Source organism: Biomphalaria glabrata, unplaced genomic scaffold (genome assembly GCF_947242115.1).
Source record: "Biomphalaria glabrata unplaced genomic scaffold, xgBioGlab47.1 scaffold_19, whole genome shotgun sequence".
NCBI lineage: Eukaryota > Metazoa > Mollusca > Gastropoda > Planorbidae > Biomphalaria > Biomphalaria glabrata.
In genome coordinates this window covers 242304-314392 of record NW_026602932.1, presented here as the reverse complement: position 1 = coordinate 314392, position 72089 = coordinate 242304, and the positions used below count along the sequence as shown (strand labels likewise).

Genomic DNA, 72089 nt, shown 5'->3' with positions numbered 1-72089 from the left:
TACTTTTTGGCAGAACCTGATAATAAGCCAATATATTTGAGTTGTAAATAAAGTAAAGAAACGCCATTATAAAACAAATTTGACGTCATTGGAATCAAAAGATTGTTTAAAACTACGTCTAGAGATTGGAAGATTAATGTTATTTACCAAAAAGAGTCAAGAATATGAGTCGTTGGTAAAGCTAGCTACACTGTCGCTCATATTTTTTGTAGAGAAATGATCCGAAGCATGAAAAAAAAAAGACAATACTATCCCATCAATGAATGTAAGTGCTAGATCCACGGGTTTCGAATCAAATAGTTTCAAATCAATTTCAATTTGTTTTCTGTACCTTTCCCTTATGTGGCCCGCAACACCAGTGTCGGAAATGAAAATGGCCCGCAGGTCGATTTATGTTGGGCATCACTGTACTAATATATTAACAAATGTTTTTACTTTTCAATAAAAAACAAGGGTGAAATTTGTATAACTGTATATCTATTTTTAAGTGTCACTGTATTCATAAGTCTATTTACTTTACCATAAATAAAAACTTATTGGTGTGATTAATATCTCAGCCAACCCATACCCTCATGTGTTGTTGTTTTAAACTTTTTATAAAAAGCCAGTCAAGGAATGTATTTTATAAAAAGCTAACTTATGTCTGTTTTAGAGAATACTTCCAGTTGGCCCCTTTCAGTTGTAGAGTGACTATGGTTCATCTCAAACCCTTTTTCATGTTGCTGTGGAGCCCTATTTTGGAGAGACATTCCCGTCCACAAATATTGCAGGTTAAGGTGACTTTCAATTAGGTGGTAGAGGAGCTGGCCATTTTTCACATGGCATGCTTTTCTTCCAGAGCTGAGGCCCATGTTTTTTTGCTGTCCCTAGTGAAGGCGAAGGCTATGTCAATGGTCAGTATCAATGTTTGCTGATTTTAGGTCCCATTTTGTTACATCCATGTAAAGGCGGTGGGAGCGACCAGTTTTTAAACTCAAGTGGCCCACAGAGAATAATTTTCGGGATGCGATTGTCTTCCATCCGGCGAACATGTCCAAGCCAGCGCAGGTGGTGTTGTCTGAGGACTGTAAAGATACTGGGAATACCTGTTTGCGCAAGAATGATCTCTTTCTTTCCAAGTGATTTTCAAGATTCTTCGGAGAGAGCGCAAATGGAATGAGTTTAGTTTTTTCTCTTGCTTTGGGTAGGTGGTCCACGACTCACTGCTGTACAATAGCTTACTCAGAACGCATGCCTTGTAGACCTCCATTTTAGTCGCTGTAGTGAGCTTCTAGTTTTCCCAAACTCTTGACTTGAGTCTAGCGAATGTTGAGGCAGTCTTCTGTAACCATTTCTCCTCTTCTAGAGACAGGTCATCCAAAAATGTGGATCCAAGATAGCAGAATTCATTTACAGCATCCAGTTTGTTATCGTCTATGAGGATGGAGGGTGATGTTGTAGCAGGTGGTCCCATAAAGTTTTTTTTCTTCATGCTAATTGTTAAGTCATACTCTTTACAGAGAATACTATATATATATGTATATAATCACACACACAAAACCTCAAGTAAATGTACAAAACTAAACTACATGAGTAATAAGATATTCACATAAAGACTGTACACAAAAATACCTTGGTCCTCCACATTTAGTTTGTTTTCTTCATTCACCGGAGAATTCACAAAGTAACATCGCAAGAAAGGTAAGAGCTTTGAGAATGTGTCCAGGTCCAGACTTGTGTTAACTGTAATCACTTCCTTGGTCTTAACTGAAGGTCTTTCTTGATTCTGCAATGAAAACTTTTTTTTTATAGATGTCTAATTAATACATTAATATGTGCATAAAATGATATTAATGTTTTCCTGGCTGAAGAATGAGCACTTATTGAATTCATCCTATCAAATAGAATCAGAATTGTGCTTATCTCTTTGTCTTTCTTAGTGTTATATAAGTTTTCTTTTTTTTTTTTTTTTGTATTTGAAGACTTTGGTTCAGTGTTTTATGTATAATTGCTACTTTAGTCTTCTATCCTGAAGGGTCTCTAAATTTAATGATTCTACTAATGGTGCTATTCTGACTAAATGTGAATATTGATTTGTTATGAATCTCACTGCACTATTTTGTGTCTCTTCTTGTTTCTAAATGTTTTTTTCTTAAGTTGAGGGGTCCCAAACAGAGGATGCATATTCTTTTAACCCTAATCAAGGATAAATAACATTTTAGTTTGTCTTTATTGGATTTAAAAAAAAAAAAAAAAAATATTTTAATAAAAACCTATTGTTTTGTTTGATTTTTAAAAATTTCCTCAATATGGGGTTCCATGATAATTTTTCATTTATTATAACACCTAGGTATTTGGAGTTTTTAGTCCATGTAACTGATTTACCATGACGATGATATTTGGTATTTATTTGTTTTAAATTTTTTATTACTCTTAATAACTGACATTTTTCTGGGTGGAAAGACATGCTCTAATTTGATTTCCATCTCTATAATTCATCTGCAAATAATCTGACAAATGCAACTAATGCAAATTGGTAATTCATTTATGTAAATTATACTAAGACTGTTCCTTGATGTACACATGACTGTTAATGTTGGTTTAGAGCCATTTTAATATTACAGTTTGTTCTCTCCCTTTCAGGAAATCCTGAATCCATTGATGTAATGAACCAGTGATGTTTTATTTTAAAAGCTAGTTTCACTGATTTTGAGTTCCAACCCATAGGGGATAGGATGAATAGAGCTGTTTAGAGTAAATCAGATAAGTGGAGGTGGAAATAAAACCTCTTAAAATAATAAAACACAAGAATTAAAGAGAAGCTGAATCTAAAAAGTAGATTGTGTTGACAGCAAGAGGAAAGTAGTGATTCTAATTGGCCACTAGTCAGTCAGTGTCAGTAACCAATAAAAAAAAAATAGTTCACAGTGAAATAGCAAAGAAAACCTATCTTATATGTCTATGAAGACACTTAAGATTAATTCTGCAAGAAAATTCTCAATGTTACAAAAAATGACTTTTTTTCTTTACTATGTTGCTCTAAAGATGTTCAGGATGGGACTACATTAATTTCTGGTATTACATCTCCCGAGTACGCTATTCTGCCTCAACGTGGTACCTGAGTGGAAACGATCATTTGAGGAAGTGATCAGGCTAAATGAATAGCAAAACAAACCTCCTGTGGGAGTGTTCAAGGGAATGCAAGAGCTTTCCCATTGCACTGAGTGGAGTAGAAAGAGAGCTCACACGTCCCTGTCAATAATCCATGCGCCGCTCCTCAAGGGACCGTTACACTAATGGCGAGTCCTGCACGATTAGCTTGGCACAACAAAGGAAAGTGGCGGCGGTTTCTGGTGTACTCGGCCTTCGGCCAGATAAATTGGAAATAGCAATGATTTACATAGGCACTGACTCGGATCTCTTCCAGACAGAATGGTTGTTCAAGCAGGCTTACAAGCCTAGAGCTTGAAGAGCCTTCAGCTAAGCTCTTTTGACAATCAAACAGTATTACATGTACCTATAAAGATGTTATTCATTGACCAAAACCTAGGCTAAAATGTCAACCAAAGTGTACTCACCATAACATTTTTCATACTTTCGCTCACTTTGGCTGCAACTAGATTTGGATTCAGTGATTTCAATACCAGATTCTCTGTCAGGTCCAGTGAACAGTGGAGAGATAGCTTACTTTTGGCATTTCCGCTAAGGGAAATCTGAAAAACTAAAAAATGTTATAGACAGTTAAGATACATATTTAGTAGAATATACAGTTAGGATACATATTTAGAAGAATAAAGAAATAATTTTGTGAATAGAAATCTCAAAACCAAAAGTGTAGCTAGAATGAAACTGTTATAACATGTTATAACAAACATAGGTTAGCCAGGAATAGTGTAGTGACACTTGAGACACTTAATCTTGGAGACTTAATGACATATTCCCCTGGTAAAGAAATGTTTTAAAGTACTTTGAAGTCTTATCTAGAATGCATAGTTGAGAACTTGCATGTGTGTTAAGCAGTCTTCATTTAAAGCACAATAAAACATGGTAAGAAAAGTGAAATAGTGATTCTATTCATCTGGGATTTCTTTGTATGTAGATAAGTCTGAAAAAAAAATGTATTTTTTAAATTTTAAAATATCCAGGGTCTAAAATTCTTGGTGACTAATATAAAAAAAATAAATTTACCATAGTTTATATACTACAATGTATCTTAGTCATCAATAGCACTAAGAGTACTAAGTTTGTGCAGGAGCTCATTTCCAGCTCTGGCTGGATAACTGGCCATGTTTTACTCCAGCAAAGCATCATTGAAGGATAGTAGCCTAATTTAGGTATAGGATGGATTCCTTTACTGTCTAAAGCTACAGAATGTGGTAATATTATCAACACACACAACCTTGCATCACACCATTCTCTACAGAGAAATAAGCTGACAGGTCCCTATTAAAACTGATTTAACCTTTCAACCCACATGCAGTAGCTTCAGAATAGCAAAGAATCTTGAAGGGCATCCGAGCTGAGATAGAAATCACCACCAGCCATCGTGACTCACTATATCTCACAGCTGAGATCGATAAAATTGGCATACAAATCAGCTACCTGCATTTTTCCTGCATTTAATGCTAGACAAATATCATGTCAGATGTGTCTCTCCCAGCTCAAAATCCACACTGACTTGCAAAGAGTCTATACATGCTTTTCTAAAAAGCATATATATTTGAAAAGATATTTATAGTGCCAAATACCTCCAAAAGTATCATTATTTAATTAGTTTAAAAAAAAAAGAATCTTTACAAAATTCATTTTTATACATCTAAAGGCAGACAAATGCTAAATTATATACACATTGTATTGATTTATTATGATAAAAATTATTATAAGTATTGTACTAAAAGGAAAAAAAAAGTCCTATCTTAAAGGAAAAAAGTACATTTAATTATTTTTTTTTAGCAAAATAGTTTATGTTAGTTTTAGAAACCAGTTACACAGAGATTCAGTACTTGTTACAAAATACTGATAAATCACACTTCATTGAAATACACGAGACAGCACAATTTTTTATTTTAACATACACACATTTAAAGAACACTCATTGTAACCATGTATTTTGCTAAGTTTCGGCTGTCAGAAAGTGTTGAATAGTGTTAGATACTTATAAATGTTCTCAGATCCAAATAAAAAATTATGTTGGCTTGCAAACTGTATGTATTACAATGGTGCTGAATCTTGTTTGCTCTAGGGGCCACATGTGTGCAATATGTGTGTCACAGGTCACACAAAATTGTGGTGTTCAATGAATTAAGTCTTTTCTGCTTCATTCTGCATAGCGAGAATTTCAAGTGACCAGTTAAGACCTGTCACTCGCTGGATATGGCCTATGGATCATAGTTTGAATATCACTGATACATTTGATTCCACACTGAATGATTCAAAACATTACCATCAAGTCCCTAAAATATTCAGTAGACAATTGTCTACTGAATTGTACAGGACTGGTAGTTATTTAGCATTAAAAAAGTCTGGTTCTGTTTGTTTTTCTTAGATATAAAGTTTAAGACCACAACTGGAGGACAGGGAGGATGATGGCGGTCATTGTTCAAACTTGGCACCATCCTCACAAGTCTTCATTAGTTTCTATTTCTTTTGAAAAAATGTATTATCCTTTTGCAGGAGCATATTGCTGATTTATCTTGGCTAAGGATTGACCTGAAGATATAAATTAAACTTTGAAAAAATAAAACACATTACAACAAATTATACTTTAGATTTGAAATTACTTCACTTAATAAATAATTATTAAATGTAGAAATTCATTTAATCCAAACTCTTTACTATTTTTCTTCCCTAAGTTAAAGCAGAGGTCTTTATTTTCAAAGTTAGTCTCCTGTACACTATTTGACAGCTTATTGTTATCTAGGTAAGTTGGAATAGCTGAAAGAGTTACATTTTAGTTTTTATTATAGAGCCATAAAACCCTGGCTTCAGATCTGAAAATTATAAATATAAATATTGATTAGATAAACAAATTATTTATTTTTTAATTTTCTAATTTCTAACACACAAAAACAGTCATAAATCAGATCTAGATAATGCTGTAATGAAGGAAATCAACATTTAAAGCTAAAATGTAAAAACAGTGTACCGGTAACAAATCAGATCAATCAGTCTATGTGCAGACTAATATTGTAATGAAAGAAACCAGCAGTTAAAGCTGAATCAAAATATAATCAAAAATATTTATACATCATTGTAGTCGTAGAACGACTATGGTTCATCTCAGAGCACACTTCCTCATGTGGCTGTGGAGCCCTATTTTGGAGAGACACTACCGTCCACAGATAGCGCAGGTTAAGGTGGCTTTTGCTTTGGTGGTAGAGGAGCTGGTCATTTTTTGGATTGTGCGTTTTTCTTCCTTATACAAGTAAGTAAGTAATAACATGTTTTCTAAATATCTGAAATCTCAGAGTTAGAAAAGTTAAAGTTCCCCTTTTAGACCTTGCTATCTATAAGGCAGATGATGTTAAGGTCATCTGTTTTTTTTGGCCAATAGTTAACAAGCAGTGTGTCATGTGGCCAGCACAACGACCAACTTTCTCTAATAAAAGTCAGGTACCTATTAGAGTTGGGTGGATTCAAGAACGCCCTAAAAATCCCAAAATTCAAAATCCCAGTCTTCAAATCCAGGACCCCAGGTTCAGAAGCCAAGTGCTTAACCACTCCACCACCGTGCCCCCTAATAAAATCTCAGACATGCCTAACTAGAATATGGAATACTCAAATTCAGAAATAATTTAATTATAAATTAAAACTGTAGATGAAAACCTGCCATTTAAGTACGACCTATCAAAATTGTCCTCTTATTAAGTTTTTATAGATGCTTGAATATAGAAAAGATCTAGATCAAAGATCCGTGGGCTGTAAACTTTTTGTTTACCTACCTATCTTCTTTTATTTTATTTTTTCTATAAAATAGTAATTGTAGTGCCACCTTCTTTCCTGGACACATATAGGTCCAGAAAGGTTGTCATTGCCAGAAGTGGTAATGGATATTATATTTAATAGCACCTATAAAATGTCGAAAACTAGTCCAAGAAGTGTGGCTTAGATGTTGAGCCAAGGGAAACTATTTTCATTAAAAGGTGAAGGACGAAGGCAGGTAACTGGGTCTGAACCAGTAAGATTCAGGGAGGAGGGGCTCATTAACAATGGCTAGCTACCACCTAGGAGAAGAAAAACTTCTGCAGCCTTGTAGCTATTCCAAAACATGAAAAAGCTGCCTGGCCATGTGGTATGTGTGCTGGATTGCCATTGGTCCAGGATTCATACCTGTTCACTGCCATCCCCGTCATCTTGCAGAGGTTTCGCCTAGGAAGTAGATTATCTTCATTTATTTCAACTCTGAAGGAACATCTGAAACATGTAAAACAAAGGCTTTAGGAATCAACCATGAAAAAAAATATCAGTGGATGATGACATCATCCCGACCATTGCTAATGCCCAGGTAGAAGCTTCACACCATGACAAATGAAGGGGGAAGTATAATTTAAATAGATATAATTCTAGACCTATGATTAGTGAAGAAACAGTATATGGCAGATCCAAACTAGTCTTGATCTAAGAATCTATAATTAAGTTCATCCATTGAAGTTCGATGATGTCTTTTGTCATCCAGGGGGCTGAGGGCTTTGCACTGGGGTTTTGAGCCTCCACATGTGGCTGGTGAGACCTTAGATGGCTGCCTGGTCATGCGGTTTGCGCTTTGGACTGTTGTTCCGATTTATCGATCGTCCAGGGTTCAAACCCTGCCCGCTCCCATCCCCCGTCGTCCTGTGGGAGGTTTGGAATCTTCAACTCTGAAGGAACACCCAAAACATGTAAACATTTTACAAACATGTGAGCCCGGAAAGTTCGGCTGCACACTAGGGGAGGTTATTCCAGCTGGAGCTAGTGTCATTGGCCTTTGATTTTTTTCTCTGACGCTATTCTTCTCCCAGCGATGTTCTAGTGCCCCCTGCAATATGTGCGCCAGTTTTATGTGCTTCTGTCTCCCTGGTGCCTGAGTCAAGGCTGAATGCTTTCAGAGAAGCTTTGAGGGTGTCACTGAACTGTTTTCTTTGTCCACCTTGTGAGGGCTTTCCTTCCCTTAATTGGCCATACAGGAGTCGTTTAGGGATGCTGCAGTCGTCTACTGCGCAGATGTGGCCTTCTCATCACAGCTGGGACTGCATCGGGATTGTGTGCATGCTTTGCAGGCCCGCTCTTTGAAGGACTTCAGTATCTGGTATCTTTTCTTGCCATTTAACATTCAGTATTTTTCTGAGATGGGTCATGTGAAAGTATATATATACACACTGTCCAGGTTTGTTAGGCATAGAGAACTGTCGGGAGGAGGACAGCTCAATAAATCCCTAGCTTTGTGTATGTGGAGATACCCGTCTATTCCAAACATTTTAGACATTCTGAAATAGGATGCACTAGCATTGGCTATACATAGTTACTAATGATCTTTTGCAGATAATTTTCAGAGCAGGCATTTAGGGCACAGTTGTCAGCAAATAGCAGATCCCTGATTACTGCTGATTTTTTTTTTTACTTTGCTTTGAGCCGCTTCAGGTTGTATAGGCCACCATCAAATCTATATGTTATATTTATCCCGCTTGTATCTCTATTTGTGAATGCATCTGTCAGCATAGCAGAAAACATAATGCTGAACAGTGTGGGTGCTAGGAAACAACCTTGTTTTACCAATAATATGATACTTTAAAGGGTTCTCCACTTTCCTGAACACAAGCCTTCATGCCATGAAGGCATGAATAATTAAGTAAATCTATATAGATCTACATCTTATCTAGACTCTTTATATAAAATCTATAGATAGAGGCACATTTCATATAAATTCCATATATATATGCTATAACTAATTCATACAAGAAGTGCTTTTTCTTGCCTAGTGACTATAATAGTGCCATTGATTAGAGAATGGAATGGGTTGCCTGAATCAGCCAGGAAAACCAAAGAGTTAGCAGAGTTTAAATTTAAGTCAATAATAATATTAACATGTATGACTGTCAGACCTGTCACTATGACTAGATTCTCTAGATTGTACAAATGAAATGTGTAGGTTTTGAAGGTTTTTGAAGATACCACTGAATGTAAAAAATTATCATTTATGATGTCAATAATGAGTCATTGAGTGAATCATGATTGCTTGAATGGCAGTGTCCAATGATTTTGAATTTTAGAACTATTCAACTAGACATAGATTCTAGATCTAGATCTATTTCTAGAGAGTCATTAGACTGCTTAAATGCCGGCTTACTTAACTTGTTACTTGAGTACTTGACTTATAGATTTAAGTATTCTAAGTGTCTAAAGTGTCTTAAGAAGTTAAGTTATGGTTATTAAATTCATTTATTTTTTATATCTACACTAGTGACTAGATTCTAGATCTAGATCATATGTATATACTATATTCTTATATAATAAATCATATTAGTTTTAGATCTATATTTATATATATAAATTATATAATTATAATAATATATATATTATAATAATTAATATATATTATAGGCCAATATAGGGTAATTTCCTCCGCTTTTAGCAGCGGAGTCTAGACTAAAATCACTATTATTTAAAAAAAAAAATTAACTTACCTGCTATGTCACAGTATGTGTTGATGTTGATATTCTATAGCCAGACACTCGCACAAGGTGCATTCAATGTTTCGATAAACAATCACCGGCAAACGGAAGCTGTCCAGGTTAGCACGAGCTTCGATGCTAATTTGTTAATTAGCTAAATCTAAACGGAGTAAATACGCAGTGGTTATCAAACTGTTATATAGATCTAGTAACTTCGTAGAAGAAAAAAAAAATGTTTTCCCCATAATAGTCAGAAGTTTTCCGTCAGAAAGTCATTCTCATGTTACATGTATGATATGTGAGAGGGGCTGTAAATGTAGGCACAAGCTATTGTGACTGTCATAAATACGATCATTCTCTTGGGTAGAATTTCGTATAGAAATCAAACTTTTCCGGCTTCAAACTTGTATTAATAGGCTAATATTAATTTAATAGATGATGTTCTGTTGTCACAGATTAATAATAATTTACTGTAGACGTTAGTAATTAATAATGATAATAACAAGACTGTCTTTATCAAGGTAGACATATATAACTAACTTTTATTTCCGTCCGATTCTTTGCTTTCGCATAAAACAAACAAAAAACAATGACGTAATATCTTCTAATATTAGCACATCCTTCCTTTTGAAGCTATTATCACATCCTTCCTTTTAAAGTTCTTAATACTTATATTTACAAGGAATTTTGACAACTCGACCACTTCTGGTTGTCTTGACCGGCACAGCAAGTTCTTTAGATGTTGGTTTATAATTGTCTGTTTCTTTTGTTCTAACAGTTTGCTGATCATTATCTTCGTCGGTGTCATAGTACCCAGAGATGTCTTCTTCGTAGCTCTTGTTTAAAAACCGTTGATTTCGTCTGTATGTTTTCCCATCATTTGTCTTTATGATGTAAGATCTGGGTGATGGATGTTTCTTAATGACGACTGCTTTCTGCCATGTTTGTCCTAGACGAACTCTAACCTTCTCCCCGACAGAGTAGTCTTTAGGTAATCTTGCTTTTGAATCGTATTTCGCTTTGCTTTTCCTCTGTCGTTCGTTGAGTAATGTCTCTGCATTTTAAGCTACCGATGGTTTCAATAGTTTGGGATCAGTTGGAATGATGTCCCTGAGTCTTCTACTCATCAGCAGTTGTGATGGCGAATAAAGCAGTCCGCTTATCGGAGTATTTCTATACTCGAGCATAGCGAGATATGGATCTTTCCCACTTTTGAATGCTTTGTTAAATATCTGCTTTACGATACCAACATATACCTCACTTTGTCCATTTGATTGAGTGTACCTAACTAACTTTTATTTCCGTCCGATTCTTTGCTTTCGCATAAAACAACATAAACAACAAACAATGACGAAATATCTTCTAATATTAGCACAGATGATATATATATATATATATATATATATATATATATATATATATATATATATATATATATATATATATATATATATATATATATAATCACGTTAGGCTTTTGGTGAAGAGAATAATCGAATAACGTTATTTTATATTAATCCCATTTAGCATCTTTTATTTGACATGCATATTTTGTTAAAAAGTTTAAATTGAATTAAAGGTGAGGGTAGCCTATAGTGCGCGGGTCTTGCATTTTCGTAAACCCGTCATAAATATAAATATATGGACTACAAGAGTGGCTGCCTCGTCGTGCGTTATGCGCGCTGGACTGTCGTTAGGACTTGTCGATGGTCCCGGGTTGATACCCTGCACGCTGCCAACCCCGTCGTCCTGCGGGAGGTTTGGATTAGGTAGTAAATCAAAATTTTCTTTAACTCTGAATCAACATCAGGAACATTTTTTTTTTAATTACAAACAATCTCATCTGCATACCCACTATATAATTTTATAGAAATGATGTCACCTACGTACATTAACACATTTTAACAGCGTACTTCAATTTATGGACGAAGTCTACAATTTTACAATGCTACAATTTAGAAGCTATATAATGTAACCTACATTGTAGTCCAACTTATGGGAGTAGCATACGCATATTCGATGTTAGGATATAATTTAAGGAAGTAGCCTACATATATACAATGTTAGGCCCTCACCTCACGGAGGTAGCCGACAAAGATAGGGCTACATTATTAGGCCTACAATTTACGGAGGTAGCCAACAAAAATAGGGCTACAATGTTAAGCCCACAACTTACGGAGGTAGCCCACAAAGATAGGGCTACAATGTTACCGCCTTAACAGCCTTTCACTTCAAATTTTCTCACCAATATGCCCATATTACTTAATGCGGCGACCCCCAACCGTAAAAAATCATAAGCCTAAGTAGCTGTGCTTTTGATAATGTTCTAAAACAGTTCACTTGATGTAAATATTTGATATGCGTTGCCATGTTTTAGGTTTCAACATGAAACAATTGTCATTATAGTCTTGAAATAAATAGTTCTGATTATGATTAAATTATAAATAAATAAAATTGCATCTTTGTGACATGCATTTATTTACTATTCTATTTCTTATTTGGGAGACGCGGGGATCTTTGGGCGCCTCTAAGTCCACCCAACTCTAATGTTATTAGTTGGGGAAAGTAAATGCGGTTGGTCGTTGTGCTAGCCACATGACACCCTCGTTAACCGTGGGCCACAGAAACAGATAACTTTGATTGTACTCACGCCATAGACCGCAACGGAAACTTTTACTTTTTAACTTATTTCGTATTCACCATTTTTGTGGTGCAGACTTATGTGACTATTTTTTTTAAGCATGACGTAGCATTTGCAGTATTAGAATCTATATTTTCAATGGTCTTAGACGACCCCTGGCGAATCGTTATTCGACCCCCAAGGGGGTCGTGACCCACAGGTTGAGTGTCACAGTCACGGTTGATATTGCCTGCTATATTTTCACCTCGGATCAAGAAGGTGAAAGACACATGAAACCTCTGATATAGAAAGAAGAAGTAAGAATGACTAAATTAACTTTTAGTCAGTAGTAACCTTGAGTCAGTTGAGTAGGGCAGTCACTTGAAGACAGTAGTAACCTTTAGTCAGTTGAGTCGTTTATGGGACTTGAGACAGTACACGTATTTTGATAGTTATTTTCTGTACTTAGAGCTGGATACATATTATTGAAGTTTATTGTTACCCGCTGTGATGCGGACGTGATTTAAGAGTAAAGTATATATATATAGCCTATATACACCTGCTCTTGAGGACTTAGTATATTGGATATATTTGGTACCGCTGTTACGCGGACGTAACTATATTTCTATGCATTTTTGTAACTACTATGAAGTGCAGCATATTGTCATTGAATAAACGTTATGTCTTGTCTGCTTCAATTCGGATTCTAGTCAATCCACGGAACTATACTATTTGTGTTTGTTACGTGTCAAGTGTGACTCCAGGCAGCAAGAAGCCAGCATTCTACAGCATTCGCGACACATTGATTGTGATACAAGCTTCTACATCTTAGTGACCAGCCTTATGTGTAATACTAATACCACGTCAAAAGGCCAGTTACATTGAGAACCTCGGCTCTAGATGGAAAACAAAAAAGTATGTTGGCGCTGCCCTTTGTCACTTTTTAGTGGGCTTGGGGGGGGGGAACACTGCTTCTGAGTTGTAAAGAGCTTTCTCCTGGCGACGGTAGAGCAAGTTAAAATAAGCCCAAAGTAGGAGGAGACACTGACCGATAATGTGAAGAACAATCGAGGCTGCATATTAATTTTTATGTGGGGGTGGGGGATCATCGTTTTGACTGTTGCAACGCAATAAATACTAAGACTAAGACTGCTTCATTGATCCGTATGGAAATTTGGACTCTTTTCTCATATAAAGACAACACAACAGAAACATACACATAAATAAATAGAACAGACACAACATTAAGAGTTCATTCAGCGATTACACACAGGCATTTTGGTCCTATTCATGTTTCCTGATCAACGACTGGTGTTGATATAGTCTGACCGAGTAAGGTACGGAAGAGTTTTTGTACCGCTCTGTTCTTGTCAAGATTGACAGTATAGTAGCCCACTTCGCGACCACTTCTGATGGAGCGGGTGGCTTCCAAGATTTTTCCGATTTTTCTTAGACTTTTCTGTTCATGAAGTTCATTCAAATATGGTCATGTAGGCGGGGTAGAAATGGGCATGGCGGCTATGTTGAAATGCTTTCTTGAAAAAAATGTTTTGAATACATTTTGTTGCTGGTCCAATTTAGAAGATGAAAGGACGTCTCTTAATTTTCTGTTTTTAAATTTCAGATTTTTATTTACACTCTTTGTTCTTTTTTTTTTTAATTCACAAATATGTCCCCCCCCCTCCCCACCCAATCTTTATATTTATTATTTATATTTATTTTATATTTATTAATTATTAATTTTCAGATAAACTATCAATAGATATCGCTAATAATATAATATCGAATCTATATTTCCAAAACATAACAAAACATTGACCATTCTTTAAAACGTAAAATAAGATGATTTTTGACAGATAGCCTACTTAAGGAACTGCAGTCCATATAATGTAAAATATGGATAGCTGCCTGCCAGTGCCTGGTCTTATGGTATGCGCCTCGGACTGTCGTTACGATGGTTCGTGTTTGAACCCTTCCGCCGTACAGTAAATTTGACTATGGTGTAATTATTTCTGAAAAAAAAAATTCCGAAACTCGAAAGACAAAACAGAAATTACAGTTTCTCCTATTGCTGTGTTTTGGACTTTGATTATATAGGCCCTGCCAGTAGGCTACAATACTAAAAAAAAAGTAATCGGATGGATTCTCTGAAATGAACACACAATGAACATTAAAAGCAGACCTAATTGATTTGTTAAAATGTTACTTACACGTTGATAGCAAAATCACTGAACCCAGAAAGGTCTTCATTTTCCAAATCATTTTGTTGAGTCTACTGCTCTTATAGTCCTAAATGTGAAAATGCGAAATAGGCTGGTAGACGTTCTTTCACGAGATAAAGCTTGATATTTTCCAATACAGTAGAGTGCCTTTACGAAAGTTTTATTGCAATTTTCTGCTCAAAACTGATATTAAATTAGAAACTACACAGTTTGTAGTTGCGTCCTTTGAAAAGAGAAACGAATGCCCCAAAAGAAAACAAAATAGAATTGTCAATGTCACACATTAAAATTCACGTAATCTGCTTCCGAGATTCTTTTGTTTGGTAATCCTATGCAAATTAGATTAAAGAACCTATTTTTTTAATCGTCACAGCACCCGTGCGACAAAAGTCAAAGGTCAGTATGATGAAGATAATCACTATAAGATTGATGGTGAAATAAGACTCAGACAGAACTTTTCAATAAATCCCTATACTTATGACAAAATGAAAGCAAATCAGTGTTACAAAACAAAGTCACGAAACTGTCACTAAAGAATATATAAAGCAACACAGTGGATTATCTGCGATCACATCGAATGCAAGTTCCGTGAGTGCCCTCGTTTTTGTCACTGCTTTTTTTGTCACCTGCCTGGCGCACGCTGAACAGTGCGAGTAGACCTAATTAAATCACAAATTGGTCGTCATTTAATGCAGTGAATCCCTGTTTCTCCCCCCCCCCTTTCTCTCTCTCTCTCTCTCTCTCTCTTTATATAGATAGATAGATAGATAGATAGATAGATAGATAGATAGATAGATATAGATATAGATAGATATAGGAAAGATAGATAGATAGATAGATAGAATGATAGATAGATAGAATGATAGATAGATTGATAGATAGATAGATAGATAGATAGATAGATAGATAGATAGATAGATAGATAGATAGATAGATAGATAGATAGATAGATAGATAGCATGAGGCCTCGAAATGATAAGGCCCAATGTTTGACTTCCTAGAAGTGAACAAAATCTGCTGTTTAACCAGTAACTGGCGTTCAACTAGTAACTCGGACGTTTAACCAGTAACTGGCGTTCAACTAGTAACTCTGACGTTTATCCAGTAACTGGCGTTCAACTAGTAACTCTGACGTTTAACTAGTAACTGGCGTTCAACTAGTAAATGACGCTTAACCAGTAACTGGCGTTCAACTAGTAACTCTGACGTTTAACCAGTAACTGGCGTTCAACTAGTAACTCTGACGTTTAACCAGTAACTGGCGTTCAACTAGTAACTGACGTTTAACCAGTAACTGGCGTTCAACTAGTAACTCTGACGTTTAACTAGTAACTGGCGTTCAACTAGTAACTGACGCTTAACCAGTAACTGGCGTTCAACTAGTAACTCTGACGTTTAACCAGTAACTGGCGTTCAACTAGTAACTCTGACGTTTAACCAGTAACTGGCGTTCAACTAGTAACTGACGTTTAACCAGTAACTGGCGTTCAACTAGTAACTCTGACGTTTAACTAGTAACTGGCGTTCAACTAGTAACTGACGTTTATCCAGTAACTGGCGTTCAACTAGTAACTCTGACGTTTATCCAGTAACTGGCGTTCAACTAGTAACTCTGACGTTTAACCAGTAACTGGCGTTCAACTAGTAACTCTGACGTTTAACCAGTAACTGGCGTTCAACTAGTAACTCTGACGTTTATCCAGTAACTGGCGTTCAACTAGTAACTCTGACGTTTAACTAGTAACTGGCGTTCAACTAGTAACTGACGCTTAACCAGTAACTGGCTTTCAACTAGTAACTCTAACGTTTAACCAGTAACTGGCGTTCAACTAGTAACTCTGACGTTTAACCAGTAACTGGCGTTCAACTAGTAACTGACGTTTAACCAGTAACTGGCGTTCAACTAGTAACTCTGACGTTTAACTAGTAACTGGCGTTCAACTAGTAACTGACGTTTATCCAGTAACTGGCGTTCAACTAGTAACTCTGACGTTTATCCAGTAACTGGCGTTCAACTAGTAACTCTGACGTTTAACCAGTAACTGGCGTTCAACTAGTAACTCTGACGTTTAACCAGTAACTGGCGTTCAACTAGTAACTGACGTTTAACCAGTAACTGGCGTTCAACTAGTAACTCTGACGTTTAACTAGTAACTGGCGTTTAACTAGTAACTGACGTTTAACCAGTAACTGGCCTTCAACTAGTAACTCTGACGTTTAACCAGTAACTGGCGTTCAACTAGTAACTCTGACGTTTAACTAGTAACTGGCGTTCAACTAGTAACTGACGCTTAACCAGTAACTGGCGTTCAACTAGTAACTCTGACGTTTATCCAGTAACTGGCGTTCAACTAGTAACTCTGACGCTTAACCAGTAACTGGCGTTCAACTAGTAACTCTGACGTTTATCCAGTAACTGGCGTTCAACTAGTAACTCTGACGCTTAACCAGTAACTGGCGTTCAACTAGTAACTCTGACGTTTAACCAGTAACTGGCGTTCAACTAGTAACTCTGACGTTTAACCAGTAACTGGCGTTCAACTAGTAACTCTGACGTTTAACCAATAACTGGCGTTCAACTAGTAACTCTGACGTTTAACCAGTAACTGGCGTTCAACTAGTAACTCTGACGTTTAACTAGTAACTGGCGTTCAACTAGTAACTGACGTTTAACCAGTAACTGGCGTTCAACTAGTAACTCTGACGTTTAACCAGTAACTGGCGTTCAACTAGTAACTCTGACGTTTAACGAGTAACTGGCGTTCAACTAGTAACTCTGACGTTTAACCAGTAACACTCATCAAAGAACAACGTTTACCTACAAGATTTGTGTTCTGTCCAATTTGTTGAAGTTTTTAATTCAATTTAAAATTGTCCTACCTAACGAATTCTAAAGTAATTATTACTTATATGGCTATCTTTCTCTTGTTACAGGCTGACTCAGTCCTTATGCTCTCAGCGAGAGCATCAAAGATTATGTGATGATATATATACAAGAAAAATTAGCTGCATTACTGTAACACTTCACTGTCTCTCGTGTTGTTATGTTTTGTAGTTTTCTCTAATAGAAAGCCCTTTGTGTACATTATCCTCGTCATCCCCTGGCCATCAAATCATTAAATAAGAACAATCTGGTAAAAACTTTGTCACATGTAAATTATGAGTGAGTCTGGTGTGAATGTATACTTTGGTTTCTTATAGTTATAATGTTTTTTTGTTTGGTGTAATGCACAAATTGTAAGACAAATTTCCATACGGACAATAAAGATTATTATTATGTTAGAAATGAACGAGTAGTCATTCCCTGGCGCTGCCAGGGTCGAGTTTCGCTAAAGAGAAACAAAATTCATCGTAGTCCCTTTATCAGTTTCCACCGAGGAATTTTCTGGTGATGTGGCAGGTCTGCAGAAGTACCACCCTCTGACAGGCAACGAGAATGTTATTATTATTATTATTATTATTATTGATATGCCAATAGATCGTAGACAGGTAAGGACTGTGGTTCTGCTCAAAGTAAACTAATTGACCTCGATTTTGAATAAGCTTCTTGCTAGAAGATATATTTCAGTCTTTTTCCATTTTTACGAATTTTCGTTTACACTACAGCCGTGTCTCATTATAGTCCTGCAGGAGTGTTATTAAGCATGCTATCTATCATTTCGTATTAGTTCAACGGAGACAACTGTGTATCATCCTATTGTCTCTCTATTCGTGAGTTGTCCACCTTATTAAGTCATAAATCGTTTTCTTCCGGCTGGATGTCTCCGTCCCCTGTGGCGTAGCTAGAGTGGGATGAGAAGGAGGGGGGAGAATTTGAAAATCCCCCCGGGCCTCACTTGAGGGGGCCCCCAAATTAGTGGGTTTTTTTACATTAAAAAAATAAATATTACGCAAAATGCAGGGGCCCCCAAAGAGGTCAAGCCCCCCGGAACCCCAAACAATGGAAAATTCCTAGCTACGCCTCTGACTGTCCCGATTTAATGCATTGATATTTGTTATTATGTCATTCACACTAAATTTTTGTTGATTTTCAACGCGTCCACCTTGTTAAATGTTGCCTTATATATAGATAGATTGTTTCGTTTGCCTAAAGCTCTCGGGTTATCTTTTTAAGGCGCTTTCACCAGTTTGGCCGGTGCATCTCCGGGTTTTCGCCAGTGAGTCTTCCAAGGGATTTTCACTCCAAAAACTGAACAATTATAGGCCTACACTTTTTAAACTAAAATATACATATTAATTATTGTTTAAAGGGAAAGTGAGATTAAATTTATAAGAACTGTTTCTTTCTTCTAAAATATAACATGCTTTTAGATATAATCATTCATAAGTGGATCTTAAAGCTTTTGAAAAATTGTAGGGGGCTTCCACAAAATCTTGCCCTGGGGCCTCCACGTACTTAAATCCGGCCCTGGCTCCACCCGGTGCAGACAAAGACTTAATTCGAACTGGGGTCTATGTAGACCTAAGTTATTTTTTTCGTCCTCCGTGCATGCCTTTGAAAGGGGCTTTTCTTTGGGACTCTAATTTCTCTCCAGCGGCCTGTTCCCTGCTTTCATCTAAGCTAGTGAAGGCGAACATCATCATGGCACCCGATAGGCCTTTACAGCGCTTCAGCTCCCCTAAGCATGCAGTCACCCCTAGGGTTACGTCTAAAAGAGGACGGAAAGAAGGCCGAATAAAAATACATATATATAAATTGAAATTGTATTGATGAAACATGACTATCATTGGCTGTAAAAATAAAATTTTATAGCTCTTAACTCTTTCTCTCCGTAATTATTTTTCTCGTTCCGATAGTAGGCCTATTATTCTTTTCCCTCATTTGTAATTCACTATCCTGCTATGATTAAACTTCAAATATTTGTTTTATGTTATCAGAAAATGTTATATTTGTTATTGAATTAAAGGAGCGGGCATGCTCTTTTTACACAACACAAATTAAAGTTTATAAATCAAAAAATCAATTTAGTTTTATGGGAGTCAAATCAACGTTGGCAGCATCCATTAGGAGAGAAGGAGTTAAAAAGTATCATAGTTATCGGTCGATGCGACTTTTTATGTTGCACTTGTCTAGCGTTGGCCTGAGACAATCGTTGAACACTTTCTTTAGATTGTGTCAGAGTTAAGACGCCTCAGTCGGGTACTGTTAATCCACAGCAAGACAGTGCGACGCAGGGAGTCCAGAGTGAAGTCAGTACGGACGTGACTTCCCTGACCCCTACATCGAAAGGTGTCGGTCCGGGACAGTCGAGACAGAGTCCAGTTCAAGTTGAGTACAACGGTAAAGGGTTAATTGTACAGTATTTGGATGTAATATATTACATTCGTTAGAGCATAAAGCTATAGTATTAAAGTAGCTTCTCATTTAGCCTCTCTATCTCTTCTATACAAATTACGCAATCCATAAAGGCTGTCACGTGATACGTTTTTTTTCATTGTTTTATCAATATTATCACGTGGCTAAATGTTGTTTGTTTACGATTGGTGAATGAGGTCCAATGGAGTTGTCAAGTTCTTGAATTGTTTATGTCGGGTTAAGCACGTGTGTTAAGCAAACGTGATGTCAAGTGATGGTTCAAACAAACACCATAGAGACTTTTCAAGCTTTAGTCTTCCCACGAGTTCCTAAAAAAAATATATATATAGTGCTAGATCGGGGACTACACAAGCCAACAGTCTTTGATTGAAAGAATAATATGCAATGCAGTGGCGTAGCCAGCGTGGGTCCGTGTTGAAGAACACGTTTGTGGGCCTCCACACAGAAATAAAAGTGTGTGACAAAGAAATCGAGTAGTCTGTATGTATGGGTACATTGAACAAAAGACATTCTAATACAATGCAACAATTTTGTAAGTAATTATTTTAAAGCAATGTTTATTTTAACTATGACTTCGTGCAAATAATAATGTCTTTAAAACTAAAAAATTGTAGACCTTCTTAACGTATCAATCGACTAAAAATGTTTTCAATTAACAAGAAAAAGTTTTCGGCTGTTACGTCCGCCCCCCCCCCATTCTACAAGTTTAATAACAATGTGTAAGGATGAGTCCAGTGTTTCACATGACTGCGCAAATTCAGTTGCGACCTGCATGTTTTTCCGCATCTCGTGCAGACAAGGCCGTTATCCGCCAGCGGTCTATTTAAATTTTCTTTCCGTCTTCTGCGCCTGTCTTCCATAAGGGCTTTCTTTTGGGTCTCAATATGAGTCCCGTAACCTTTGTGGGAGCTCTCCGTCTCTCACAGAGACCATCTGCTGCCAGCTACTTTCCTCTATGCCATTGAGGGTGAAATGGCGCCTGAGTTGATCTTTATAGTGCATAAGGCACCTCTTTTACGCAGTCTTCCATTACAATCACCAAAGAAGATTCGGTACTCGGGGTGATTCGAGACACACTGCAAGGCATCCAGCCTGCACTGTCTATTTATATTGGAATATGGAGTGCACAGACCAAAACCCTTCTTTATGTCAAGTGTCGACCACAGTGGCTCAGTAGTCTGAGATAGCTGTAGACATCAAAAGGCTGTAGGCTTTATTTTGGAGTTTCTATCTCCTAGACTGGCTGCCGACCTAGAGCCCAGTCCGCCCCTCGACCAAAAATCTAATCTACTCTCTTCATCGCCTTTGGCATGCGGTCGTCTGCGTTGCAATGGTTTTCACAATTAAGGAAGAATAAAAATTGTTTACAAATCTCCCAACCAGACCTATTATTTATTTATATTAGACACGACTCCATCAGTGTTAATGAGTGGTTGACGGGTCAGATGTGCCACAGTGTGGACTATATGCAAAGCCTGACCTATATTGCTGATCTAATGAGTCATTGGACTTTGTTGATTAGTTCAAAGCATCTCAGTTGTTAATGTCTGAATGTTGACTGTACAGCACGAAGAACATTTTGTTTTTATTTACATCCTAGCATAAACATCCAACGGGACTGTGGGGGGGGTGGAGGTGGGTAGGGTTCGAACCTTGACCATCGAGGCGACAGTTTAAATAGAATACCACATGAACAAGTAGACAACCAATACGAACAATCTCTAGCATTTCTTCCGTCCCTTTGACTATCGACGTAGGGTTGGACATGTCACTCCACCTAATCCCTTCCACTTCCCCGGATGTTCTTAGCAGGATGTCAAGGCCGTTCACATAGTCCTGCCAACTTTTCTTTGGACGACCCGTTCTTTGTGCTCCCTTCAGTGTACCTTGAAGGATGACTTTTGACAGCCAACTACAATTGGATGGCTGCCTGGTCGTGCTGTTTGCGTGCTGGACTGTCGTTCGGATTTATCGACGGTCGAGGGTTCAAACTCTGCCCGCTCCCATCCCCCGTCGTCCTGCGGGAGGTTTGGACTAGGAAGTAAACTATATTCAACTCTGAAGGAACATCCGAAACATGTAAAACATTTTACAAACAACAAACAATTGAACCGAACTTGCTCAGCTTTCGTCTATTCACAGTATTGAGAAGTTCATCCTTTTTGCCAGCCAGACTCATTTACTCTCAAAAGTTTGAATTCTTCTTTCTGCCTCAGCGTTCAGTGTCCAACTTTCACCACCATATGGGAGTACATAGATTACCATTTATATGTAACGATATATTACTGACCGGAGATGTCCAAATTACTAGTCATATCCAGCTCGTGACGTCATATTCAGCTAGTGACGTCATATCTGGCTCGTGACGTGGTGCTATTCCTCCTCTTGAAACGAATGTTACAATGTGTGTTGAAGACTCGATACATTTTGTTGCTCATCCGGCCCATGACATGTGTTAGACATTGACATGGCCTTCAAAAACTGGGCGTCACTTGTTACAACTACTCCGTCTTTAGCAACAGTCGTTTTTATTTTGAGAGGACGAAGGTTTACCATTAAAAAAAAAAAACAGTACCGGTATCAATAACATTTTTAAAAAGGATTTTTTGTTACAACTATTTTCTGAATTTAGAACAAATTTAAAGATGGTCAAATCTTGACTACACTGTTTTCTGTATTAGTTTTTATTACTTTTAGGACGCGTAGGATGTAACCATCTTCTTTTTTGAAGTAACGTCTGTATTTTATAAGATAAGATTTACATACCTCTTCTTTATTCAAAGTTTTTAAAAATTAAACTTATAGTTATCTGATAGATAACGTAGATACCAATAAGTATTTTAGCGGTTGTGTAGATTTGCTTGTATAAAAATGAGGTGTATTAACACAAGTGGAATCAAACGTTAAATGATAAAGGAAAACATATACTGGCCTTTAATTAGTATTGTACATTAATGTCGTACACATTTTGTTTCATTAAATGTTGCGTAACATCATGTTTTATCATTAAATTTTAAACTTTTTTTCCTCTGCAGTCCCCCTTTTATTATTGTAATTCTAAAAAAAGAAATTTAATGTACCAATGCACTAAGCCAAGAACTTGGAAAATGTAATAGGTCTTCAGGTAGCCAAGTGTCACTAGTCTACTGAAAAGACATGCTTCAATTAAGAATCAAATATACAACTTTGTGTAATATTTCAATATTTTCTTTATTCTATATATTAAGTGTTCCAACAATAGTCTAACAGTAGGCTTTCTAAATAAATTTGTTTTAGAGGTTTCACATGTTCCTCCAGTAATCAACATTATAATGTCCTAGCACATATTACAAAGCATTTACAAGACACAGGGGAGGGAAGTGGGCAGTGATGACAGTGCAAAGTATTAACAAGACACAAGGGAGGGAAGTGGGCAGTGATGACAGTGCAAAGTATTTACAAGACACAGGGGAGGTAAGTGAACAGTGATGACAGTGCAAAGTATTTACAAGACACAGGGGAGGGAAGTGGGCAGTGATGACAGTGCAAAGCATTTACAAGACACAGGGGAGGGAAGTGGGCAGTGATGACAGTGCAAAGTATTTACAAGACACAGGGGAGGGAAGTGGGCAGTGATGACAGTGCAAAGCAATATAAGACACAAGGGATGGAAGTGGGCAGTGATGACAGTGCAAAGCATATAGCAGTCAGGCAACTCTATATTAGGAAATTTTAGATTTCTTGAAGTAAAAATAAAAAAATCCTTTCCATACATGTCAACACAAGAGGCTTAAATTTCATTGAAAGTGTTGAACTAACAAACTAACATCTCTTCTTCTATTATCCTTGCCTGTTCTGTGAAGTAGAAGTCTGTTCTGTGAAGTAGAATGTTCTGTGAAGTAGAATGTTCTGTGAAGTAGAATCTGTTCTGTGAAGTAGAAGTCTGTTCTGTGAAGTAGAATGTTCTGTGAAGTAGAAGTCTGTTCTGTGAAGTAGAATGTTCTGTGAAGTAGAAGTCTGTTCTGTGAAGTAGAAGTCTGTTCTGTGAAGTAGAAGTCTGTTCTGTGAAGTAGAATGTTCTGTGAAGTAGAAGTCTGTTCTGTGAAGTAGAATGTTCTGTGAAGTAGAAGTCTGTTCTGTGAAGTAGAATGTTCTGTGAAGTAGAAGTCTGTTCTGTGAAGTAGAAGTCTGTTCTGTGAAGTAGAAGTCTGTTCTGTGAAGTAGAAGTCTGTTCTGTGAAATAGAAGTCTGTTCTGTGAAGTAGAAGTCTGTTCTGTGAAGTAGAATGTTCTGTGAAGTAGAAGTCTGTTCTGTGAAGTAGAATGTTCTGTGAAGTAGAAGTCTGTTCTGTGAAGTAGAATGTTCTGTGAAGTAGAAGTCTGTTCTGTGAAGTAGAATGTTCTGTGAAGTAGAATGTTCTGTGAAGTAGAATGTTCTGTGAAGTAGAATGTTCTGTGAAGTAGAATGTTCTGTGAAGTAGAAGTCTGTTCTGTGAGGTAGAATGTTCTGTGAAGTAGAAGTCTGTTCTGTGAAGTAGAATGTTCTTTGAAGTAGAATGTTCTGTGAAGTAGAAGTCTGTTCTGTGAAGTAGAATGTTCTGTGAAGTAGAAGTCTGTTCTGTGAAGTAGAATGTTCTGTGAAGTAGAATGTTCTGTGAAGTAGAAGTCTGTTCTGTGAAGTAGAAGTCTGTTCTGTGAAGTAGAATGTTCTGTGAAGTAGAAGTCTGTTCTGTGAAGTAGAATGTTCTGTGAAGTAGAAGTCTGTTCTGTGAAGTAGAATGTTCTGTGAAGTAGAAGTCTGTTCTGTGAAGTAGAAGTCTGTTCTGTGAAGTAGAAGTCTGTTCTGTGAAGTAGAATGTTCTGTGAAGTAGAAGTCTGTTCTGTGAAGTAGAATGTTCTGTGAAGTAGAAGTCTGTTCTGTGAAGTAGAAGTCTGTTCTGTGAAGTAGAATGTTCTGTGAAGTAGAATGTTCTGTGAAGTAGAAGTCTGTTCTGTGAAGTAGAATGTTCTGTGAAGTAGAAGTCTGTTCTGTGAAGTAGAATGTTCTGTGAAGTAGAATGTTCTGTGAAGTAGAATGTTCTGTGAAGTAGAAGTCTGTTCTGTGAAGTAGAATGTTCTGTGAAGTAGAAGTCTGTTCTGTGAAGTAGAAGTCTGTTCTGTGAAGTAGAAGTCTGTTCTGTGAAGTAGAATGTTCTGTGAAGTAGAAGTCTGTTCTGTGAAGTAGAATGTTCTGTGAAGTAGAAGTCTGTTCTGTGAAGTAGAAGTCTGTTCTGTGAAGTAGAAGTCTGTTCTGTGAAGTAGAATGTTCTGTGAAGTAGAAGTCTGTTCTGTGAAATAGAAGTCTGTTCTGTGAAGTTGAAGTCTGTTTTTGAATTAGAAGTCTGTTTAGAATTTCACTTATGAAAATTATATGCTGTATCGGTTTTCGTTCTTATGTTTACATGTGATTGTAACTCGTCCGTAAGAATGTGTTCACAAAATGTGTGTTGTGTAGTCATTCAGTGTATTCAAGCCAGACTAAGCTGACATGGTTTTCGACTCTGTTATCTTTATGTTCATAACACTGAGGATTGAGAGCTGCCTTACAAAACAGAAAATGAATCTTTATCTTGAGAATAAATTGTACATTCATAGAAATATTATTGGAAACACACACACACAAATGAAATGGTATCAATATCAAATTCTGTATTATTTTTTGTAATCAATATCAAATTCTGTATTAAATATTTCATAAATATCAAATTCTGTATTAAATTTTTAAAAATATTTAACATTTACAATTTAATTTCAATGTGGAGGCGTGGTCAAGAGGCTAAGTATGCTTGAACTTGGCTTGGCTCGGCTACCTATCAAGGTGACTCTAGGTTCAACACACGATTCAAGCAGAGTTCTGTTTACTGAGTACCCGAAGGCAGCACGGAAAACCCTCTCCCAAACCCCCCCCCCCCTACTGGTCCACACATAAGATTGGAACACAGCACTCTGAGCATGCTGTAAGCATGAAAGTAGCACTACATACAAGCTATAATTATTATTATTATTATTGTTAATCCTTTTAGCTTATCAAGCCAAGGTCAACACTAACTGATTACAAACTTAAATTTGAAAATTCAGAGATTAATAAGTCAGTGGTTAAATACAAATAAATTTAATAAAAATTTAAAAAAGCTACAACTTTGTGCATACATCAGTCTCTGACCTAAAAATAATTGTCACAAAATCTAGCCTTTAATGGAGGCATGTGGCTGAGTGGTAAAGCACTTGACTTCCAAACAGGAGGACCCTGGGTTCAAATCCTGGTGAAGATGGGTATTTTAATTTTGGGATCTTTATGGTGCCTTTGAGTCCACCCAGCTCTAATGGGTACCTGATATGAGTTAGGAAAAGTAAAGGCGGTTGGTTATTGTGCTGACAACATGGCACCCTTGTTAACCACAATTAGTGATGTCATCTCAGTTATAAACATTCTTGACTACCAAGTGAAATACATTTTTACACTAATAATGTTGCCAACCAATGTTCTAATATTTCTTACATGTTTCAAAAGGAATAAAAATTTAAATCCTCAAGTTTCTTTCTTTAGATCAGTAAAAAAAATCATACATATAAGCATAACACATTATATAAACTTCCATTTATTAATTTATAAAAACCACAAAACAAAAACAATTTACTGAATGACTCAATACTAAACCTAACAGTATACCATACATTCAAAACCTTGAATAAATACTTGTGTCGTTATGTGGCTTTCAGAAAAAAACAATATAAAAGAATTACAAAATTAATTCAAAATCTTGTGTTTAAATTTGTTTTCTCAAAAGGGTCAAAGTTATCTTTAATCCTTTAAAGCAGCTTCTTTTTATGAATTTAGTATTCTTGATAAATGTAGTTAATTAAGTATACACACATAAATCTGATTAAAAGTTTTACCAAAAAAATGTCACAGACTGTAAAGCTTGGTGAGGAGTTGAGCTAAAGTCACTCTTTATATTTGTCAAAATAGAGCTGAAAGAATAAATATTTGTTGATCATATAATGTATAAATGTTAAGCTATAAACTGAATGTATAAAGGCTAAGCTATAAACTGAATAAATAAATTATAAGCTATAAACAGAGCTGAAAGAATAAATATTTGGTGATCAGATAATGTATAAATGTTAAGCTATAGACTGAATGTATAAAGGCTAAGCTATAAACTGAGTAAATAAATTCTAAGCCATAAACTGAATAAGTAAATTCTAAGCTATAAACTGAATGTATAAATGCTAAGCTATTAAATAAATGTATAAAGGCTATAAAGACTTAGCTATAAACTGAATGTATAAATGCTTAGCTATAAAATAAATGTATAAAAGCTAAGCTTTAAACCAAATAAATAAATTCTAAGCTATAAACTGAATGTATAAATGCTAAGCTATAAAATAAATGTATAAAGGCTAAGCTTTAAACCAAATAAATAAATGCTAAGCTGTAAACTGAATGTATAAATGCTAAGCTATAAACTGCTTGACTATCAGACCTGCCTACCGTTACGCAAATTGCGTATTCGTTACGCAAAATCTCCCAAAAATGACCGTCAGTACGCAAATACGCATTTAACCCGTCGCGTTACGCATTTCGTATCCTTTTTTTCCCCCTCTCTTGAGTAGCTTACGAGCGGTCACGGAGGTCACGCTAAGCCGTCTTGTTGGGGGGGGGGGGGAACAGAAAAGGTGGGGGAACACATTGTGTCCAGATCTATACGTTGATTGGTTCTTAAAAGCAATTAGATTTAGTCTAGAATTGAAGCACGCGAGAGTGAGGGAGTGGCGGGTTGGTACCGGCAGTTAGCTCATACACCAACGTGACTTTTTTTTTTTTTTGTAATTTCATGAGTAGAAATTATTAGATCTATGTTGAATCCCTGATTCCCGTATTCATTTGTATAGAAAAAATATCGAAGTGCTATCGATTCAAAACACATTGAGTGACATTGTAGATATCTAGTCTAGATCTGGATTATAGATCTAGAATCAAGATAACTTCTTATACAGGAATAGATCTAGCTAGAGTCTAGCTAGTCATTACGTTAGTCATGATTCTCTACATTACTCTACAATCTAGATCCAATTTAGTTGTAGTATAGGGCCTTATAGGCCTATTTAGATTGACTAGATCTAGATCGATAACATCTACTACCATCTAGTCTAGATCTAGAATAGAGTCTAAGTATAGAATAGATCAAGGATGAAGCTGGCCTACGAAAGTTTGGAGTAGAGAGTAGACCTACGTTTGTAGCGGATCCACGGCATCAGTAACAATCTTGAGCCCAGATCTAGAGTAGATTATATTCATTATATAGACTAGGTACTTTGATAAAAATTTCAACTTTAATGAATCTAAATGAAACTAGTATAGTTAGATAGATCTTTTTGAATGGAGTTCATTGATACCTCATTTATGCTTCTAGGTTAATAAGAACATAAGTTATGACCATTTTAGTGTCGGAAAATTAGCCTATTAAAATACCCAAAAAATTGTGACCGAAAGGAGGAGCTTATACATTTAAAATGCTATAACTTTTTAACGCTTAAAGATAATGTAATAAAATTTTCCATAGAAATGCGCAATTATGTTCTGATAATTATGACAATTTTAAATCTGGGATATCTATTAACACTTTTTTGTGTTAAGCCCTTGATGTAGGGATAGGTGTTGAAAAACGACAGAAACAGAATACATATTCACACATAAATGGTCATAACTTTTAAACCAATAGAGATAATTGAATGAAATTTTCAACAGAAATGCATGTTTATGTGTTATCTATTTCTTCTTTATAATTCTGAGATAGAAGTTGAAACTTTTTTTTTAAATTTCTTAAATGTGGGTCGACATTTCGAAAACGACAAAAAAAAAACAAATGTTGACACTTAAATGGTTATAACTTTTTAACCAATAGAGATATGCAAATGAAATTTTCAACAGAAATGCATGAATATGTGTTATTTATTTATTCTATTATAACGCTGAGTAAGATGTTTAAGAAAAAAATTTTTTCTTTGTTAACGTGGAACGACAATTTAAAAAACGACCAAAATTTATGTTGGTCATAACTCTTTAACCAATTGAGATATTTAAATGAAATTTTGAACAGAAATGCATGATTATGTGTTATTTGTTTATTCTATTTTAACACTGAGATAAGAATTTTTTTGAAAATTTGATTTTTGATAAATGTGGAATGACAAGTTTGAGTTTTTTTCGACAAAATGTTATGTTGACACTTATGGTTATAACAACCAAAATTTATGTTGGTTATAAATTTTTAATTGAGAAATTTAAATGAAGTTTTCTACAGGAATGCAAGCATGATTATGTGTTACTTGTTTATTTTATTATAATCTGAGACAGAAGTTTTCATTATGTTGACACTTAAAATGTTGCAACTTTTTTAGCCATAAATTACTTTTTAGGCTTTTAACTGAAATGAACAACTTTTTGCTGATACTTATAATAAACTTTGGATGAATAACATGTTGGAAAAACAACACAAAAATAAAAACAAAAATTTCTATTTCATACTTTGAGAGCTGTAACATTTTAATCTAGACTTTTGAGATAATTATACAAGATTTACAAAATTAAAACAAATTTAAAAAAAAAAGTATTTAAATTTACATATAATGTAAATAACAAATATAGATTTCTTGATGTCATCAGTCTGAGTGCGTTTGCAAATGTACGTCAGTATCCAAAGCTTGCGAGGATCATGCATGATTGTTTGAAGATGAACATTGTTTGGGTGTACCCTATCTGTTTTGCTGAAATAGAATAAATACTTTTAATGCATACCAATGTAGGCTTGTTGAAAAGGTAAAATTATCAAGACTTAATATAAATGGTTCATAGCACAATTATCAGCTGTATTGTGAAATTATATTTTTCACATTAAATAAATAACATCCCAGATATGCAACATGTTCCCTTAAAATAAAATGTATCTAACTATTTGATGGGTAAGCACATAATGGATTTGTTTGTTGTTGGAAATTATCAATTGAAGTACTGCCTCTGTAGCACCTTACAAAAACCTTCAGCAAGTTCTTTAGTGATCTCGATAAATACTTCATCAACAGTCACATTTCTCAGGGTTTTCAGAACGAGATCTTCAGTATCCAGAGTCTGGCCAAAGCAATCAGTTAGTATTGAAAGGAGATTCTCTGGAGAATCCACAATGGCCTTTAGTGGCTTTAGTTTGTCAATGCAGACCTTCACATGAGAGATCTAGAAAACAAGAGAATAAATATAATAGCTGCATAAATGGTATCTTTAAAATGTTTCATCTTTCATTTTGTAGATTAGTGTCATCCATGGTCCAGTCAACATCTTGCCAAAAAGCCCTGTTAATAAATATAATAAATGTCAAAAGGGTTGAGACACCTAAAAAGGAATTGTTTTGAAACTATAAAAATGAATTTACAAAAGAAAATGTAAAAGTTATTACCTTAAAAGACTAACCGCTTTTCTGCAACAACAAGCACAGTGTTGTTCTGTGTTACCTGGCCTTTCAGTAGCCTCAACATCACCTTCAGGTCGCAACTTCTTCACCATACTAGGTCGTTCAGTGCTGTCTTGGGACTTGGATAAGTGTCTTTTTGCCAGCAGCATCGATAGAAATTTTTTTATCCAAGTAGGGTGCAACTAGATGCCAGCTGCGGGTAATCTTCCTGCAAAAGTTCTTCACATCAGTCATATGCCTTCGAAACTTATTGTCAACAACATCGACATCAAGGCCTGCCACGCCCACATTATCTGGGGAAAATGTAACAAAAAAAAGTTAGTTTTATTTAATTGTGAAAAAAAAAATGTTTCAAACAAAATTACATGTACAATTTTAATAAAATGCAGTTTAAAGATTTTATTTATAAAAGGAGATAAGACATTTAATGTAAAATAGAAGGCTCAACTTCATAAGTCCAAGTCCAGCCAAGCCTTTACTTTAAAATAAATTTCTACAATTATCCTAAATCATATAGAGAATATAGTAGATTTAAGTAGATCTATAATCTATAGATTAATATCTGAAAATTTATTTTCATTGAAATAAAATGATTTTCAATTGATTTGTGTTTTATTTTGTTTATAACTTGTTTATAACATAATTAGTAGTGATTATTATGGTAACTATCACTTAAAATTGTGTATAAAAATTGTTTTATAATTATCGCAATTATATTACCAGCTATTGCAAGAATTATCACTTAAATTTAACTAAAAACTAAAAATATCAATTGAACTAGGTTAAAATCATTCTAAAAGTTTAAAAAATAACATTCAAAGTCATGGATGATTAAATAAAACTGTTCTAGATGATGGATTTAAAAAAAATCGATCTAACAAAAAAGCTATGCAGCCATTGATAACCATTGAATCTATCATTTCCGTTTAGTAATGGCGGCTAGTTTCGTTTTCTAGCCAAGATACTTGATGCACTGGGTCACTTTTTACTAAAAAAGTGGAACACTTATTGCGATAATATGAACAAAAATAGTTAGATTAGATATTAAGGTACATGGATTGACTTAAATATCTATGCTTTTCAGAATAATAAAAAAACTATGGATGGTCAACTTACCCCTATGCTCAACACGCTGGAACTCCATGAAGACGATAGAAAAGCACTGATATAAATCCAAAGAATTAACTGATATCCGATCCTTGAACAAACAAAGGGCTCCGATTATCCTTTTGTGTCTGATTTTGAAGACAAAACCAGACTGGAACGAAATCACCACTGCTTTCGGCTTAAATACTGCCGCACGAATACTACCGGTTCCGGTAACCAAAAAAAATCTCGCGCGACCGGAAAATCGAAGTATCTAATATAGACATAGATCCAGATCTAGTCTAGATATCATCTCTATTGTCGTATTGATCTAGATTTAGATCTAATCATGACATAAAGATATATATATATATATATATATATATATATATGACAAAATAGTGGATCGCGTAACGCATTCTGGTGCCAAAATACGCATTTTGACCATCAGCGTTACGCATTTTGACTTTTTTTGGTAGGCAGGTCTGGACTATCTAAGTGAGGAGAGCTTAAATTGAAATCACATTGTAAACTAGGTATTTTTAATGGATTTGATTTGCTTGCTGAGAGCCTAAAGGAAGGACTCACATATATCCTCCCCCCCCTCCTCTTATGTTTACAAAAGATATTGAACCAGAATGCACTGTGCTTGCTATAGGAGCATGGAAGTTGTGCTTGCTAAGAACCTAAAGGAAGGACTCACATATATCCTCCATATCCCCTCATATGTCAACAAAAGATATTGACCCAGAATGCACTGTGCTTGCTATAGGAGCATGGAAGTTGTGCTAATCAAAAGCAATAATAATACCAGCAATAATAAACAGCATGACTATTGGCCAGAGATGAAGGCTTCAATTCAGCTTTCATCACCAAATTTTGAAAAGCATGAACTAAAAATGTAAGTCATTCAGTGTTCCCAGACATTAGCACTGTAATGAACATCTACACCATCACTTGTTCCATAAGTTGGATGGATCATTGGGTCAACAGAGATGCTGCCCATCAAAGCTTTTCTGCTTTTCTATAAGTGATAAATCTGAAATGTTGACAAATTACCTTTCTATGTTTCTCTGCTGGCTCAAAACCAAGGACTTTACCAACAAAATAAAACTCTTCATCTATGAGGTTTGTATGGTCTCTGCTTTTCAATAGCCATGTTGCTCCCCTAAAAATGCAAAATATTAATAATTTCTTTACAAAATGTTATGTACTCTTGTTTTCACTATTTTTATCTTTTACATGCAATTAAAAGTAGCCTAAAGCATAACTGACATGACTAGAACAACAATTTAAAGTCAAAACTAGGAAAGTTTATACCATACAAAGCAAGATAGAAAAAGGTTGGTCATGGTCAACTAGCAGGTTACTAGAGACAGTTATCTATTTTAGAGCGATTATAGGTGTAACAAAAAAAATAAAAAAATTATGTTTCATATCACATTAACAAACAGTTTGTGACACTGTTATGCATCTATAAAGTTGCAAGCATAAAAAAGATACTTCTATAGTATACTAGCATTACCCTTGGTTCTTCCACCTGATTTGTTCTCAGGCTATACATTGTTTATTTTGGCTAAAAACATTTTTTTTTTCTGCACTTCCAATAAAATTTCCCGCATTTTATTTTCAGCCCAAAAAGCCTAGTATCAATTACATTGAATTCATAAAGACACATACTTTTGGTGTTTGAATTCTAAGATCACTTTTCTCCCCATCCTCAAACAAACAAAAATGGTACATACAATCTTCTTTCTTCTTCCTTCTCATTTTTTTATTGGAGCATTCAGATGACTGGACTAGTATATGAGATTATTTTCACAGTGGTTTCCTAATTAGGGAACTCTCCATATAGTTTTCTTTCTATTGGCATGTTTTGGGGCCAGTGTCATGTACAGCCTCTTGGTAAAGAGAGCAGTTTTGGAGAAGATGGTCAACATTGTCTGGTGACACTCCACATGGGCAGATTTCAGTTTCTGATTTTGAGCTTCCAATACATATGTTGTCGAATTCTGTTGTGTCTGGTCCTGCGGAAAAAAAAAATGATTTTAGATGTTTTACTCCCATGAAACAGTTCTAAAGGCACATCACTATTCATGATTTAGTTTATCTTTACATATGAATTTTTTTTTAATTTGGTCAGTTGTAGCACCTTTATCTGGACATGCATCTTATACACATTAAAAAATATTTTACACTTATATTTATAGCCTATCAAGATAAAATAGCCTGATTACCACAAACAGGGAGGTGCGGTGGCTGAGTGGTAAGGCGCTTAGCTTCTGAACTGGGGGTCCAGGGTATGAATCCCAGCTCTAATGGGTACCTGACATTAGTTGGGGAAAAAGTAAAGGCAGTTGGTCATTTTGTTGGCCACATGACACCCTCGTTAGCCATAGGCCACAGAATCAGATGACCTTTACATCATCTGCCCTATAGACAAAAGATTGGAAAGGGGAACTTTTTTTTTTTTTTTTTTTTACCACACATGGTCAAACACATCCACCTTAGACAAACAGTATCCATTTCTATATACAAAAAAATACATACATGCCAACATAAACAAGTTTACATAGATATTAAATATTAGCATTTCAAAGTCATGGGCCAAAAGCTCAGTCATTTTTCATTTCGCTTCTATATCAATATTTTGATTTTTTGTCGGCTAAATGATTTGTGTACCTCATAGGAAAACAATGGGGTCCTGGGTTTGAACCTCAATGAAGATTGGGATTTTGAATTTTTAGGGTGCCCCTCAGTCACCCAACTCTAATGGGTAACTGATTTTAGGTGGGGAAAATTAAGGTGGTTAGTCATTGTGCTGGACACATGACAACCTGCTCATTAACCACTAGCCATAGAAACATAACCTTGACATCCTTTGCTCCATAGATCGCAAGGTCTGAAAGGTAAACTTTACTTTTTTTTTATTAATATCCACTGTGCATACTGCATCCCATTACTTCTTACTTATGTACAATAGATTTCTCTTTTCCCTTCCTTGTGTTTCTTGAATCAAGTTCCTTTTTATAGGGCATTTTAATACCGCCACAAAGCTAATGGATTATATTATTTGTCATAATGTCCAAAAGTAGAAACTACTTATTTTATAATGAGAATGTGGGTATGTGTGTTGTCTATCCAGTATCCAAAACTACACATTTTTCAAGTAAAAATCAACAAATTAAACATATTAAAAAGATAATAAAAACAAACAGGGATTATGTGAAGGTCTTTACAAATTTTATTAAGATTTGCGGTTAAACAGTAGAGTTCTTTTTATTTGTTTAAATAGATCATTGAGTGTGATATTTCAAATCTTTGGACAGGTGATCATGGATAAAATCTGAACACTTTCATTTAAATTTATGGTTCCCATGGTGGAAAGGTGTTCTACAGCTTCTGCAAAGATCAAGCTCTGTTTTATCCACCATGGTCAAACACATCCACCTTAGACAAACAGTATCCATTTCTATATACAAAAAAATACATACATATAATTTTCTTTACATATTAAAAGAAAAAGAGAAAGATTACCTGAGGTGACTAGACACCATCAGAAAAGCGAAATTTTTTTGAGATATCAGTTACTGCTTCAGAAACTGCTGATGGATCAGTCACTGTAAAAAACTTGGTCAGTAAAATTTGAAAAGTAGACAACTCCATGGTAAACAATAAAATCGCCACCTGAAAACACAAATAAACAATAAGAGGATGTAGACACACACAAAAAGGATTACAATGTCTGATTTTAACTCAATGTGAGCCACATGAGTAGGCCTAGTTATAGCCTTTAACACAGCAAACATTTGAACTAGTGACCAAAAGTGCACAACATTTTAAGGATAAATGTAGAATATATACAGCTATTTTATTTGAATAAATGTGAATACTAAAGTCAATATAAACAAATATGAGACTGTGTGACAAAAGTTTAACTTAAATATTACATCCTGTATATATATATATATATGTATCGAAGACGAACTCCATTCTTTTCAGATCAGGCAGCTTTCCATACAATTTTTATTCTAAAGGACTGCTGGGGGCCAGTATTTTGTTTGGGTCTCACGATAAAACAAGGCAATATGTTCTTTGGAGGAACTCTACAAGGCATGTTTCACTGGTTTCAACATCCAGAATAAGTGTTAACTCATTATGTTGTGCCCTATTCAAAGGTGAAAAATAATTCATTGACTGTGTCCTGATAGAATGTAACATGCATCCTTGATCCTGATGTTTGAGCAACAACTGTTATATTTTTGGTTTATACTACTCTCTTTTTCTTTTTCTCTTCCAGATATAGTGGAATTTAAGAAAAGAAAAAGTAAAGTACCCCTTTCAGACCTTGTGGTCTATAGGGCAGATGATGTAAAGCTCATCTGTTTCTGTGGCCTACTGTTAACGAGGGTGTCATGTGGCCAGCAGAATGACCAACTGTCATTACTTTTCCCCAATTAATGTCAGGTACCCATTAGAGCTAGGTGGACTCAGAGGCGCCCAAAGATCCTGAAATTAAAAACCCCAGTCTTACCAGGATTCGAACCCTGCACCCCAGTTCAGTAGCCAAGTGTTTTACCACTTAGCCACTGCACCTTCCATGGAATTTAAGACTGCTTACTTATTCTCCCATTTTGGCAGTGTCAGCTTGTTCATCTCCTCTATACGAAAGTGTGCCTGGGATCCATTGGAGAACAGTTTTTTTGCTATTATTGTTGAGATTTATAAGAGCTGTCTTGACTTGTTTGATAGAGGAGGCATCAGATTTTTTGAAAGATAGGAAAGAAATGTTTTTGGTATTCCTTAGAAAGAAAATCTGGCTGTTCACAGGTGGATGGTTTATTAGTGTGGTAGCTGCTGGTTCTAATACTCCCCTTTCTGCTCAGTGGCTGTCTGAGAGATCGCCAGTGGCTATCAACTTTTCTAATCTTTCTCAATTGAGCCATTCATTGCATAAGACATCTCCTCCGTTACCGGTGGATTCTTGAGATGAGCCATCTGTATAATTGACCCACTGGTTATTGGTATATTAGATTTCTTCCTTGAGATCTTTCTGATTGTGATAAGATTTTTTTTTGGTTATGGCAGAAAGAGAGCTTAGGTCCCAGGGAAGAGAGTCATTGCACTGTTTAACTAATTCATAAATTATATTTTATAAGCAGTGTTTCTTTGTTTGATATTCTTGTATGAAATGAGGTATTTTCAGTTAATTTTGAGTGCCAGACTTGTGGGTTTAAGTTTTGAGTGGGAAGCTCTCTTAGGTTTCCATTTTAGTAAACTGAGTAAGGATTATTATTTCTTTTATTTTGTCCAGAGAAACCAGGGAAAAAATGATCTCTTCCATTGCTTTGAAGGTTGTTGTTTTTATTGTTTGGAGTTAGGTTTTTGTTTTACTTTTTTACTTTGTCTATTTTCTTTACAATTGACTGCTGAATCATATGATGTAGCACTGTGTTCTATAGTGATGTAGCTGGTAAATTTCTTTTTCAAAATGTAATTAGCTGATTGAAGCTCACAGCCTGCTAGATGATTGGTGTTAGCCTTCCCTGGTTGTCCAAGAAGTCTACATCTGAGTTGCCAGTTACACTGATGTGATTTGGTATCCACTGCATCTAGTGTGTTGTAGCTGGTACATTTCTATTTCAAAATGTTGTGATTTGGTATCTACTGCATCTAGCGTGTTGTAGCTGGTACATTTCTATTTCAAAATTTTGTGATTTTGTATCCACTGCATCTAGCGAGTTGTAGCTGGTACATTTCTATTTCAAAATGTTGTGACTTGCTCCAAATTAATATTTCCATTTTATATCTTGTACAATTTCACTTTTTTTAGTTAACTTTATAGACTGTCATTTTATTCATACTGCCATGTAAGATCTTTAAATTTGTTGAACCATGGATTGGGCATTAGAGCTGGGTGGACTCAGAGGTGCCCAAAGATCCAGAAATTAGAAATCCCAGTCTTCACTAGGATTCATAGCCGGGACCCCCGGTATGGAAGTCAAGAGCTTTACCACTCAGCCACCACGCCTCCATCAAATTGATTAGGCTAAAAGTAGTCCTACAAGTTCTTTGAGTGAAAAGAAAACAGTGTTTAATGAATAAAAAAGGGAAGAAGAAACTTTTTTTTCCCCATTAAAGTAAATCAAAGTAAAGTTCCCCTTTCAGACCTTACAATCTAGGGGGCTGAGGATATAAAGGTCATCTGTTTCTGTGGCCCATGGTTAATGAGGTTGCCAGCACAACAACCAGCCGCCTTTACCTTCCCCATCACATCAGGTACCTTTAGGTTGGTAGACATAGTCATGTGATCAGGGCACGGCAGACATATTGTTGGTAAAAATCTGGTTTCTATGCACAGTCAACACAAGCTTTTAGGCACTTACCATGGATAAGTCGAGCAAAGAAAGATATAGTCAGAAACAAATATTAATTCTTACACTTTGAAAGCAAGCCAGCGTAATAAAGAAAATGATTTGCTGCCCTCCTTGTGTTATCCAGATCTCTTCACTTATAATCTTGTTCTACTGAAAGTGCTTACACAATCACAAAGGATGAGTTCAAGGTATTCCAAATCAATTTTATTGTTAGACCTAGATTAGATCTAGATCTACTAATAACTAATCTAGACTAGATTCTAGATCTATATTCTAACTATTTAAGTTAGCATATCTAGACATCTATACTATATTCATAATATTGTTTGACATAAATGTAGAATCAGATTGAATAGTCAATATTTATTATTGTCTAGGGCAGTGTTTCTCAAACTGTGTGCCGCCGAAGATTTGAAGGTGTGCCGAGGAGTTTTCAGAATGCCACACGTGCAGCGTTACACAGGTTTGCCTACTATTAAATTTTTATTTTACCTTGTGACGAAATCCCAGCTTGCAACGACCAGTAATAGTAGTGGATCGCTACATTATGACGGAAAGGGGTGTTAGCTCTTCAGGTTATGGAGTTGTCCACTATACATAAATTATTATAATGACTCAAATGTAGGCCACCTTAGCAGACGCTCAGCAGTTCTTGAATTGGTAACGATAATAATAAGCGATGTGTTTCATGTAAATTTTGTAGGTGTATGCTAATAATAACAAATTATTACTAAGCCTTTATCATTGTTATCCATGGAGAAATACGTTGGTAAGAATGAAACTGCGAAAGCGTTCAATGAAAAGCATGGAACCAAACAAAGGTACAAAGAAGATTACATCGGATATGGTTTCATATCTTCAGGACCTGAAGATTCTCCATTGTCATTCTGTCTGATCTGCAATTCAGCTCTGTTGAATGAGGCGCTTGTTCCAAGCATTTGAAGAGACACTTGGAAACAAAACATCCAGCTGTAAAAGCGCAACTGAAGGAATACTTCGAAAACATCAGGGCTCAACAAAATAAACAAGCTAAGAAACTTACGAACTACCTAAAGCTTCCAGAAAAGGGATTAATTGCAATTTATAAGGTTGTTCAGTTATTAGCAAATGCAAGAAAGAACACACAGAGGCTGAATCAGTCATTGCACCAGCTTTAGCAATAGTTGTTGAAACTATCCTTGGACCCGATGCTGCCGAAAAAGTTAAAAAAGTTCCTTTGTCAAATAGTACTATCTTGCGCAGAATTGAAGACTTATTGTCAGATTTACAAGATCAAATCTTCGAACACTTCGAAATGACTGACGATGAACTGTCTCTGTTGTGGTCCCTTCAAGTGGATGAATCCACTGACATTAGTGCAAAGCCCAGTTGTTAGCTTTTATTCAGTTCATAAAGGATGAAAAATGTGTCAACAAATTCTTACTTTGCAAAGACTTACCAACTACGACCAAAGGCGAAGATATTTTTAAGTGGTGAACGAAAACATTTTGCTATTCAAAGTACAGTGGAGACAAACTGTGTCAGCGTTTGCACCGATGGCTGTCCTTCCATGCAGGGAAATAGAAAGGGATTCTTCACTCTTGTGAGTCAAGAAAATCCAAATGTATTAGTTGTTCACTGCATGATCCACAGAGAAGCTCTTGCATTCAAATATTTGATGTCTGTTCTGGATCAAGTGATTGAAGTTGTAAACTTCCTCAAATCTCGACCGCTTGCATTCTGACTTTCCTCAGAGCTTTGTGAAGCAATGGATTCAGACTACAAATGTCTCCTGTATCACACCAATGTTCGTTGGCTCTCCAGGGGAAAAGTGTTAAAGGGTGTCGTCCAACTCAAGGCTGAGCTGGTTTCATTCTTGGAGGCTGAAAAAAAAAAAGACTTTGGATTTTCTATTCATGACTTTTTTTGGATTTTCTATTCATGACGAGATTTGGTGGGTTAAGGTGACATTTCTCTCTGATTTATTTGACAAATTAAATTCATTGAATTGAAGTCTTCAAGGACCATCGGAAACCATCATCATTGCATCCTCAAAACTAAAATCATTTGGTTAAAATTGATTGTCTTTGTGGCAAAGTAAAATCACGAAAGGACTGCTTTCCTACTTACAATGAATGTGCTTCAAATAAAGAAATCACCCCCGAAATTCTGGACACTTTGAAACACCTGCAGTTAGCATTGCAGCATTACTTCTCAACAGTTTGAAGTAATGAATATAAATGGGTCAGCTCTCCATTTGGAAACAATGAAGCTACAAATTTTACAACTAAAGAAGAAGAGCAGCTCAATGATTTAAAAAACGACGCAATTCTTAAGTCAAGTTTTCCGAGAAAGCTTGGATGTGTTTTGGATTTCAATCAACAAGTTATATCCTGTAATCAATTTAAAAGCAATCAAAATAATTCTTCCATTTACATCTTTATGGTTTTGTGAGTTTGGATTTTCAGCACTGACTGAAATCAAATCTAAGAAAAGAGAGAGACTTCTTACAATAGACGATGAAATGCGAGTTTGTTTGTCGACTTTGGAGCCTCGATTAGATTGCATTTGCTCTCAAAAACAGGCACAACATTCACATTAAACATAATACTGAAAAACAGGCAAAATCTTTTTTTCTTTTTATTATAAAACATCTGTTGCTCTTTGTGGTGTGCCGCAAAATTTTTGTAGTTTGTTTACTGTGCCGGCAGACAAAAAAGTTTGAGAAACACTGGTCTAGAGCTAGATCAACATTGTTGTAACATATAATGTAGGCCTACATAGATTGTGATAGAGATCTACTCTCTACTCAAGCCTTCAAGGTCTAGTATTCTAGATGTAGATCTATGGCTACATAGATCATAGATATATTATATACAAAATCTGGATGATGTCTCAGATTAGAGTGTGACTAGATCTAGAGTCTAGCCTACATAATGCTTAGGCTTAGTAGGTCATTCTAGATCTCATCTAGACTCTATAGAATAGATCTAGAAAATCTAGATAACATCTAAAATCTACATCTCTCTGTTGCTGCATATTTTAAGCATATGAAACTTAATTTTTATCTAATAGATATAGCTAGATCTAGTCTTCACTTCTAGGTCACTTGATAAGATAAATAAATTTAGCTTTTATGTAGCACTACTTTCATGCTTATAGCATGCTCAGAGCGCTATGGTCCAATCTCATTGGTGGACCGGAGGGGTATCTGGGAGGTTTTCAGTGCTGCCTTTAGGCGCTCATTAAACACATCTCTGCACAAGATATATTTGGACTATAGTTACAGATAATAGTTACTTATTATTAGATACTAGTATTATATAGATCAGATCTAGCATCTAAACCAAAGAAAACTTTACTATCCAGTTTAGATCTAAGTCTAGGGCTGAAGACTTTTTAAAGTTTATTTTAGGACTAGGCTCATCAAGACTAGTAACTTGTTGATAAATCTAATGGTCCTAGATCTGTGTTTCTTTTACAACTTTCAAATGCTCTTTAAGATTTGAAGCTAATTACACCTTAGCCCAAACCTTTTGGCTGTTGCGGCTGAAGCACTTCACTAGTCTCAATTGAATTTTTGGTGTAAACTAGGGTTTTGAATTTCTATATTTTTAGGATGCTTCGAAGTCCAACCAATTCTTTATATTACAAGAGTTCTACATCTATTATTAAAATGTTATTGCTATTTTTACTTTTGAAAATGTCTACAGGCTTACAAGAGTTTAGCAGCTTACAACCAGTTCCTAGATGGTTGGGTTCAAGATGTTATGGCTTTTAAACCACTAGCAAAGGTAAGTAATAAATATTGTTATATTATAGTTAATATCTTGATATTCAAAGGTATTTACATGTATATGAGACCAATGTCTTGATATGTACAGGTATTTTAAATAATTTTTTTTTCTTTTTAATAGGTCTTCACTCTCAGTGGTTAGCATGTACTGCAGCCCTGGATAGTAATAAGTCAAGATGGTATTATTCTATCAGCCCACTGTTCTTGTATAGTTGGACTTGGTGAGTCCTGCACTCATGTGGCAGACATGGATCCTTGAGTCAAATAACCTACTCATTGAAGCCCAGGCTGGCTTTAGAAAAGGCAGATCAACAGAAGATCAAATTGCCTTCATCACACAAGAAATAGAAGACGGCTTTCGAGAAAAGAAACCAACAACAATTGTGTGGGTTGACTTAGAAAAAGCATTTGACAAAGTCTGAGAACAAGGTCTCTTGCTCAAGCTAATCCAGCATCACATATCCCAAAGAATGTACAACTGGATAAAGGAATACCTAAATAATAGAAAAGCCTTAGTTTGCATGCAAGGACAAAGAAGCCACACAGTGGGTATAAAAAATGGCGTCCCCCAAGGAGGAGTCCTATCCCCCAACACTTTTCCTAATATTCATAAACGATCTAAATCAAAACCTACCTAGAAAAGTTAAAAGCAGCATGTATGCAGATGACCTTGCCATAATTAGCACAGAAGAATATGTAGGAACATTGAAATTTCGATTACAAGATGCTCTTGATAAACTCAATAATTGGTCCAAAGACTGGGGCATGTCCATCAACACAAAAAAGACCACATATACCATATTCTCACTGTCAACAAAACAACAAACAATAAAATTAACATTAGATTTGGAAGATTTAGAAAAAAAATGACAGCCCTACTTATCTTGGAGTCACCTATGACCCGAGACTAACCTGGAAAAACCAAATAGATAAAACACAGAGTAAAGGCATCCAGAGACTATCCCTCTTGAAAAAATTAGCTGGCACAGATTGGGGAGCTAATCACAACATCCTGAAAAAGACCTATACCAGTTATGTAAGACCTGTATGGTGCCACAGCATGGGGCTCAGCAGCCCAAACCAACCTAAGAAAAGTAGACAAGGTTCAAAATATTGGTCAAAGGATAATGACAGGAGCAATCAAAACAACACCCATAAGAGCTATGGAGGAAACCGCTGCCCTGATCTCTCTGGATGAAAGAAGAGAAATAAAAATCCTTTCCCAATTCACTAAATTGGAAACCTTGGAGAGGCACCCACTCAGAACAAAAATCCACAAAACTGGCACAAAAAAACGTCTCAAAAGGACCAATTTCATACAGGAATCTCTAAACCTAAAAAAGAAACACCAACTTGAAAAAATTACTCTGGAATCCTCAATACACTATAATGAATCTCCACCCTGGGATGAAAGCCCTCTTCCTACTATAAGGGACCATATTGAAAACATAAAAAGAAATCTGATTACAGACCAACAGAGCTCAAGGAAATAGTGAACTGTTTTCTACATACCAATTACCCTAGCAATCAGTGGATCAGAGTTTACACGGATGACTCATCCCATAAAGCCACCACAAATGGAGGAGCTGGAATACTTATCGAATGGCCAGATGGAGGAAAACTAGAAAAATCCATTGCAACTGGAGAGTTCTCTGACAGTCACAGAGCAGAAAGAGAAGCACTAGCACTAGCTGCTACCATGTTAGCAAATCATCCAAGTTCCCCTCACAGTCAGATTGTCTTTCTAACAGACGCGAAAACAAACCTCCAAAGCTTGCAAAACTCTGATTCCCCTCATATTAAAAACCTCAGAACAGCACTTACAAAGCTCAACAACAACAGCAAAAAAACTGTTATTCAATGGATACCAGCTCACATACAACTAGCAGGAAATGAGAAGGCTGACACACTCGCCAAGAGTGGGAGAACAAACTCACAAGTAAACTCTGCACTCTATCCAGAAGAAATTAATTGTAGATAAAATAAATGAGAAATGGACGAGCTCCCATCCAAATCACAAGAAAGATGACGCTTACTATAAGCCAGTGATGCTCAACCTAATTTGACCTGCGGGCCATTTTAACTTTCGACACGTGTGTTGCGGGCCACATCAACAAAATGGTAAAATATGAAATCAAAATTCACCTGAAACCATTTGAAACTATTTGATCTAGTTCTTACATTAATTAATGGGATAGTTATAGTCTATCATTTTTACGCGTCTAAAAAATGTTGCTTCATTTCTACTTAAAATGAGAGAAGCATTGTAGCTACTTTTACCACCAACTATTTTCTTGTCTCTTTTTGTTCAAATCTCTAGGCATAGTTTAACCAATCTTTTATAAGCGGCTCAAACCAAGAAGGTCTTCATATTTGTTTTATAATTCCAGTGTATATGTTGTTTTTGTTAACAGCCAGACTTTCTTTACAAACAAAATATGTTGGCTTATTATCATGTTCCACAAAAAAGATCCATTCACTTTTCTGGGTAGATTCTTTTTTGAAGTAATGTCTGTATTATATAAGATAAGAAGATAGGATTCTTCATTCAGAGTTCCGTTTCACAAACTCATACTCGTTAAAAGGTCATGGTACCAATCCAATAAGAGAAAAAGTGAGGGCCCTAACAAAGGTAAAGATACATTTTCAACTTTTTTTGAAGGGGGGAGAATTTATTACATTTAGTGCCGACTTTTCGGCGGGCCGGATGGAACCACGTCGTGGGCCGACTCTGGCCCGCGGGCCTTACTTTGGGCATCACTGCTATAAGCTATCCCGACAAGACCAACGTCTAATCTTTCGACTCAGGACCGGACACAACAGAATGCGACAACACATGTTCCGGAAGCTCAAAATTGGAACCAGTGAAATCTGCCCATGTGGAGTATCAACAGAAAATGCCGACCACGTCCTCCAAAACTACTCTCTCTACCAAGAGGCCCGTATAAGACATTGGCCCCAAATCACCCCAATAGAAAGAAAACTATATGGAGAGCTACCTGATTTGGAAACCACTGCGCAGTTCATCTCATGTACTGGTCTAGTCATATGAACACTCCAACATAACAATGAGAACGATGAAGAAGAAGAAATGTGGCAGACACTTTATTTATGCTGGAAGCCAACACCAGGCTAAAAGAGAGTAAGACAGTTACAGGCTTGTTATCTTACTGGATAAATCCATCAGAGCTTAAAAAAGTTTTGCCAACTAAGGTTTCTGAGATTGATATCACCTCATTAAAAAACAAAAAGTTAAATTTGATTCTCTTGTGAACAACATCACTTCTAAAAATAAAAATTTAAAGGCTATTAAATCCAAAGAAACTATAAAGCTTAGTATAAATATTTTTAATTCATTTATTGAAAGTAATGAGTTCCAATCAGATATTTTACTGTGTTGTGCTAATAGGAAGAATAGGTTTGTGCCTGTGCTTTAACGCTGCTAGGTCTCTCAATGAAAATTTCAAAACAGTCATTTATTACTGTCATCTTCCTGTCATAAGTACAAATAAATTTTTTAGGCCTGAGACTCTCCTTATTGGGCCAGAAAATCAAATCGGGTATGTCGACATACATAACATCCAAAACATGAATATCTTAGATCAGGGGTGGGCAACCTTTTTGTATCGAGGGCCGCATTATTTTAAAAATTGGGAATGGCGGGCCGCATATTTATATACAACTTATAGAGACACTCTAAGCTAACTGTGTAGAATGTCTTTTAATTCATATTTACACTGTATTATATTCATGTTTCTTTTTTTTTCCCACACTTCACGTTAAGGAATTACAACAAGAGTTAGCAATTATTTAAACCAATTTTACGATTTTTTTTTCAAATTGCTGTTGTCATTTTACATTAAAATATCCTGACAAATATACAGTTGTACTTAATGTGCAGTATTTTACTTTTTACACTCGTGCATGATGTTCCGGAACTGTGGAACTAGCTTACTAGTTTCTATCCTTGTGACTGCTGTCAAATTACAGTCAGTCAAAATCGACCAGTAGTAATGCTTGTTTAGTCTCCACAAAGGAAAAGGCTTGTTCACTGAATGAGACAATATATGTTCTGGAAGTTAAATGTCGGGACTAGAGAAACTTGCCCATCACCAGAGAATGCTGACCATGTCCTTCAATGGTGCATTCTAAATCAAGAGACCCGAACAAGACTTTGGCCCAAAACCCCTCCTAAAGAACAAAAACTAAAAAAACAAATAATTTTTATTTGTTACTACTAGGTCTAAATCTATTGACTAGATCTAGTGAAATCTAGTCTAGATTATTCTAGATCTACTTGATTATCTATCCTTTTCTAATTCTAGGGCTCTACTCTAGTCACACTAGATCTTGTATATAGTTCTAGATCTAAAATAATTTAAGAGTCTACTAGTACTAGTCTAGATCTATATCTAATAAGTCCTCTATGTCTAAGAACACAGATTATAATAATTATATTAGAGATCTAAATATGTATGTCTAAATCTATAGTCTATAATAGAACTAAATTTACATAATGATACATAGAAATCTAGAATCTAGAGATCTATCACCTTCTAAGTCTATTTCTAGATAGATCTAGAGTCTACTTCTAGATCTAGTTATCTAGTGCTAGCCCTACTTCTAGATCTAGAAACTAATTTAGACTATGTAATAAGAAAAGTAGATCTAATAGCCTTATAAGTTATTTAGGCCTTAGACTTACTGTGTCTAAGTCTAAGTCAAGTTAATTAATTAATTTAGGTCTAGATCTTTAATAACGTTTTTTTTTTAAATCCTTTTGAAAGTTTCTTAGATTACTTAGAAACCAGTTCAAGGAGTTAGTGTTACTGTTAGAATTAGAATAGTCAGATTGCAGTGCAGATAGATCTATATTTGATCTATCAAATCATCTAAAATCTAAAAAACAATCTAGACTCTAGACTAGATCTAGATCTATTGAAATCTATTCATTCTAATCTAGTCTAGATTCTAGATCTAGAAGTCTAGTGACCTAGACCTATCTAGTAGCCTAGTCTAGACTAAGACTAAGACTAGATAAAAAAAAAACTAGATTGTCTAGATGATGATAGATATCTAGATCTAGTAATCTAGTGGAGTAAAAGAGTACTGTACTAGTAGAGCCATTGTCGTGAAAAGAAAGGGATTTGAATGGAATATTTGGCTAATTAGCACTTACTAGATTCTAAGAATAGATCTAATTCTAATATCTAGACCTAGACTACTAGATCAGTAGTTCTAGAGATCTATGTCTAGAACTAGATGTAGATCTAGTCTTCAACCATTTCTTCGTAAATTTAGGACACACCGGGTCCGGAAGTAGATGAAATGTAAACAATAAACACAGACCTATATATATTTTATTTTGCACTCAGTATTTTCAATTCGCACTATTAATAAATAATGATAAAATGGCAATTTTTTTTTAGTGTCGGAATTCAGACTTGGCGGAACAAAAAATCGTGAATGCGGAACGGCGGAACATGTGAGCTTTTTTGCTGATTTTGCGGGCCGTTTCCGCATAATGCGGGACTATAGGCATGTCTGCTGTAGGTGTCAGCAGGCCGCATAAAACATTCCGCTGGGCCACATCCGGCCCCCGGGCCCTAATTTGCCCACCCCTGTCTTAGATGCAGTTGTGGGATGAATTTTAAACATATCAGCTAATACATAGGCTGGTTTACCTAGAATATTTGAAATAATGTGTGTTAAAAAAAATAATTTGTGTACATTCATAATTATAGTAGTTAAATTAAATTATATATAAATATGTGTAAATGTGAGACAGTGTATTTTTTTTTTGTACCTGTATTATATCCAAGCTATCCAATGAGAAATATTTATATAATTTAATATATAGATATATTTATTCAAATCATAATATGCATTCATTTATTTGTGGAAATAAAAGAAATGAATTGAAGTATTGTTTGTATATTAATTATTATTATCTTATCTATTAGTATGAAAATTGTAGATCTATTCATTCAAAAGAGGCCCTTAGTGAAACCTGCAGTACCAGGTTCGAATCTCGTTAAAGACTGGTATTTTGAATTTTGGGATACCTCTGAGTCCAACCAGGTTTAATTGGTATTTGACATTAGTTGGGGAAAAGTAAGGTGGTTGTTCATTGTGCTGGCCAAGACATCCTCGTTAACCGTGGTCCACAGAAACAGGTGACCTTTACATCATCTGCCTTATAGATCGTAAGGTCTTTAAATTAACTTGTTTATTAAAAAAAAAACATTTTATTTCAAGATCAATTCTTGTAACTATGTAACTCTTTGAATAACAATGGATGCCAAGAACTAGTTGTTTTTTTTATAAAGTAGGACTATCTTAGTTAGTAATTCAAATCAAGATGTCTGCCTGGTCATGCATTTTGTGTGATGGACTGTTCAGACTTACCGATGGTTCCGGGTTTAAACCCTGCTCATTCCCATCCCCTGTTCAAATCAGTTCTAAAAAGTTAAATCTAAATCTAATCTAGATTGAAAGATTTTAGTCAAGATTATTTTCATAATTTGCCTGTTCTGTATTATGCATACAACAAAAGAAACAATGAAATTAATTTTAAATAATAAATCAAAATATTTAGAAAAACAACTTGCCTTAAATTTTCTTCTTTGCTGCTTGTTTTTTTAATATGTAGTTTTCAAGTCCTTCCTGTTACTCAAAAGAGCTGGTTTTATTAATCTGTATTTGGCTCTGTTCCAAAAGCAATATAATGAAGCCTGCTATGCATCTTCATCTGAAAAATATAAAATGTGATGAATGTTTTTGTGCCAGTTTTTAGTTTAGAATTTATAACTCTGCAATAGTTTAACTTATTAAAAAAATGAAAACATCTGCGGACTCCTCAGCTATTGGGCGATAAAATTAAATTTGACTCTTTTTTCCATATCAGCTATTAAATTTATAATTCAAGTCAACTTGCGGTAGGGGTCGAACCTAATCAGCGAACGCAATTCTCGCGGGAGTCATAATGAGCGAAGGCTGTTAAAAATAGCATGTTAAAATATAGGAAATTATGCTTCAGTTAGTTCTATCATCTAACTTCTTCCATGAAGCATTAAAACTATTGTCCTCCTTGTCGCATAAAGCCTAAATTTGTTTTCACTTTCTCATGCTCCACATCTCCTTTCTCTGCTTGGAACTGATGTCTATATAGCCTACGAAACTTGCGATCAATTTTTTTTCTTAAAAGAAATAAAGATACTACAAAATTCTATCACGCCACCTTCCTACAGGCTACTCCACGTCGTACTACTCTCCATTTCATAAACTCTCGTTACTGCAACTATTTTTTTTAAGAACTTATGTTAAGTGCACTTAATCACCATCAACTCAATCCCCCCCCCCACACACACGCTGATTGACCCAAAGGCAGATCCCGAATGCGATGGATTGATGATGTATGGAGACAGATCTACAACAGCTTGGGTTTCGGGCATGGAGACGAAAGGCTCAGGAGTGATCTTGTAATTTTATAAATGTATATTATATGGTAACTCTTATATTTATTACTAAATATATAGTTCGCATTGAATTCTGCACTTCTTTTAAACATTTATACACATATTAATCTCATTAATTAGTAACAAGAGGTTAACCAGACAGTTAAAAAAAAAGGAGGAGGGCAAAACAGAGGTCCCCCCCCCCTGTATAAGCGCTGTTAAGATCAACTGAAGCTTCATTTCACCCTCACTGGCATAGAGGAAAGTAGCTGCCAGCATATGACCTCTGAGAGACTGTTGGAGAGCTGCGAGTCAAACATTTTAGACGGAAAGAAAATGCAGGAAAATATGCTGGTCGCAACTGGGCGTAGTCATGTGCACTCATCCTTAATCTTCGAAATCGAAGACGTTGGGTTAAGGTTAAAAATAGGCCTATTATTTTAATATTTCAGTTTACAAACAATAACAATAGATAAGACAAAAAGAAAAACAGATTAAATCAGTAACTAAATTATTATTAATGGCTTTTTAAGCTTATAATAGAGGTTTCACTGAATAGGTTTTCAGTTAAAAAATATTTTTTTTCAACGGAATGAATAGCCTTAGCTATTCTAGCTAACTATTTCCTCGTCAATTTAGAAGCATAATATGCAAATCGCCTTAAGTTCTATTGCAAGCTTAGATAGGCTTTACTTTTCTAATTATTTCTAAGTTTTGATTGAGAGGCATCAGTTATGGCAAGGACTAAGGATAATTTGTTTAGTTGATCATTAATAGCCCGGAATAAGGCCTCTCTCAGCCAAGCCTGCCGGCTAAGTCTTGGTCTTATAAGTTCTAGATCTAGAATTAAAAATCTACAAGGTCTATTTATTTTTAAGTTTTTTGCCTACATATAGTCTAGATTTAGAAGTTGAATAATAAGTCAACACGTAGTGTACAGAAAACTTTATCAGCAGTCGTCAATCGAACGTAAACCAATATGGTTGTTTATACTGATAAGGGTGGAACCCAAATACCGGAAATATCCAAATGTCGGAAATAATACGATACTAGAATAACTAGATCTATAAATAAATATTAGGAGATTATAAGACTTGTCTTCGAAAATCAAGATATCTCTTAAACTGTCGCTTCTATTTACGTGAAATTTCGTACACAGGTTTCTTTTACCTCCTAGATGCTTACTAAGAACGGGTTTCGATAGAATAAAAACGTTGGGACCACAATTTGCGAAAAACCACAGGCTTGCTATCAAAGCTTTCTATTTTATTATTGGTATTTCCTAAACAACTTAATAAGGAAATTATAAGGCTTGTCTCCGAAAATCAAGATATCTCTTAAACTGTAGCTTCTATTCAAGTGAAATCTAGTACACAGGTTCCTTTTACCTCCTAGATGCTTACTAAGAACGGGTTTCGATAGAATAAAAACGTTGGGACAACAATTTGCGAAAAACCACAGGCTTGCTATCAAAGCTTTCTATTTTATTATTGGTATTTCCAAAACAACTTAATAAGGAAATTATAAGGCTTGTCTCCGAAAATCAAGATATCTCTTAAACTGTCGCTTCTATTCAAGTGAAATTTAGTACACAGGTTCCTTTTACCTCCTAGATGCTTACTAAGAACGGGTTTCGATAGAATCAAAACGTTGGGACCACAATTTGCGAAAAACCACAGGCTTGCTATCAAAGCTTTGTATTTTATTATTGGTATTTCCCAAATCAACTATAAATAAATATTAGGAGATTATAAGACTTGTCTTCGAAAATCAAGATATCTCTTAAACTGTCGCTTCTATTTACGTGAAATTTCGTACACAGGTTTCTTTTACCTCCTAGATGCTTACTAAGAACGGGTTTCGATAGAATAAAAACGTTGGGACCACAATTTGCGAAAAACCACAGGCTTGCTATCAAAGCTTTCTATTTTATTATTGGTATTTCCTAAACAACTTAATAAGGAAATTATAAGGCTTGTCTCCGAAAATCAAGATATCTCTTAAACTGTCGCTTCTATTCAAGTGAAATTTAGTACACAGGTTCCTTTTACCTCCTAGATGCTTACTAAGAACGGGTTTCGATAGAATAAAAACGTTGGGACCACAATTTGCGAAAAACCACAGGCTTGCTATCAAAGCTTTGTATTTTATTATTGGTATTTCCCAAAATCAACGTAATAAGGAAATTATAAGGCTTGTCTCTGAAAATCAAGATATCTCTTAAACTGTCGCTTCTATTCAAGTGAGATTTAGTACACAGGTTCCTTTTACCTCCTAGATGCTTACTAAGAAAGGGTTTTGATAGAATAAAAACGTTGGGACCACAATTTGCGAAAAACCACAGGCTTGCTATCAAAGCTTTCTATTTTATTATTGGTATTTCCCAAAATCAACTTAATAAGGAAATTATAAGGCTTGTCTCTGAAAATCAAGATATCTCTTAAACTGTCGCTTCTATTCAAGTGAGATTTAGTACACAGGTTCCTTTTACCTCCTAGATGCTTACTAAGAAAGGGTTTCGATAGAATAAAAACGTTGGGACCACAATTTGCGAAAAACCACAGGCTTGCTATCAAAGCTTTGTATTTTATTATTGGTATTTCCAAAACAACTTAATAAGGAAATTATAAGGCTTGTCTCCGAAAATCAAGATATCTCTTAAACTGTCGCTTCTATTCAAGTGAAATTTAGTACACAGGTTCCTTTTACCTCCTAGATGCTTACTAAGAACGGGTTTCGATAGAATCAAAACGTTGGGACCACAATTTGCGAAAAACCACAGGCTTGCTATCAAAGCTTTGTATTTTATTATTGGTATTTCCCAAATCAACTATAAATAAATATTAGGAGATTATAAGACTTGTCTTCGAAAATCAAGATATCTCTTAAACTGTCGCTTCTATTTACGTGAAATTTCGTACACAGGTTTCTTTTACCTCCTAGATGCTTACTAAGAACGGGTTTCGATAGAATAAAAACGTTGGGACCACAATTTGCGAAAAACCACAGGCTTGCTATCAAAGCTTTCTATTTTATTATTGGTATTTCCTAAACAACTTAATAAGGAAATTATAAGGCTTGTCTCCGAAAATCAAGATATCTCTTAAACTGTAGCTTCTATTCAAGTGAAATTTAGTACACAGGTTCCTTTTACCTCCTAGATGCTTACTAAGAACGGGTTTCGATAGAATCAAAACGTTGGGACCACAATTTGCGAAAAACCACAGGCTTGCTATCAAAGCTTTGTATTTTATTATTGGTATTTCCAAAACAACTTAATAAGGAAATTATAAGGCTTGTCTCCGAAAATCAAGATATCTCTTAAACTGTCGCTTCTATTTAAGTGAAATTTCGTACACAGGTTTCTTTTAACTCCTAGATGCTTACTAAGAACGGGTTTCGAAAGAATCAAAACGTTGGGACCACCATTTGCGAAAAACCGTAGTCTTGCTATGAAAGCTATGTATTTTATTTTTGATATTTCCCAATCAACTTAATAAGGAAATTATAAAGCTTGTCTTCGAAAACCAAGAAATCTCTTACATTGTCGCACCTATTAAAAAGAAATTTCTTGCACAGGTTCTTTTTACCTCCTAGATGCTTAGTAAGAACAGTTGTTGACAGATTCGAAATCTTGGAACAACCTATAGTGATAATCTGCAGGCTTGCTTTAAAGCTTTTGTATTTTATTTTTGGTATTTCCCGAATGATCTTAATTAAGGACTTAATAAGGCTTGTCTTCGAATCAAGAAATTTCTTAAATTAATTGTTGTTTGTAATCCATTTTTTTTGTGATTGCTTTTTCGGAATTGACTTTTTTGTAATGACTGTTTTGAATCGGACCTATGTTGGTTTTTTTTTTGTTGTTTTACTTAGAATCAACTTCTACTCTTTTGGTGATGGCTGATTGAATAGACTTGTGCATTTTTCATAGCCGCTGCTTGGACTCTATATGAACATTATTCGTAGTTTCTGTTTTGAATCGACCTGTTTGTTATTTGTAGTGGCTATTTGAAATCGGCTTGTGCTTTTTTTTGGGGGGATGGATCTTTAAAATCGGACTTCTGAGTAGTTAAGGGGGATGCACAGTGAGAAAACATCGATCTAGGTCAAAAATATCGATATTTTAAAATTAATTGATTTTAATAGTTTAAAATGTCTAGAAAACGAATTCCCTATCAGAATACTAAAAAAACTGCGCTTTATACATCAATTTTGTATTTTAAAAGTAGATGTATAAGCAAAATTTTGATGTTTTGGTTAAAAATCAACATTTTGTAAGCTAAAGTTGATAAGCTAATGTACGCTATTATCCCTAACAGATGGTATCGATACAAAGGTCTACTTTTCTAGTTCCGATTATGAGCATGGTTTCTCATTCTATAAATATAAACTTTCAAAATACGTCACTACCTCTTTTTTTTTTCCTATATCCTCATATACACACTCACTAAGCCATATTTACGCATGCGCACTATCAAAGCTACATTGGTAACTATGACAACAAAATTTGCACGCATGCGCACATGACGTGAACCTGTCCTTCTTCTGTAAACAAAGCTTCCTTCACATCAACACTCGATTCATTATTCAAACTCAGAAATGCCAACAAAAGGTTAGATCTATATGTTTGGAAAGAAAAAACGTTACTGTAAGCCCAGAGGAAGACATGCTTCAAAGACAAATGCATAATTACAAAGGTAAGTCTAGATCTAGAGTTTTTTATTTACTAGACCAGCGTGTGCTTACACATAAAATCATAAAAATAAAATAATGAGATTCATTGAGATAATGAAACCTTTGCTTCATCAATCTTTGACTTTGAATTCGACAAACGCAACGTGTTTATCATATCAATGAATCACATCTAGATCTATATATAGATCTAGACATTAAATAAATATCATGAAAGTGATTGCAAACATAGAGATCTATCCTTTTTTAGATCTAGTATAGATTAGGCACATAGATCACATTAGAACTAGACTTACTAGATCTAGTTTACTAGAATGACTAGATCTAGACATCTAGATTCTAAATCTAGATTATCATGTAGTTGTAGGACTTCAACTTGGTCTTTTTTTTTTTAAGATCTAATACTTATATCAAGGTTCGTACGCGGTCTGGAAAAAGTCTGGAATTTCAAAATTCAGATTTCAGTCTTAAAAAAGTCTGGAAAATTGCTACTTTTTGAGGCAATTTTGTTAAATGTCTGGAAAAAGTCTGGAATTTGAAAAAAAAATTAATCCGATGTCATTCAGCCCTCAGGCGCCGTAACCGGTAAAATGCTAGGCTGCTAGATCTAGTTGGGCATAGAGGCTTCCATTAATAGGCCTACTAGATCTTTCTATTGTGAAAGCACGCGCAATCCACAGCATGTCGGTGAAATGCCAGCCAACTTCTAGACGGTGTACTGTAGACTTAAATCAGATTTAGTAATAGATCTAGTCCTAGACTAGTAACTAGTTTATTATGACTGCTGTTATCTTATATCAGTGATGCTCAACCTCATACGGCCTGCGGGCCATTTTAATTTCTAACACTCGTGTCGCGGGCCACATTAACAAAAGATACCAAAAATGAAATAGAAAACAAACCATTTTAAATAGTTATATTACAATTTCGTGGCTCCAATAGGCCTACTTACACCATAATTAAATTACGTAACAAGGGTTTCAGATGTCTTATACCTGAAAAAGTTTTCTACTAAAATAAGTAGGCCTACTTGTAAACATTGTGATCATAAAATCAATTTTTTTTCGCAAATGTGCAAGGCTTATGTAGACAACCTGGCATAGAAATCTATTGTCTGCATTGTTTGAAATCTGGATTTGTAAGTCAATCAGTTCCAGCAGCAATAGTAATTATTTCGAAATCTGCTGCTCTGTCATTTAGTTTTGAATGGAGATTTTCACCAACATCGTCTGCTCGACTCGTTTTGCTATTGTCATGCCAGAAAGGCTTAACAGCTTCATTTTTTTTCAGGCCGATTTAATTCCATCACTGCAAGCAAGCACCTTTTTATGTTTCATTTCTCTTGTTAATGTGAGCAACTCTGTAGCCTCCATTACAGTCGACTCATTCTCTTGACTTCTTGGTAAATATTTTCTTGGCGACTCAACCATTAATGCCACAATATTTTTGTAATGGTTTGTTTTACAATGCCTTTTATGCTATGTTCCTTAAAAACAGTCACATTTTACAGATCAAACATGTTGGCTTATTATGTTCCACCAACAAAGAAAGAAGATATGTCCACTTGTCCTGGAAGTTTAAACATCCAATTTTTGTTTCTTCGACTCTTCTATTTCATAAACGTACAAATGTTACAAGGAACGGCACCAATCATGTTGATGTCAAAAGTACACGAACCAAAATGATGCAGAAAAGATGCACTGTGTTACACACACAAGATGTCAAGAACACGGCTAGCTCTAGACAGCCGCGGTATTGTCTAAGACTCTAAAACAACTGTCAATTCTTGTTGCCGAAAAAAACAACAACCTTGTGTTCTTGTAGAAAAGAAAATTAACACGAATATTACAAGAAAATAGATTAGAATGAAATCCATAAAAAAAAAGCTAGAGTCCTATCATAGAAAAAAATACATTTTTCTACCTTTTTTTCCCCTATATTTTGTGCTGATGTTTTGGCGGGCCGGTCCAAACCACGTCCGGCCCACGGGCCGTAGTTTGGGCATCACTGTCTTATATAATACAGACGTTACTTCAAATAAGATGATGATTAGAAGATGTTATTCTATATTATCTAGATGGTCGATCAAATTTCAGTTAGGCTACCAAAGGTCGGGAAGTTTTTGGCCTAGATTTATTTATGCATGGGCGAAACTCCCCCCCCCCTTTTTTAAATAAAGAAAACAAATATATCTCGTCAATGACGTCAATATAGAATATATATAGAGAGAGAGTCTAGATCTAGATCTTGAGTCTAAACCAAAAATATTTGGCAACAAGAATGACTTACTAGATCTAGGTCTACTACTAGATTTAAAAGTCTCGATCTATTCGCGACTTAGATAGTTTACTAGATCTAGGTCTACTACTAGATTTAGTCTCGATCTATGACTATGCGCAACTTTTATTACTAGATCTATATCTGTTCTAGGTCTACTAGATCTACTAAATTCTAAATTCTACTAGACTAGATTACTAGATTTAGTCTTGATCTATGCACCACTTCTTAATAGATCAAGGTTCTCTACTAGCCTAATGTTAGCCTCGATCTATGTGTGATTACCCCCCCCCCCCCTCCCCCCATTAAATAAAGAAAACAAATTATATTATAATATATCTAGTCAACATAGAATATGCCTATAAGATCGGTAAAACTTCCCATCGAAGGCCCCTAGTTTTTTAGGTTAATTATTTGGCAGCTGTCTATCACTTGAGTCTAAACTAAAAGACTAGGCCTTTAGAATGACTTCCAATACTCAAATACTAGGTCTAGAATTAGATTTAGTCTTCATCTATGCGCGAATTAGATTACTAGATCTAGGTCTACTACTAGATTTAGTACCTAATTTAGTCTCGATCTATGCACGATTACCCCCCCCCCCCCTTTTTTTTTTTTTCCCCAAATCTATTCAATGTAGAATATAGATCTTGAGTCTAAACTCAAAAACTAAAAAGACTTAGAATACTAGATCTACTACTAGATTTAGTCTTGATCTAAGTCTAGATTTAGATCTAGCATACTTAGCATATAGATCTATAATTATAATCTAGTATGGTTATGATATAGATTTAGATCTAGATATCAATATTATCAATTTTTACCCCGTTAAAAAAAACAAGTCAGTATTCACATAGGCCTATTGTGAATTAGACATAAGTAAGCCACTACTACAAATTAAATTTCAAGTTCAATACAGTTAATCTATCTCTAGATCTTTATTTAAAATTATCTCCTCCAATAGAATTATAGGCCTACTAGAGGTAGGCCCTCTAACCTAGGCTAGTCTAAATAAGTCTTTACTTTTTAACTAGTGTCTAATGTTTAAGCCACTAAATATCTATATAAAAATTATAAAACTATTGGACTAGTTATGAGATTAAGAATAAGATTTTACAACTAAGTTAGGCCTATTAAACTATATAGGGCCTATTAAATTTCCCAAGTCTAAGTGCTACAAGATTAGTGACTTTTTTTCCCCCTTGTATCGTATGTTCCTTAGTAATTGAAAATTATTATTACACCCTAGTCCAAACCTCCCACAGTACGACAGGGGTTAGTTATTGGCCGGGTTTGAACCCAAGATCACGAATACAGCAGTCCAGAGCACATATGGCATGCTCAGGTAGCCATCCTTTTTACTGTTAGTAAGTCTGGAAAACATAAGATAAATGTCTGGAATTCATTTTCACAAAAGTTGTATGAACCATGTTATATAGATCTACATGTAACATGTCTCTTTACATTTTTTACTTTTGATGATTCAATATATGATTCCTAAAATGCATTATAAAATTTAAAATAATCTTCATGTTGTACATAAATAGATGTGACGTGTACTTTCATACTATTGAATTTTTTTTTAAAGAACCTCTAATTTTTTTTTATTTGTTTGCAGCTCTGTTTTGGATACAGCTGGATCTGAAGCAGCAACAGCGCAGCCTGCAAGTGCAGCTGAACGAAAAATAATTCTAACTGCAATTACTAACGCTGATAACACCAATAAGAGGCTGCCTGAAGATTTCATATACGTCATGATGAATTCAATGGAATTGACCACAATGGTCTCCTTGTTGTGCTGTCCACATTGCTTCGACAAAAAATTAACCATGTGCATCACACAATCAAAAGGCATGGCTCATTTGATTAAAATCAAATGCCTAAATTGTGAAACATATTTGTGGCCTGACTGGACCTAAAAAAAAAGTAATAATGTTCATCTGGATATTAATGTCCGCGCTGTCGCTGCATTAAAAGAATCTGGAATCTCGCATTCTAAATTTGATAGGTTTTGTGGACTTATGAGTATGCCCTGCATGCACAGAAATACTTATAACAATCTAGCTAACATAGTCAACACTGCTATAATTGAAGCTGGTGAAGAATGTATGATTAGGGCATCTGCTGTTGTGCATGGAAGAAACATTTCACAACCTCTGACTACAGATGATAGAATAAGTTCAACAGGCTGTCCTGTTATTACAGTTTCTTTTGATGGGACTTGGCATAAAAGGGGCCACTCATCTCATTCAGGAATTGGCACAGTTATTGATTTTGATACTGGACTCATCATCGACACCGAAGTCCTATCAAATTATTGCTGTGTTTGTGATTCAAACTCTGCAGAACTAAATTTTGATGCCTCTAAGCATATGTGTCAAAAAAACTTCAGTGGCTCAGCAAATGCAATGGAGGCCGCAGCAGCATCCAAAATTTGTTCTCACTCTGTGGCATCAGAAAACTTGTTTATGGCATGATGCTGTGTGATGGCGATAGTAAATCACATTCATCTGCCATTACCAACTCAGGATATGATGTAGAAATCTTAAAAGAGGACTGCATTAACCACATCTCAAAAAGAATGTTTAATGCTTTGAACAATTTAAAAATGTCTAACAAAAAAGAACTAAATTATAGGCTTACAAAGCCAAAAATTGAAAAAAATTACAAATAACTATTTCAAAGTTCTGCGCCAAAATGCTCCTGACATTCAAAAAAATGAAGCTGGCTGTTATGGGCTCATTTTTTCATATGATGAGCTCAGACCTAGATCATAACCACAGGTTGTGTCCTGATGGCACTACATCTTGGTGTCACACTTTAAGAGATCAGAGGCACTAAAACAGCCATACAAAAAACATAATCAGACCATCACATCAAAAATAGGAAAACTGTTATTTCCTGTAACAGACACAGATCTGTTAAAAACATGTTCAAGAATGGGAACACAAAACGCCAATGAATCTTTTCATTCCCTCATTTGGCAAAGATGCCCCAAAACAGAATTTGCAACATTAAAAACTAAAGACGGCGACATACCTTGCTGTTTTAGCCTTCAATAATGGACCTGTTGCCATCAGTTTTTGACATATTAGGCGTTCCCTGGACACTAAAGAACATTTCTTTTAGTGAGAAAAAGCAAAATGTCAAACTACAGCTTGTTGTTAGAAAAAGAAGATCAATCACATTAGTGTCCAGGAGAAAAAAAATTGAAAAAATGAAAAATTGAGCATGAGCACCGGGCAGAGGTTCTAGAAGGTCCAACCTATCAATCAGGCCATTTTAATTAATAGTTTTTTTATTATCTATTATGTTATATTATGTAAATATTCCCTTTTTTTTTTCATTTTTATGGTTGCAATAAATATTTTATATCATTTTAAAAACTTTAAATGCGTTTTTCTCAAAATGTATTTTTAGGTGCATGTTGTCCACAAGAATCTCAAAATCTTTAGTTCTGTATAATTTAGACTAATAATTTTTCACATGTAGTTTATTGATAGTATATCATAGGTAATAGGCTGAAAAATTTTTCAATATGTTTAATTTTCATAAAAAAAGAAAAATAATGATGTGACCGCAGGTGAAAAATGTGGTCGAAAAAAAAAATTAAATTTTAAAAATTCATTTTGAGGTTATGATGCGACAAAATGTATTTAACCCATATACATTTTTTTTTAGTATACACTTCTTTCACTACATCTTTAATTAGGTGATTTAATGGCTGAAGGTTACAACACATGACTTCTGAACCTGGTAAAGACAAGGGCTTTGAGATTCAGAATATTTATGATACCTCTAAGTCCACCAAACTCTAATGGGTACTAAAAATTAGAGTGTGGTATCAGCCAGGATAACCAACTACTTAGTAGGCTAAAGTTTATATTATTGATTAACATGCATGGCTAGATTCAGTGGCGTCACTAGGGTCGGTGTCACCCAGTGCGGTAGGCTCAGGGGGTCCCCCCCCCCCCCCCCAAGGAAAATGAAATCTCTCCCTAAAAACAAACAACTATTGTGGGGGTTTTTTAGTTTCTTAAAATTGAACAATAAAACTGTAAGCTAAATTATTGATTTGTTACACCCGAATTTAGGCAGTGTTATCACGGATTGGAAAGCAGGAGCCATCTTTCAAAAAGCACGGCCAATTTGAACAAACAAATCAATTAGCTTGGAGATGAAATCCACCTACTCAAAACAATCATTGTCCAAACGCCACCTTGAAAAAAGACTGAGCAGTGACGGCTGAGAAGGATCATTTGAATAACATACCGAGATAATGCTACCAATAGAGAAATATTTTCCAGCACAGGCATTCGCCGTCTACGGAAAGAGGCGACTGAACGTCGATTGACATTTGTGAGATATATCATTAGTGTCAATGTGTAATGCTGAGTTCTTGCTTCCTGAAGTACTCTAGACACGTGACAAGACGAATATTATAAACTAACTGAAGCTCGTTTCAGCAGACAAACATGAAGTTTATTTTACTACAATAATAATGCACTGCACTCCTTGTTAGTGCTACAAGTCAAGAAATAATAAACAATCCTATCCGCATAGCAGCGGTATCAAATGTATCAATCACGTCCGCATCTCAGCGGGTAACAATAAGAACAATTACTAATAGTGACACTGGAGCTTCAACTATAGATATCCATTGAAATACGAATAATACCTTAATATTCAATAAGCACATAATGAAATCAACTCTCAAATATTATTAATCAACAATCATTAGTCCATCGACTTTCATCCTATATACATATATATACACCAGTCCAGGAAGCAACGTCCAACCTTCCTGGACCGGGAGCAAAACCTTACTGACTTGACTTGACTTGACTGAACTCAAAGTCAACTTTATTCATTCTACTTCCTGTTTTCTACATCAGGAATTCCACGTGTCTTTTAAACTCTTAACATGACGTGAACTTTAGATAATGCAATGTCAACTAAGACTGTGACAATTAGACAAGACGAAACATGTTTACTTAAGTCATCCTTAACACGAAAGCCGAAAAGAGGAGCGCAAAAACATGCCGTCAACGTTTAATCATGGTGTCACACAGATTCAAGAGGAAAGTGTAACGGACTTAGGTTAGTTCTTTGAGGGGCTATTTAAATGCCCCAATTGTATATTGTCAAGAGAGGGGTGTGTAAAAAGTGAAATAGTGTGTGTGTGTTTGTTTATTTTATTAGTTGAGTTGTAGATTGTTTTTAGCACGCCTAAGTCCGTTATAGAAAGTAGCTGTGGAGAAAGCTTGCAGCCCTATGTGTCGAATAGCGCGCGAGCGCTTATGTCAATGTGTTTCTCAACATTTTGCATTAATAAAATGTTACTTTCGCCACTCAACTGATCAGATAATTTGTTAAGGGGGAGCGCCTTAATCTCACTCAGAGTTGTCTGGGGGGATCCCCGGGTGCCAAACGTTTTTCTACATTTCTGAGCTTCACAATCTCTTTCCCGTGGCGTGTACAACGTAATATTTTTCTCATAATAGGAAAATTACTAGTCAAATCAAACTGAATTCAGAAAGTTTAGTACATGCTGATTCTAAAATGTGAGAAACATTCGAGGTAGAAATTTGTATTTTTAAAAGTTGTTTTTTTTGGGAAAGTGCATTTTCTCGACTTGGGTGTCACCCCCTGATGGGTGCCACCCGGTGCGGCTTTGCACCCCACGCCTCTCCCCATAGTGACGCCACTGACTAGATTTAAACATGAAATGCGTAGGACGTATTTATCTTCTCTTTTGAAGTTATGCCTGTAATCTATATATATTTAAGCTTTAAATGCATGTGAAAATATTAGAGTTAGTAAGGAAGATAATGTGAAGTAGATTGTAAACTAAAAGAAAATGTTTTTGTAAAATAAAATATTGTATTGTCTTCATCGCCTCATATCTGAACACAATATCATAATAAAGAATAAACAAGATGTGCTTTAATAGGTTTGTTAATTGACCTCAAAACAAATTTAAATAATAAACAGGTGTAGATTCGACTGATGAGATATCGGTGGACTAATTTAATTGGCTGTCAAGTAAAAAGTTGATTAATTACAGTTATGATTGGCTTATTCTACGACTTTAAATTATTAGGCTACCAACGCAGTTTACACAGCACTCAGAGAAAATTATTATAGTTCGCCAACAGCTATAGAGCACAACGACCGACCGCTTAAAAATCCCGAAATTAAAAAATCCCAGTCTTCACCAAGACTCGAACCCAGGACCCCAGGTTTTGAAGTCAAGCACTTAACTACTCAACCATAGCCCCACCGGATATGTTACTTACGTGTAATTATTTCATTGATTGCTTACTAGTCCATCTGACAGACACATCATACACACCCAGTTTTACATAAAGTAACTAATCTTTTACAGACCAGTGTAACAAACCGTGTTAGTTATTATAATGGTAGGGCTAAATTCATAGTTGCACGAGATTGTAAGATCCTGGTCAACAGGTCCAGGTGAATGTGTGTAAGGACAGATGAGAGAGCGAGTTGGTGACTGGGGCACAAATGAGAGAGAGTGAATATACTTTCAGAGGTTAGTTTAGACTATAGTTTGGGTTTGAGTAAGTCGAGAGCTTATTAGTAGGAAAGTCTTATCGTAGATAGTCTTTGTTAGTGAGCGTTGTATTTTCTTTTGCGTTTATCTGCGTACGGGACGTACTACTTAATACGTAAATACGTAGAATAGTTAATAAAGTGTTTCATTAACTATAAAGTTCTGAGATGTGTCTCTTTAAAGAGTAGCCTATGTTCATAGGGCCGGATTTAGGACAGGACATGGTGGAGCTACTGCCCCAGTGAATCCACAAGAAAGGGGCCTCCACAAGATTTTAAGTCTCAAAATTTTGACGTTTCAGCCACTTTTATGTTTGTTGGTTTTTGTTTAGAACATTGTGTCTGATAAAACTTTAAATTTTACGATTGACAAGAAAGAAGTGTATGCTTGTATCATGCTTACAACTTAGAAATGCAGTTTCGAATCTCTACGGCAGTGCGTCAAACCAGGACCTTACCCTCCACAAACTCAAAGATAAATTGTAAAATGTTTGTAAAATGTTTTACATGTTTCGGATGTTCCTTCAGAGTTGAAGATAGTTTACTTCCTAGTCCAAACCTCCCGCAGGACGACGGGGGATGGGAGCGGGCAGGATTTGAACCCTCGACCATCGATAAATCCGAACGACAGTCCAGCGCGCAAACCTCACGACCAGGCAGCCATCCTAAATTAAATGTACCTTCTTTAACTAAAAAAATACAATAAAAATTTTGTTTAAGAGTCTATAAAGTATAAAGTAGAATAAATTTACAAGTAGGCCTACTTTGTTTCTTTCTTCCAAAACATGGCATATAGTTTTATTATTAATAAGTGGATTTTTTAATTTATGATTTTGAAAAAGTGTACGGGGCTCTACAAAATTTCTACCCCGGGGGCATCCACATAGTTAAATTTAGCCCTGTATGTTCATGTTACACTTTTAAAAGTTAAGATGTTTCTGTCGTCAAGAAGGCTTAGAGTCGCTTTCCAGTTACCCAGCCCCCTAGACAATGACGTTTACAGCCAGGGCAACTCTTGAGAAAGGCCAGCGGTTCTCAACCTTTTTAGTGCTGCAACCCCCTAATAAGATTCTCCACTAAGCATCGAACCCCAACCATAATTTTTTATTCGTTCACGGACCAAGTTCAATCGCAATTGGCTAATGTTATAAAATCCTAATAGTAATGTCTATATTTGATATTAAACTGTTACTCAGCCCTGAGTTGTCAAGTTCTTTGACTAAGACATTACCATTCTCAATCTAATCATTGACACTAAGGCATTACCATTCTCAATCTAATCATTGACACTAAAAAATTACCATTCTCAATCTAATCATTGACACTAAAAAATTACCTTCTTAATCTAAAAATTGACATAACATTCTCAATGTAATCATTGACACTATGACATTACCATTCTCAAAGTAATCATTGACACTAAGACCTTCCATTCTTAATCTAATCATTGACACTAAGTCATTACCATTCTCAATCTAATCAATGAGGTTAAGATGTTTCCATTCTCAATCTAATCATTGACACTAAGACATTACCATTCTCAATCTAATCATTGACAATAAGACATTACCATTCTCAATCTTATCATTGACACTAAGTCATTACCATTCTCAATCTAATCATTGACACTAAGACATTACCATTCTCAATCTAATCATTGACACTAAGACATTACCATTCTCAATCTAATCATTGACACTAAGGCATTACCATTCTCAATCTAATCATTGACACTAAGACATTACCATTCTCAATCTAATCATTGACACTAAGACATTACCATTCTCAATCTAATCATTGACACTAAAAAATTACCATTCTCAATCTAATCATTGACACTAAAAAATTACCTTCTTAATCTAAAAATTGACATAACATTCTCAATGTAATCATTGACACTATGACATTACCATTCTCAAAGTAATCATTGACACTAAGACCTTCCATTCTTAATCTAATCATTGACACTAAGTCATTACCATTCTCAATCTAATCAATGAGGTTAAGATGTTTCCATTCTCAATCTAATCATTGACACTAAGACATTACCATTCTCAATCTAATCATTGACACTAAGACATTACCATTCTCAATCTAATCATTGACACTAAGGCATTACCATTCTCAATCTAATCATTGACACTAAGACATTACCATTCTCAATCTAATCATTGACACTAAGACATTACCATTCTCAATCTAATCATTGACACTAAAAAATTACCATTCTCAATCTAATCATTGACACTAAAAAATTACCTTCTTAATCTAAAAATTGACATAACATTCTCAATGTAATCATTGACACTATGACATTACCATTCTCAAAGTAATCATTGACACTAAGACCTTCCATTCTTAATCTAATCATTGACACTAAGTCATTACCATTCTCAATCTAATCAATGAGGTTAAGATGTTTCCATTCTCAATCTAATCATTGACAATAAGACATTACCATTCTCAATGTAATCATTGACATAACATTCTCAATGTAATCAATGACACTAAGACATTACCATTCTCAATGTAATCATTGACACTAAGACATTACCATTCTCAATCTAATCATTGACACTAAGACATTACCATTCTCAATCTAGTCATTGACATAACATTCTCAATGTAATCAATGACACTAAGACATTACCATTCTCAATCTAATCATTGACACTAAGACCTTCCATTCTTAATCTAATCATTGACACTAAGTCATTACCATTCTCAATCTAATCATTGACACTAAAAAATTACCTTCTTAATCTAAAAATTGACATAACATTCTCAATGTAATCATTGACACTATGACATTACCATTCTCAAAGTAATCATTGACACTAAGACCTTTCATTCTTAATCTAATCATTGACACTAAGTCATTACCATTCTCAATCTAATCATTGAGGTTAAGATGTTTCCATTCTCAATCTAATCATTGACACTAAGACATTACCACTCTCAATCTAATCATTGACACTAAGTCATTACCATTCCCAATCTAATCATTGACACTAAGACATTACCATTTTCAATATAATCACTGACACTAAGACATTGCTATTCTCAATGTAATTATTGACACTAAGACATTACCATTCTCAATCTAACCATTTGTACTGTCTTGAATGGTGTGAATGTTGATTGAATGGTATTAAGGCCTCTTCTGGCCTTGATGTAGTGTTCTTGTATTCTTAATTAAACACATCACATATTATGGATAAAATAATCACAAACACCTCTCTGTCAGACAAATATTTATTACATCAAATAATAGTTCAGAAAGTAGGCAATTTCAGCCATAAAATAGCATCATGAATTATTTCATATCAAATACAAACTACATCCATAGAAAAAGCTCCAATTAGGTACTCATATTATTTAATCCAATTTCATAAAACAGAGACACCTACGTCTCTTGATACATCATGGCGCTAACTTACTAAAAAAAACGTGGTCGTGTGATCAAAAATGGTACCTCTTTGCTTGACAATGTGTAAGACCCATTTTCACGTGAACTGAAATCATCTCGTCCATCTCACTCTAATCATAATGTTACACCATTGACACTAAGACATTACCATCCTCAATCTAATGATTATCTCACTGTTATCATTGGCACTAAGACATTACCATTCTCAATGTAATCATTGACACTAATACATTACCATTCTCCATCTAGACAAAATTTACATGGTCACAGTTTAAAAGTGAGGAAAGCAACAAACAACAATTAAATTTAAGAATCTATATTCATTACCCAGCTCAAATACAAACAGATGCTTAGATAATAATAAATAATTAATAATATAAATAAAAAATTAGTATAAAAATATCAATAGTGCAACAACTTGTATTTTTTTTTTTTTGCATTTGCACAGTAACAGAACTGGTATAATAGAAAAATACAAAAGACATAAATGTGGGAGCCAACGCTGAGCCAAAGTAAAAACACAGCATATTTGTATTTTTTTAAGCATTGTTCACCCCAGCAGCAGTAAATCGCTACATGGCAAAATAACAAAGCAAAATTTGAGTAATGGTTTAATAATAATAATGATGCTGAAGATAAAAGATGAGTGCAGTGTTTTCATAAACCCTATTACAACCTACTTTCCTCTATGGCAAAAAGGTGCCTGAGTTAATCTTTATAGTGCTTACAGGAGCACCCTGTTACGCCATCCTTGAAGATACCATTTGGCATGCAGTCGCCCCCCATGTGGGATAATTTTCCAACCCATCACAGCTGTTGAATGTACATGCAATCACTTGCTAATCAATATAAAAAGGAAAAAAAAAATTTAAGTTATTTCACATCCAATGTTTATCTCCCTTCCTTTTCTTCCTAGCCATCGACTACATAATGAGGAGAGCAATGAACCAGGCTGCCTTTGGTATTCCATGGCATGAACAACTCCGATTGACGGACTTGGACTTTGCTGATGATGTTGCACTACTCGGGGAAACAAATAAATGCATTCAAGAAATGACGGAGAGCCTAGACAGAGAGGCACCCAAAATTGGACTCCGCATAAACTTGGATAAGACTAAAATTATGCGAGTGGGATATAAGGCAAAGGGTGTCCCCGTCAGACTTGGCGAGTCAAAGCTTGAAGAGCTGGACAAGTTCACGTACCTTGGCAGCATCATAACAAATGATGGAGATGCTTACCATGATGTAGCGTGCTGAATAGGAAAGGCAGGGAGCATTTTCCAAAGGCTGCAGCCTATTTGGACTAGCCAAGCCATTGGACTCGAGACAAAAATACACCTTCTCAACACAATCGTCATTCCAGCTGCTACATATGCATGTGAGACGTGGAAGTCATCTGTCAAAATTGAGAAAAGACTAAATGTGGCTCAACAGAGATGGCTGAGACGGATTTTGGGAGTCAGTTACACAGACCGGATCTCAAACAAGGAAATCCTATGCCGAACTGGGAGTCGAACACTTAGTGAGGTTGTGACTGAGCGTCGCATGAGGTTTGCGGGACATGTTCTACGCCAAAATGAATTACGCACACCAAGAGTTGCGATAACATGGAAGCCAAAATGAGGAAAGCGCAAACAAGGACGTCCTCGTATTACCTGGTGACACACCTTCATGGAGGACCTCAGAACAGTGGACACCAGGTGGGTGGAGGCTTCAGACATTGCCAGTGACAGATCATTATGGAGACAGCTTGCCGCCCAATGCACCGAACGGCGCGGGAGGACCTAAGTCTAAGTCTAAGTCACATCCAATGTTTTCACATAATTGTATATGCACAACATTATCAATGTGTATCATTTGACACACTGAGTAAATTTACTCAAATGATTTCAGAAAAAAATTTCATATTTATTTACAATATTGATGTGCTGTGTCAAAATATTATTCTAAGTTTTGCCATAATCAAAAAGGATTCATAGAGACATGTCAATCAAGTTCAAGGTTGACCTTGCATAAGACTACTATAAATAGTCTGAGTGTAAGTATTGAAGTACAATAGTAAAAAATGTTTATGTTTGTAAACATTCATTGTAGTATTCAAGTGTGTAAAAAATTCAACAATATTTACATTGTTTTGAAAAAAAAATTCAGGTCAACAGTTCAAGTAGTTTACATTGCTGTGCATGCTCAGTAGTAAAACAAAATATGTACACACAAAATAAACACATCTGGTATTTGTCATATTACAAGTTGACAATAAAATACAATGAGTAAATAGATGATCTGTTATTGATCATAAGCATAATAGGTCAATAGCAATTGAAGTGTCATGATGACCCAAGAGAAAAATGTAACAATAAAGTGTCATGACCTATTTGAAAAATGTGTAGAATGTTTAGTTGACTTAGTTGACTACTACTACTTGGTTCTAAATGATTTGTACTGGTTATTTACTCTATTAGAATGTCCTGGCTGATGTGTTTAATGTCATTATTTTCACTTGCTTCATTTTCATGTATTATGTATCTGGATAAAAAGTCAGCTATTACATTTTCATGTCCTGGAATGCTTTGTAAATCAAATTTGTAATCTGAGAGAATGAGTGTTCATCTGTTTATCCTGTCATTTTTTAGATCTTTTCTTTTTAGTGCCAGTTAATGGTTTATGATCACACTTAATGCTAAAAAATCTTCCTAACAAGTAATTCTTGAGTTTTACAACTGACCATACAATGGCTAATAATTCTTTTTCAATCACTGAGTATTTTCTTTCTGTTTCAGATAATGTTCTACTGATGTGTACTATTGGCTTAAAAAATGACTCCCTTTGCTGTAGTAGGCATGCCCCAATACCAGTGTTGGAGGCATCAGTGTATAGTGATAGTGTTGATGTTGGGTCAATACTGGCTAATTCTAGTTTCTCATTAAATTTATCTTTTAAGTTGCTTAATGCTAGTCTACTTTTTTCATCCATACAAATTGTGTTTCCATGCTTCTTTTTAGTAAATTCAACAAGGGGTTCAATTATCTGTGCATACTTTGGAATGAACTTTCTATAAAAGTTGCAAAGTCCTAATAATGATCTCATGTCTTTCTTAGTCCTAGGTTCTTTTATGTTTTTAATCTTTGTTAGGTTTGTTTCAGTGGGTGTAATTTTGTCATTAGTAATGCAATATCCTAAGAATTGGATTTCAGGCTTGGCTAGGTTTAATTTCTTGGGGGCTAATGTCATGTTGTGTGTTCTTAGTCTTGAGAATATTTGCTCTAGTACATGAATGTGTTCCTGTTGTGAGTTAGTGAAAACACAAATGTCATCTACATAAGACAATACATTATTTATGCCTTCTAATAATTTTGACATGCATTTCTGAAATGTGGCAGTACTATTTATTAAGCCGAATGGCATGACATTCCAGACGTAGATACCTTATGACATTCCAGACGTAGATACCTTCCAGGCCTGGCATAGTGCATTTGAATGCAGTATATTCCTTAGAGTCAGAGTCCATTTTAATCTGCCAAAAACCTCTGTTTAAGTCCATTGTTGTGAATAGGGATGATTTACTTAAAGTTGTAATTATACTGTCAGTGTCTGGTAGGGGTTCTGGGTCTATGATTGTGCATTTGTTTATTTCTCTAAAATCACAGCAGATTCTTACGCCACTGTCTTTCTTTTTTACAATGACCATGGGTGATGCATATTTACATGTTTCAGATCTCTCTATCTTCCCATCTTTAATTAAGTTGGTCATTTCTGTCCTAACTAAGTCCTCGTATGCTTTAGGAATACTATAGGCTTTTGTTTTAGTTGGTAGTGCTTTGTTGAGTTTATTGTATGTTCTATCAGATTGGTACATCCTAGCTTTTGTGTAATTACATCACTATATTTAACTGTCAAATTCTGTAACATATCATTTTCAATATTTGGACTACTGTTGTGTGTGGTGTTTATAGTGCTCACTATATGTTCTTGTATGTTATGTTTGGTTTCTACATCAGGTTCAATTATATCTGTGTCAGTTATTTGTCTCTTATCCAATTTAACAAGTTTATCAATATTGAGTTTGCATTCTCTACCATCTTTATCAATGATGTACACTTTGTTATTAATTCTCTCTATAACTTTAAATGGTCCTTCATTCTTATCCTTACTGTGTTTATTTTCTATCTTAACAAAAACTTGGTCACCTACATTTAGTGTACTTAGTTTTCTATTTCTGTTTTTTATTTTCCTATGCCTTTCTAGATTTTTGTCCATGTTTATCTCTGCTAGTTTTATTCCTTGTCTAAGATGTTGTTTGGTCTGAATTATCCAAGGATGGTACTGTTCTATGTTCTCTAAGTCTAACATGTTGTCGGCCCATAACTCTAATGGTCCTTTAGGTTTTCTGTTAAATACAAGCTCATAGGGGCTGAATTTGGTGGTTTCATGGATGCTAGTGTTGTACGCAAATATAGCATAACTAAGGGTCTGGTCCCAGGTACTCATTGAGTCTCTTTCTAGCTTATATATCATCTGTTTTACAGTTCTGTTCCATTTCTCTATGACCCCATTTCCCTGTGGTGAGTAGATAGTGCTATGGACTAGGCGGATGTTAGTCATTTCTGCAAAGGCCTGGTTAAGGTGGGACTTAAAATTCGATGCATTGTCTGACAGTAACTTATTAGGGAATCCAAATTTAAGAAAAAGTGTTTTTAAACAATTACATATGTCAATGGCCTTTATATCTTTTAGAGGAAATGCTTCTGCCCATCTAGTGGACATGTCAATGATACCCAAAATATATTTATTCCCTTTACTGCTGGTAGTTAGGGGTCCCATTATGTCCATGGCTATTTGGTCCCAAAAATAGTGAGATTTATCTGATTTTTCTAGTGGGGCTCTAGTCACTGTTTTTTGTTTGGCACATTATGTGCAACTGTTTACATAGTTCTTAATGTCTTTTCCCATCTTTGGCCAAAAAAAAATTGTTGGCTATTTTAGCATATGTCTTTTTCTTCCCTAAGTGTCCTGCTGTGGGATCATCATGTGCCATGTTTAATATTTTAGCTCTTAAAGTTTCAGGGATCAGGATTTGAAGTCTGGTACAGTTTTCTTTCCTGTTATATCTAATGGCTAAGTTGTTAATTTCTATATGGTGGTTGTTTAAATTTATCTTGTTATAATCTTTGCTTAAGAGGTCTTGTATTGTGGTGTCATTTTTCTGCATTGCTATTAGTTCCTCCCTAGTTATACCTATTTCATTAAGTAATACTGTGGGGCATTCTATTTCTGGTGTTATTTTTTTATGTGATCTGGCTTCAACTAATAATGCCTCATGTTTGAATAGGGAATACTTTTGTCTATCTTCCGCCCATTGCATAACTTCTTCTAGTGTTGGATCTTTTACACCTTCTACATTGCCTATTATTAGATCTTGTGCTGGGGTGTCCATGACTATGGCTTCTAGTTCTCCTGTAATCCAGGGGGATTCTATTAGAACTTTAGCTGTCTTACAAATATCAAATTTTTGTATGTTTGCATAGGTCACTTTTACTGTATTTTCTAGATACTGTCCTGGTTCAACTAAAGAGGCTTTAACTATGATTGCCGTGGCTACACTGTCACGAATTGATCCCACTTCCTTAAAATTGACATAGGATGGAAAGACCTTTATTTTAGACTTGTTTGATTGCATATAAGCTACATTTTCCTCTCTATGGGTGTTGGTGTTATTGCCACTGTTGTTTCTATTGTTTCTATTTCCGCTATTGTAGTTGTTTGGGTGGTTGTTTGTGTGGTAGTTAAATTGTTCCCTTCTAGATTGTCTGTTGTTGCTATTATAGTTATTGTGTTGGTAGCTGTTTGTAAAATTTCTTCTTTCATTGGGACTTGCACTCTGGTGTGGTCTATATGGTCTATTATTGTAATTATTGTTGTGATTGTAGCTGTTTGGATTGTAGAAATTAGTGTAGCTTCTGTACCTATAATTGTTACTGTAGTTTCTAGGAGCTTTACATTGGTTTTTCACGTGACCTCTTCTCCCACAATTAAAACAAGTCTTGGTGTTAGACCATTTGTATTTATTATTGCTGTTGTTGTTGGATGTTGTTGCTGTGGCTGCAAGTTGGTGTAGGTCTCTTTTGTCAATGGTGTGTCCAGGGTG

The 72089-nt window shown here is 35.3% G+C and overlaps 2 long non-coding RNA genes across 3 annotated transcripts; both read right to left on the bottom strand.

Moving 5' to 3' along the window:
- Positions 1–25431: 25431 nt before the first annotated feature.
- Positions 25432–46276, bottom strand: LOC129924200 (uncharacterized). Its single transcript, XR_008776192.1, has 4 exons — positions 42144–46276; positions 34895–35044; positions 32417–33384; positions 25432–26774 (listed from the first exon to the last, which is right to left on the bottom strand). It is a non-coding gene; the product is annotated as an uncharacterized LOC129924200 (long non-coding RNA).
- Positions 29431–31638, bottom strand: LOC129924199 (uncharacterized). 2 transcript variants are annotated; one of them, XR_008776190.1, is made up of 3 exons: positions 31388–31638; positions 29833–30564; positions 29431–29573 (listed from the first exon to the last, which is right to left on the bottom strand). It is a non-coding gene; the product is annotated as an uncharacterized LOC129924199 (long non-coding RNA). The 2 variants fall into 2 exon arrangements; XR_008776191.1 differs by having other exon boundaries at positions 29838–30564.
- Positions 46277–72089: the final 25813 nt, after the last annotated feature.